The sequence below is a fragment of the Coptis chinensis genome, chromosome 5 (assembly GCF_015680905.1).
Source record: "Coptis chinensis isolate HL-2020 chromosome 5, ASM1568090v1, whole genome shotgun sequence".
NCBI classification, from domain to species: domain Eukaryota; kingdom Viridiplantae; phylum Streptophyta; class Magnoliopsida; order Ranunculales; family Ranunculaceae; genus Coptis; species Coptis chinensis.
The window spans coordinates 78,913,978-78,974,925 of record NC_141460.1 but is presented as its reverse complement, the minus strand read 5'-3'; the positions used below and the strand labels follow the sequence as shown (position 1 = coordinate 78,974,925).

Sequence of the window (60,948 nt, the reverse complement as noted above, 5' to 3'; positions counted from 1 at the left end):
ACCAGAAAGAGATCAAGCCATTGGATTTTTCTTCATCAATACTCGACCATTGGATCAAACTCATTACCATATTGAAATCCATCCCAAAAGCTATAAATATGGGTCTCATTCACCCATAAAAAATAATCTAGAGCAAGCTAGAGCTAGGAATTCGGAGTTAATAATCACGGACCTAGTTATTGAGCTAATAGCCTTCTTTTCTTGGTGTTCTTCATTTTTTCTTTCTAGTTCTTCATTTTAGCCTTCTTTTTCTTCTTGTCGATCTTGAGTAGAAACTTCTTTTCACCAAAAGTTGTTTTTTTTCCTCAAATCACCTGTTTCAATCCAAAAATCACAATTGTCAATGCAAGATCAAGTTTATCATCAATCAATCAATCAATCTACAATCAAGTATGAGGCAATATTCCAAATCAGGTGACATCTTTCCTTTTCCTTTTATTTCCTTTAGCATTGCATATTAGGTTATCTTTTTTTTTTTTTTTTTTAGTTTTATTATAGCATATAGTTATTAGTTTTTAATCCAACTTGGTAGATTAATTTTTCAAGCTTTCTTCGTTTTGCCTATCTTAACACGTTACACCTCAATAGAAGTAAAGTTTGGTTTTACCGAGGCGATTGTGGGTGCCTAACACCTTCCCACATCGTACCTTGACTCGAACCCAATAATCATCTAGTTTAGGGTTAGTCCTTCACATAGGTTTTACTCAATTTTTCCTTAATAAAGTTAGTGGCGACTCTAAAAGCAATTGCATAGACTTAGGTACACATTTTTGTGCTTACAGTTTTTTGGCGACTCTGCTGGGGATATCCCTAGAGAGTCAGACTTACATTTTCGTTGAGGTGTTTCAGTTAAGATAGGAAAGAAGAAGGCTTATCCAGAAGTTAGTTGGAATAGAAGACCAGGGTTAAGGTTATCTCGTGCAACCATTAACTCGCTGATTCAAATGGAGAATCTACCAGACGGTTCTTCTCAAGAGTTATCGCTGCCACCTATATCTTCACCACAGATGTATATGCCACAAGGAAGTTCTCCACAAGCACCTCCAGCTGAGGGACAAATTTTATCAGCGAAAATTCGAAGTCCACATACAAGTAATTCTGGTGAATCGTCAATCCCTACCGGTCAAGAGGAATTAATGGAGAAGGCGATGGAAAAGATGTTTCTCAAGATGATGTCAAAGTTTGCAATAACTCCAAGTCTGGGTCAACCACAACAACCAGGTATCACACTACCTCCCATGGTTAGTCCTAACCCTACCATTCTACCAACCTCATTACCCACTCCGGTATCGACCATAGATCAACCCAATTGCATGTTTCTATGTCAACCCATACTCCGTCCCAATTTTTTCCTCAGGATAACACAACCTACATGCCTCAACCATCCACTCATCAAACTTTTCAAAGCCCAAACCAAATTCCAACTACAACCATGATGTCCAACCCATTTATGTTACCAACCCCAACTTATTTTCCACAAACTCCACAACCACTGTTCTACACGAACCCCCAATACCAAGTGCAAAATCCAATCCAACCACCGGTTGACCTCGTAATGGAGGAGATTAAGAAATTGAAAGAAGCAATGACCAAGATGAAAGGTGAAGACCCGGACCTTGATAATCTATATCCATATCCATAGATCAGAGTACCACATGGATTCGAATTTCCAAAGATGGAGCGATATGAGGGAACCGGTTGTCAAAGGCTCACATTCATTATGTATGCAAGTTATCTACAACCGATGGGAATCGGGGAACTAATGGTTCAACTATTCGAGGAGGAGTCTTAAAATGGTGGATGAATCTTGAAGCGCAAAAATCTATTCGGCGGCTTTCGAGGAACGATATCCAAATGGCTTCAAAAGGCAACTTGAAGCTTTGAAGGGTGCGAATGAAAGTTTTCCAAGTACATTTACAAGATGGAGGATGAATCATTGATAGGCCCACGGAGCGGGGAGCAAATTAGGATGGTTAAGAAGAGTTTGAACCAAAGAGTATCGCGACCGGGCTAAGTGCCGGTTATCATCCGACATATCAAGCCTTAGTTGTAGTTGGATCACAAATAGAAGATGGGTTATCATCGCAATATTTCTCCCATCACTCAATATCTAGGATCTAACCCTTGAAGAAGCTCCTCCCAACGGTGAACAACAACAAGAAGCCAATGTGGTTCTTTGCGCACAAGGTGACCCCGACCACATCACATAAATTCAATCGGAAGTGACAACTCATCCTTTTTCCCATCAAATTCGGTTTCTTTCCAAGACTGTCAAGAGGGCGGGGGTTTTTCGTGCAACAGCAGGTGATCCGGTTCCACAGAGGTGGGCTTCCCATTACAAGTTGTATTGAGGGCTTTAGTCCAGTGAGGGGCTTGATTACGTTAAACATCTTTTTGGTATCAAAACATTTAATTGATGACAAAGGTGCATGCTCCTTAAACATGTGATGAGGGTAAGATAGATGCGTCCAGCCTCGGCACTCCCAATATATCGACAAATCCATTACCAATGCATAATGGGAGAGTTAATAATTTGGAAGCTGTCAAGAAAGATCCGGCATCATTCATCATTCCGATTAGACAGACATTCAATGTTAACACCACAAGGCCAGCTAATCTTCAAGATGTAGTCAGAAAATGCATGGAGCAAACAAAGCCTAGAGGTATCCAACTAAATGAGGTGGTAGCACCATTTGTTCATACTCCACAGATTCAAAAGCCGTTCAAGTTGACTAGAGCACACGGAATCCTTTATGATGCGAGGCCCATTACAACATGGGTAGATCCTTTGAATACATCTCAATCTCACGGCATCACAAGTGGGGTCGGAAACTCAAGGACCCGTGATTCGCGAGAATCAACTTAGCGGCGGGTGATCCAAACTCCGATCCACAATCCTAAAGGTCCGGTTAGGTAAAGACCAAGAGTCCGCGATACCGAGGAGGTTCTAGGGAAGAAATTAATTGAGCCCAAGAAAAGTACAGATGACTCGACAATCTCACTACATCAGTTGAAGCAATTAGAACCTAGTTTGGCAGAGGAATGTGTTGAGACTCACGGTTTGACAAGAGGAGGAAGGATATACAAGCCACCACACTTACGGAAGGATCGGGGTCTTGGCCCAGCGGGTTGACCATACGGCTCTTGAACCAGAAAAGCAAGAGGGTAATGAAGTAATCCAACAATTGCAGAAAACCAAGTCCAATATTTCCATATGGGGCTTACTCATGGCGTCACCCCAACATAGGCAAGCGGTTCTTCAAACCTTGAACCAAGCTCATGTTCGGCTTCCATCCCCGAGCGATTTGGCTTACCATTACCATCGCTTCCCTCGGGGAAGACAAACTCCATAACATTTTCGATGATGATCGACCCCGGATGGTATAACCCACACGAAAGCATTGACTATTACGGTGCATTGCAACAACCATAAGGTACCATTTGTCTTGATTGACAATGGATCGGTTTGAATATCTGCCGATCAATTCTGCGAAAGCCATTGGAATCATGCGGAAGACTTCACTTTCACTAAGGATACAGCGGGCGGTTCATGGGTTTGATAATCGAGAGAAGAGAAGTCCTTGGCGAGTTTACAACCCGGCGTCAAATAGGTCGATCCGTTCAAAGTCACATTCTTGGCTATGGACATCGAGGCTAATTACAATTTCCTTTTAGGCGGACCATGGCTACACCGGGCGGGTTATGAATTCCTCTACACTTCACGAAAGCTTAAGTTCTTATGGCAAGGGAAGATTATCGCATCATTGGTGATTCGGATGATCGGATTCTTCGAGAAAGAGTATAAGGTAATACCAATGATTGAAGGAAAGTGTAACTACAATGAAGAACCATTAGGGATTGTGGAGTTTAGAGCACCACCAAGGAGAAGCTCCTACCCGTTTTGCAATGGAAATCCCAAGGCGACTTCGGTTGTTCCGTGAGCGAGAACTATTTTCCGGGACTTGGATTAGGAAAAACCAAAATGGCATTTTAGAAGCCGCTTGATTCCTAGTCAAGATGATCTAAAAAGGACTAGGCTATCTTGAGGAGGTTGTGGAAGAATTTGCAGAATTGTTTATCGATTCTAACGCCACGGTGAATTATCTCGAGATTGGCTCTACGATCTAGGGGCGAGATTGAGGCTATTATTGATTCCAATATATTTTGGAATGAGAAGGCGGCGACCGGATCCAAAACTCGAAGTTACTATTTGAGCCGGATGTTAATTCCTATTCAGGGATATCGCCAACTTAGGTTGGATCATGAGGCTAAAACGGTTTAATTGGATAAATGAGGTTGGATCGACATCCTCCTCGTCGGTATGGACTATACTCCATCTTTTACTTTGGCGGTTCCCGGGTTAGATCTTGACCCGGAGATGATAGATCACTCCTTATCATGTCGGTTGGACCCTCGGACCATACTTGATTTGGATGATTTGTTGTATATGGAATCTATTATTGACCAAAGCTCCGTGGATGTTAAGAACACGCCACTTTTCGACTCCCGGATGCAATATGAAATTTGGGGAAAGGTTTCTAGATACTTTAGACTCGATGAGGATCCGTTCCTTGGCCGGACATTATGATGATTGGGGAACTCAAATATGCATGACCGATCCGGTCCCCAACCAACATAATCCTCTCTTTGAGCCTTTGGATGAGTCCGATATGGAGGAAAAAAAAAAGCCCGTGAGACTTTCTGTTTCAACCCATGTATATAACAATATTTCAAAAATCCAAAAAATTCAAATATTTCAAAAAATCAAAAAAATTCATATATTTCAAAAAATCCAAAAAATCAAAAAGTTTTAAAACTCTACGCGAGATATGATTTACCCACTTGACTTAGGGCAAGATGATTGGATGACTTGATGATTGGATGACCTTATGCAAAGGTTATGACCTCCTTTCCCCGACGATGAAGAAGAAATGGACAATGAAGTTCTTTGAGTCCGTTCTTCCTCCGAACAACATTATGAAGACCGATCGGCGCCCGGTCGAGGAAATAGAGACAATTAATCTTAGCACCACGAAGAACCACGCGATGTGCACCAATAATATGGCGAGTATGAGGCTTGTATTTGGACTTCGAAGCTGCACTCTGACTCGGATGAAGGAGATTGATGTTTTTGGAGACTCCTTGCTAATTATCAGCCAGATCACAGAAGAATGGAAAGTTAAGCATGCCAACCTCCTTCCTTATCACAAGTGCTTGAGAGAACTGGTTGGCGAGTTCGACCGTATTACTTTCACTCACCTTCGGCGGAAAGGCAATAGCTTTGCCGATGCTTTGGCTACTTTAGCCTCTATGCTCAAGATTCCGGAAGGTGAAACATTTAGGCCAATCGAGATTATATCTCAAAGTGAGCCAGCTTATTGCTTTGCTATTGATATAGCGGCTGAGTCCCCTGATGGAGAGCCGTGGTACCATGACATTCGTGAGTATCTTCAACATCAACGACTCCCTAATGGTCTGACTAAAAGACAACGATGATCACTTCGGCTTTTAGCTTGCCAATTTATCATATGTGGAGATGTTCTATACAAGAGGTAAATGCGATGGGATTTTACTCGGATGCTTGAATGAGAATGAAGCTAGTTCGGACAGTTATGACTGAAATACATGAAGGAATTTGTGTCCCCCTCACATGAGTGGGCACATGTTAGCTAAGAAGATCATGAGATCGGGATACTATTGGACAACTATATGGAGCCAGATATTTGCAAATGCGTTAGAAAGTGCCATAAGTGTTAGATTCATGGGAATTTGATGCGCGCACCGCCTGCCGAGTTAAACCCATTTTCTGCGCCTTGGCCCTTCTCTGTTTGGGGGCTCGATGTCATTGGCAAGTTAAATCCTTCAGCATCCAACGGACATAGCTTTGTCCTTGTTGCCATTGATTACTTCACTAAATGGGTCGAGGCTATATCTTCTTTAAGTAGTGTTACGGCATTGAATGTGGCGAAGTTCTTTTGCACCAACATTATTTGCGGTATGGGGTACCACATGAGGTTATCACCGCGATAATGGTACATGCTTCAAGGGGAAGGAGTTTAATGCTATAACTGAGAGGAAGTTCAAAATTGGCGACATTTGTCTTCACCCTACGGACCTCGGACTAATGGGGTTATCTTAAGTTAGGCGGCAAACAAGACACTTGTCGGGATTTAGAAGATGGTGAGACATACAAAGACTGGCATGAGAAGTTACCATATGCACTATGGGCTTATCGAACTTCTCTAGGTTAAATGATGACCCATATGAGGTCTACTCCCTACATCTTAATTCGCTATGTTTCTATGGAATGGAGGCTGTTTACCGGCCGAAGTAGAAATGCCTACTCTAGGCGTTTTGCAGGAGGGTGCCCGTTTAGAGGAGGAATGGATCCAAGCCAGAGTGGAGTCTTTGAACCTAATCACAGAAAAGCGACTTAAAGCTACAGCTCATGCACGAGCTTATGGTTTTTAAAGATCCAAAGAAAGCCGAGCATTTAATAAGAAAGTTCGTCCGAGAGATTTGAAGGAAGGGTATTTGGTTCTGAAAGAAATTAGGCCTAAACATCTGCCAGACCCACGAGGGAAGTTCAGACCTAATTGGGAGGGGCCCTTCATTATTAAGAAGATTCTACGGGAAAGGATGTGATCCTCATCGATCTTGACGGTGTTGAGTTCTCCAATCCTACCAATGCCGACCGGTTAAAAGAGGTACTTTTCGCGGACCCAACCTTTTTTTTTTTTTTGAGACAAAGAGTATAGTGGAAATCTTAGAGAAATGATGGGACATGCCATTTTTTTCCTGATATATTAGCCTAACAAGCCCACCCAATGTCGTATGTTTCCTCTAGAAGCCATTTTGAGCCTTGGCCTCTTCTTTCATCCCCACGATTCGACCTATGTCCTTTAGGAAACCGGATTTACCCTTAGCCTACCCATAGATACCCCAATCCCATTTTATAGAACTTGTCATGATCAGGAAAATCATTTTCATCACTAATTATTGATCATTAAGTATCTACTATGGTCCCAATCTACAATATGCTATGATTACCCCAATGGTTACCCCCAAGAGAAGGAAAAAAAAAAAAAAAAATCCATGCAAGGGGCAGTGCAAATCAATTCAAGGGGTAGTTCCTATGAAGTTTAGGATGTTTTATCATTTTCTTTTCGTGACAAGTTCTATCCTAAATTCAAAAAAAAAAAAAAAAAAAAAGTTTTCCTTATTCTTTTAACCCACTACCTAAGCCTATATTATAGTCTCATAAAAGTCCGCTCTTGATCTTTAGATCCACTATGTCTCCTAGTTGAGAAATGTTCAAGGTAAAAAAAAAAAAAAAAAAAAAAAGGGTTGGCATTGGAGGATACACCAATACAGTGTGATCCATTCAGAGGTTATCGAGGCCAGAAGGAATGTTTTCAGAAGTGTCTCTAAGAAGTTGTCCTATGCTTACTTTATGATCATTTTGAGTGGTGGAAAGGATTTATGGTTGGTTTTCAGCATATAGTGGAGATCATGCAATCAGATAGGGAAAAGGGTGGTGCGTGCTTACTACTTTGTGGTGCTAAGATTAATCGTACTCCTATCCTATGGTCGTCTTCATGCTCATCTTCTTGTCGGTAATTCATTCCCTCACCTTCATTTGTTATTCAATCATTTGTGGTATTTCTTGTTCTATGGATAAAAAAATTTGTTTTGTTTTCCATTGTTTTCAAAATGAATTTCAAAAAAAAAAAAAAAAAAAAAATGATTTGTTTTCAAAAACTTGGTTTGCTTTGGATGGCTTATGATGAAAAATCTAGGATTTTGAGCACATAGAAAATTCTGAAGCCAATATTCCTAACTAAACCATGTACTTGTTTTACTAACATAGTATGCATACACCACAATCTTTCTAACTATTCACGCTAACATAGTTGCATTGTTTTCATGCATGTATATTGTATATTTCACTCTATTGTAATGTGTAGAGAGAAATAAATTGCCTAACCTTGGCCAAGAAAATTTCTCCCAATTCAAGTTCCACAGGCTGTCCAGGACCACAAATTCCTGTATGTGATTGACGAGTGTTGGTGAACAAGATGAGCTTCAATAATAAATTGAAGGGAGTAAAGAGGCGTTTCGGTTTACCACTGCATTGTAGAGCTACCATCGCCGATATACCTGTCTGGATGACCCATTTGAAAGGGTGTGGTTTGGAGTTTTTACTGTGTGCCTGTGTGGTGCTTTGGCTCCATCTCCTGCATGTTCTCCTTCCCTGGACGGTGGTAAGGTATGTTTATTCCTCCTTTGGTCCTGTTTATATAGGTTTGGTTGGACCGTCCAATTAGAAAGTACACGTGACTTTGTTTGTTTAAGAAGTCGGTGGATTTTGTTTCCAAAAGAAAACTGTTCGTTTGGGTTTCAGAAACAAATGATTTGATTTTGAGAAAAGACAAAACTATTTGACTCTTCAAAGATTCCTTCCTTTTAAACCAACAAGGCAACAACTGTTTCCCAAAAGAATGATTCGGTGCAAGCACCAGAATTGGAAGTCGGTGCCCCTTACCTTTTTTATCATTCGGTCCTGTTCAACCCGGTTAGACCAGTCTGACCCGGTTGAACGGTTGGACCATGTTGACCCGGTTTTCACCAATTGACCCGGTTTTGACTAGTTTTGACAGTTGACCTAAAAAAAAAAAAAAAAAAAATTCCAAAACTTTTCAAAAATAAAAAAAGATGAATATTAGTACCATGGGGTTCTTACCCTCCAGTATGAGAAAATATTCATCAAGTTTTGTTTGCACCACCGCACTATTGGTAACCACTTGATCATTAATATCATTTCGGTAACTCCATTTGTGCAACATTAAAATTGTTCGCGAGAACAATGTTAGTTTTTACTGACAGCCTCACGGATGGATCAGCCTGAACTCATAGTGATAGTCTTTTCCAACCCAAGTATACTTGAACGTAATTGATTGATTGATTGAACTTGAATATCATCATCCCCAGCATCCATCTTTCATCTTCAGCACATCTCTTATCTTCTCCAGCAGTGTTCGTCTGTGTCTTTTTCCTTCATCTTTAGAATCTTCCATCTCCAGTGGATCTTCTTGCTCTCTCCGGTGAGTCTTTCGTCAGTGTTTGGTTATCACCATTATATGAGAATCTTTAATCCAAGTCAAAATCATGAATGAATTGATCTATCCATTTAATTTCACCAGTTTTCTAAAATGAATTTGAAAATATTAGATTTCAAAAAAAAATTTGTCCCTTAATTTCAAAAAAGTTGTTCATCATTTTCAGAAAATATTTTTCAATCAACCAATATCATGTTACGCGGTGTAAGTCCGTCCGATGCTTCCGCTAGCATTGATATTTTGTCTTGTGGTATAAGTCCGTCCGATGCTTCCACAGATAATCCAGTTGCCATGTTGCGTGGTATAAGTCCGTTCGATGCATCCACCAACATTCAATCAGTTTTAAGCCCTCACAAACAACTTGAAAAAAATCAAGGATTTCAAATATCTAGGGAAAAGCCCTATTTCAAAAAAATATTTTTCAAATGAATTTTCAAAAATTGCATGAGATCTTTTGGCTGGAGCTTGGCAAAAATGTTTTGTCTCCATGGCTTTGCCGTTCAGTTGCAAGCAACCTCCGCCAAAGAGGGGCAACTGTAGACACCCCATTTTTGCACCCCAGGCATAATTCATTCACGATTTTGCCTTGAATTAAATTTGATCATATAAGGTGATTTGCTTTCTAGAGTCTTCATTTATACATCAATCTTCTTTCTTTTCATCTTCTTTTAGTGTCTTTAGACTCTCCTCATCATGTTCTAGCTATGGCTGAAGTTTTGCTGCTTTCTGAGTTTTGAGCTGAAAATGACCAAAATGCCCCTATAACCCTTTGGAGCCCAAATCTCATTTTTTCCACTCTTTCTTTGGATGAGATTATTTCATATTTGAATTCCCCTTGAAAAATCCTTCGAAATGAGTACAAGCTTGCCTATGTTCCTTTTGGATTTCGGAAACCCTAATCTTGCCCTATCCCGTTTCAGCCCGTTATGCGCACTGTTGAGTGCAACATTTTTTTGGAGTAAGATTTCGACCCAAGGATATTTTTAAGAGTTCATGGACCTTCCTAATGGATTAATTAACAATTTTTGTGAAGAAGAGTTTGCCTAATTTTGACCCGGTCAAAGGGAATTTGCAGCATTGAAAATATGGTCGAAATGGGCTTCTTTTTTGTGGATTTTGGACTTGTGCTTATGGGCTGTGGATCCAGCTCGAGTTGGACCTTTTCATTAGGGTTTCTAGCCCATTTTCAAGCCTCCAAAAACCTAGATAACCTTCCTTATTTGTTTGATTTGATTTGATCCCAAAAATCAAGAATATTCTAGAGAATATGCCATTTTGGAGCCAAGTTTGGAAACCCTGGATTATGGGCTCATTAAGGACGTGTAGGGCTTGATTTTTTTGCCCTAATCCATCTGAAATATCCAAAGATCAAGGGCCAAGATCGCACCCCTTATCCCACCTCTTGAATCGAGGGCCGATTTAGGAGGTGCAACCGGAAAAGAGATCAAGCCATTGGATTTTTCTTCATCAATACTCACCATTGGATCAAACTCATTACCATATTGAAATCCATCCCAAAAGCTATAAATATGGGTCTCATTCACCCATAAAAAATAATAATAGAGCAAGCTAGAGCTAGGAATTCGGAGTTAATAATCTGGACCTAGTTATTCAGAGCTAATAGCCTTCTTTTCTTCAGTGTTCTTCATTTTTTCTTTCTAGTTCTTCATTTTAGCCTTCTTTTTCTTCTTGTAGATCTTGAGTAGAAACTTCTTTTCACCAAAAGTTGTTTTTTTCCTCAAATCACCTGTTTCAATCCAAAAATCACAATTGTCAATGCAAGATCAAGTTTATCATCAATCAATCAATCAATCTACAATCAAGTATGAGGCAATATTCCAAATCAGGTGACATCTTTCCTTTTCCTTTTATTTCCTTTAGCATTGCATATTAGGTTATCTTTTTTTTTTTTTTTAGTTTTATTATAGCATATAGTTATTAGTTTTTAATCCAACTTGGTAGATTAATTTTTCAAGTTTTCTTCGTTTGCCTATCTTAACATGTTACACCTCAATAGAAGTAAGGCTGGTTTTTACCAGGCGATTGTGGGTGCCTAACACCTTCCCACATCGTATCTTGACTCCCGAATCCAATAATCATCTAGTTTCGAGGGTTAGTCCTTCACATAGGTTTTACTCAACTTTTCCTTAATAAAGTTAGTGGCGACTCTAAAAGCAATTGCATAGACTTAGGTACACATTTTTGTGCTTACACAATGCTTTCGCTGTACCATCGAGGAACTTTTCTTCTTCTGGCGGGTCAACTGTTGTTGGAGTCCCTTCTCTTCCATCTGCTATTTTCTAAAGAGATGCAGGGTATGTTAGAGAAATAAAGCAATGCACTTCAGTATAGCTTATCAGCAAAATACAAATGTACTGCTCTTCTGTTTTCAGGCCCGGATTATGGATCCTTGCAGTGATTAATAGCAGTTGACGTCAGATCCTTTTTAAATTAAAAGCGAATAAGAACTATGCTAAACATCTGCTAAAGTCAGTGGACATCTACAATGAGTAAGCTCCCACTGGAGCTAAATCGGGCTGTTCTGCGGCGAACCAAGGGGCGCCACTATCTGACCAACCTGGAACAAAAAGCTTCGGTTACTTGGAGATCAACTTCAGTGACGTCCATATTTGATCCTTTTTAAAACTTACTTCCATTCTATCATTATCGAATTGATAAACTTCTGGATCAGGGACTTCAACAGGCTAAAATTCTTTTGTTTTCTTGTGATCAAGTGCGATTTTTTCAACATTGTGTTCCAAAGTTGTTTTTTCTTTGAAATTTCTCTTAAATATCTCTTCTCTATCATTTCTTTTAACCGAATTTGCTTTTTTTATTTTGCAAAACCAGATGGCTAAGGTTGCAAAATAGTTGTTCTATGATATACCTAATGGGCTATACATGCTCGTGCATCACAACTCTTACACAACAAACTTATCAAACAAATCATGAACCAAAGCAACACACCTTGGAAAATACATAATCAAAGATAAAAAAAAAGCTTAAATCCCAAGTTTACCTCTGTCGTTCCCTTGCCCTCGTCTTACCAGGTTTCTTTTCTCGTTTCTCCATCGCAAACACAACTGGCAACTCTCGGCCATGAAGAACTTGTCCATCCATTTGATATTTCGCTTCTGCAGCATCATTAGGATCCACATATTGTACAAAACCAAAGCCACATGGCTCCCTGCCACAAAGTATAATTTAGCAACAATAAGAAGTTTGCATAACCACACACACGCATTACTGAATCAACAATACATATGAGCACCAAGTAACTTTTCATGCTAAGTTCACCAGAATAAGCTTGGAATATGGGAGGGTCCAGAGATGCACAATCAAACTATTAGTATTTTATTATAAGTTCAAAAGTAAAAGCAATCATCCATCGCTGACCTTGCAAATGTAGCGTTTAAAGATAACTTCAAGTTCTTCATGGCATGAACATCTTCATAACCCTTTCTTCTCATCTTCACATAATTAACATCATCGCCAACAGAACTCTCACTACTCAACTCTTGTCTTCAGAACTTTATTTTCACTGTCTAATCTAAAGATTTTTAAAAATGCATCCAAGTAATAACATAAAAACAGTACTCCATTAAATAAAAAATTGTTATGTGAAGCCCCAACAACCATCAGAAATATAACTTGTATGTATGTGGGTCACTCCTCTTAATGTTCCCTTGGCATATGCGGGATGTTCTCGCGACCGACATGATTTACCCGCAAATTGTTGAGAGGATGTGTGCATTCCATAGCCTTCAAAGTCTCTTGGCGAGTCATAATTAAAGTCCTTGGATATGTTTATACCCCCAGATTGGAGTCCTTTGCTATAGGACTGAGCCCCTATGAGCTTGAAGTTGCAATTGGAAGGGTTGAATGCTGTTCCAGTTTCACAGTTACCTTTCCATCTCTCTGGCACTGGTGTCATTGCTCTGTCATTGAAAATATATACTGCTCCCTGGCCAAATGCCAGTGTTGATAATGACATCTTTACCATATGAAGCTGCAGGCCATAAACCAGAACTGTGTTTTACAGTGTCCGTATCCTATCCTCTGCGACACCATTGACTCTATTGGCCTTTTCAGAGTCACAATCGATTGTTAATGTAACAAAAGTCAGACGTGATGACTTGTATATCTTCAACAAACTGCGCGAAGTTAAAAAGAAAGAGTAAGCACATGATAATATCAGGAAAACTGGTAAGATGATGGGGCAATAGAACTATACTCACTTGAATTTCAAAAGAGGTTAGTCGACAAGTCATAGGGAAAATGCATAAATCAAATCCAAAAACAAAATAGGCTTGTACAGAGTTAAATTCTTAAATTCTAATCTTATAGACCACCGTCGACGATTCTTCATCCGTATACTCTTGCTGATACCTATTTGCAACTCCCCCTCCTTGTCCATTTCTCTCATTACCATTCCCTATTGTCTCCCTCTACGAGCTAAAAGCTGAATAAATAGCGTCACTAACATAATGTGGCTTTTTCGATATTGAATTCATATTCTTCTTAGCTAAACCATTAGTAGTTTTACGCAGTGTATCATTCTGCGGCGAAGAATCCAAAGAATACCGACCACCATAAACTTCCTCCTCAGAGTTTGTAGTCTTATCTACATCACTCCCAAACTCACTATCATCTAAATCCTCAGGTACAACACGAGTTATAGGAATAAACTCCGGGGGCAAATGCTCACTTCTAAACTTTGCAGGAGGTGGTAAATTTGAAGTTGCTATTCTAAAATGGAAGGCCTGCCATATAATAAATTGATAATTATATGCAATTAAAGGTAATAGGTAATAACAACATAAAAAGTATATTACAATTGCATTATCAACCTAGTTTTAAATACAATGTTATTTCATTAACTATACAATCCACCATCTGTCATTACTACTCCTCAATTAATATTTTTGGCAAAAAACTCACTTCAGTCATTGTGCCATGAATCCTTTTCACTTTGCAATCTCTATCACGTTCAACATACCATAGACTTGTGCTCATCAGCTTACAACTATGCTGTGTATCATGAAGTCGTCAGGTATTAGCAACATATGATGAAGATAATAATATTTACTACATAATAAGCACTAAATGCAAATATCATTTTGCATAGATATGGTACAATTTATAGTAGACATCAAATGCTGGAAATAAATTTATGTAACATATATACTCTATCAACATTTTTATAAACTACTTAAATTTTCCGAAAATGAATATTGTTATTATTTGAAAAGCCTATATATTTCGTAGTACGATGGACTCAACTAAAAGTATGTTCATAAGGTGATATATATGTTGTTAATACGGCATTTTGTTTTTCCATTGCATTCAAAATCTGTTGAAATTTTAAAGGCCATGTGTGCCGTAGTGGAAGAGTGTAAAGGAGGTAAAAGAAACTTGCAAAGATATGTGCATATAATAATCTCCATGTGAATGAAAGAAGAGCAAGCCCTTTAAAACTTTCAGTACAACACACAAAATTGGTGACACCATTTGTGCCTACAGAAAAATATGGAAAGGGAAATACTTACTAAAACTAAAATGAGAGATGAAAATGAATTCCAAAAGTCAATGAGACCAAAGAAAATCATGCCCATATTTGACAATAAAACACCTAAGCATTTCCACCTAAGCATATGTAGGTAGTGAGACACGTTGACACCACTGTCTGACATTGCACGCTCAGTCGTAATTCCATGTAACGAAAAATTATGAACAGAGTGCAAATATTGAGGGAGAATCTCGTGCTAATATAGAGTAAAGCTTGTCATGGAAACAACAGAGCAACATGTAACAGAATAATGATACCAACTATAAAATGAAGAACAAAAGCAATAATATAGTATGACAATCCATTAATATGCATACACAAAGAATCCTAGTAGAAATCGCTAACCAAAAATTTGGAATAAAACTCGGATTCGTAGATAGTTAGACGGAAGTTCCATTTAGATAAATTCAAAAGTAAGAGTATTTGACATAACTGTGAAGCCGTGAAGGCACAAAGTTGTAAAAGAGGCAGAAGACCATACCTTTGCGTCGTGGGGACAATAGATTGTTGAGGAGAAAAGTCAAAACAGAAATAAACCTTCAAAACCGCAACAAAAAAAAACACCATACAAAAGTCTCAGACACCAGATTGAAAGAAAATATGATTGTTGAGGAAATTAGGTTTTGGCATTATATATAAGATAAAATAAATATTTAGTAAACTAAAGGAAAACCATATCTATCCTATGTATTTACAATCAATCATTCAGGGTAAGGTCAAGAATGGAGAAGACGAACCTTTTCTTTTTCTTATGATAACCCTAAAGTGGTGAATAAAAGACAAACGAGGGATAATGGTGTGCGCAATGAAACTTGAAGTCTTAATTTGGATAATCATAGGCATAGTACAAAATATCCCGATATATCGCGATATTTGGGGATATCTATCCATATTTCAGAAAAAGATATTTAAATATCACGATATGTTTAGAGATATATACGACTGCAAATATCAGTTATATTTCGATAATATTTGCGATATTTATGATATTTAGGGATATTTTGTGATATTTGGCAATATTTTGTATATATAACAATTTTATTTAATATTTACCATTATATTTCAAATAAATATAAATAATGTATCATGATATATCAAGAAATATCCACAATATCTACGATATTTGTTGATATTTTGGATATATCCACGATATTTGTATGTGGAACAATATCAAATATCCCCAAAGAGGGGATATATCCACGATACATATCCAGAAATTGAATATCGATAAATACCCATATCCTGATATTTTGTACTATGATCATAGGAACCGAAAATTTCCATGAATTTTCGTAGAGTTTTATTAATTATTATGAAGAAAGTGACAGAGATTGAGTTTTAGAGTTCGTACGGTTGTAAGAGATGCACTGTTTCGATTAAACGGTTGCAAAATAATTCGGTACGTACAATGACCAATATACCCCTTTGTTTAAAGCTCTCCAAAAATTTAGGGGGTGAAACTTTTGGGTACCCTTGTGATTATAAGGTTTGGTCTAAAACCCGGTATCTGAGGTCTAATCGAGTAATTCAAATTATATATATATATATAATTTGAATTACTCGATTAGACTCTCAGATACCGGGTTTTAGACCAAACCTTATAATCACAAGGGTACCCAAAAGTTTCAACCCCCTAAATTTATATATATATATATATATATATATATATATATATATATATATATATATATATATATATGGCTACCCTTGATGCGACTTCAGGTTTAATGACCCATCTTGATGACCCACCACATCCATTTGATTATACGATCCAATGTTCGATCTTGCGCTTAATTTTACCAATCAAATACAGGAGGGTATAATAGTAATTTTCTATTTTTTCACAAATTAGATCAGATTCAATAGATTGGGTAAGAACTGACGCCTGTTTCTTCTTCCTTATTCTCTCTCTCTCTCTCCTCACTACAGGGAAACCCACCACGACTTTAGATCGAGAAACCCACCATCACGTCTTTTTCTCTATCTCCGTCTCTCTCCTTCAACTTGTGAAGCTCTTGGCACAAAAGAAAAAATGCACAAGACACATACTGGAATTTCCTTGCATCCTTTTCCTTTCATGATGTATGGGGTGTGCTTGATTTACATTGAACAAAAAATAGTGGGTTGTCGTTTGTGTGCACAAGATGTGGTTTGTGTGGTATGTGCAATTGCAAAACACATGAATATCCAAGACTTCAATGGTTCAATCTAGCCTCTCCAAATTAAGAACGAAGTGTAACAAGTCCTTTATGTCTTTTGTTGCTAACAAAGGCAATTGTAGAGAGGGCAAACATTAGCTTTGGGCACTCTTTTTGAAAGAGTGTTGTTTTCTTAGAATAATGTTTTGATGTATGGGGTGTTTTTCTGTAAATTTCAGTTGACAGTTAATAGAAAAGAGTCTTGTCCATGTGTTTGAAGATGTTATAATCTACTCTTTCTTCGGGTTGTCCGGAAATCTGAATGTGTTCACTTTGGTGCAATGATATGAAGTCAGTCAAAGTTTCATTCAACTGAATATGAGAACTTTCTATCCAAAAAATCTTTTTAATTAATTCATACATTTGCCACCCAAAAATTCGTTAATTGGTTCCCAGATTTGATAATCAAATAATTCAACAGTAGATTCTTCTCCAAACTCATAAATTTAATTTCTAATAAGAAACAAGGAAGGGTTTTGATGGGAGAGACTTCGGTTCTCTTTTGAGAGAGTCCTGTCTAGTTTTGATTTGTTAGGAGTGAGGTAGGAGAAAGAATCGGATCTAATTTTGAGTTCATTTCATGTTAGAAAGTCAAATGACCAACTTGCCCCTGTTTTATTCCTTTGTTATCTGGGAGCGAGATTTGAGCATTGATATCATTAGATATGAGCGGTTAAGATAAGTTTGTCAAGATGGGATGTCTGGTTTGCCAAGGTCAAGCCAGCCCACACACACATATATATATATATATATATATATATATATATATATATATATATATATATATATATATATATATATATATTTTTTTTTTTTTGATTGGCAAGTCTATTTTAAATGAGATCATTAACTCTTTGGTGCTGGCGGGGTTCGAGCCCCAGACTTTTGGTATCATCACCCAAAGGTTTTACCGACTTTACTAGTTGGCACCTGCTCCTCTAATTAAATATTGAATACATAAACACCTATTCTTTCAAAGAATTCTTCAAATCTATTTTACGCTTTGTCCTCAAAGTATAAAGAGATAAGAAAAGAATTTACCATAGAAATATGGCAAAAATTGGCAGTACCTGTAACAGAAATATTATAAAGATGATATGATAACATGAAACACAATTAAACTGTTACGTACTAACTAACATAAACTCTACTGGAGTAAACATGACAGACAAATGGTGGCAAAACGTTTTGAAATGAAAAACCAAAATACGCCACCCCCAAACAAAATTGGAAAACTCTTTTTAAGTTTGAAAATTTTTGTTTGGCCTATACTCCAGAAAGGTGGTATTGTACAAAAACTTGGGTCTTTTAAAGTCAGATTCCCTAGACTTACTAATATATGTTTATGTTTTTATTTTATTTAGTTTTTATATGTTTGATTTTTAGAAAAACAAAATTATGAAGTAGAAATAAAAATGAAACTCACTCCATAGAGAAACACTACTCAAACAACAAGAAAAAGTGCAAGAGATGAATGCGTGAGTCACATGCAACGTGGACTAAGGATCCGACACTTACAACCACTCACTCCAAAAGGAGGGCCCGGTTACCTTAATGGTGCACTCCTATAACATAAGATTGGAATGGAGTACACCGAAGAATAAAATGAGTCGTTTATAGTCAGATACTCGAGACTCTATCTAAAATATATATTTATGCAGTTTACCATATATTAACAACCTAAAGAGTTGTGGGTCTTTCCATAAATAATTAACATGGAATGCACCCCCAAACAGAATCAAGCACCAAGACTTTCTACGATGCAACTTAGTGAAATGAAAGCGAAGCCTAATAGACCTAGAATGTAATCGAGCATGCACCTTATTCTTCTTTTTTGAATGAAAGGGTGTCCAAGTGAATAATCGTGAGAAAATGGATGGTTGTGGAAGATACGTGAGATATGGATAAGATTTAGAAGGAAGGAATGAAAAAAATGAGAATGTGGGTTTAGCACAAAACTTATTCATGGTGTAGGTATGAACTGTCTCAAATTTGAAAATGAAGGTATCAGGTGGCTTGTCCTTGGATATTATTTCCGTATCAGGAGGGTTTAAAAAATTATGAAGCACCGGAGAAGCAAGAAGGTCAAGTGCAAACTTAATTGTTCTTTGAAGGGGTGGAGGGCGAGGAACATTCGTGATGGAAGGTGAATGAGTGACATGAGGATGTGAGGTGGGTGAATGGTGCTCAACTAATGTTCTCAGTTCTAGATTATTAGAAGCCTTGAGATATACAAGACAACCCTCAATAGGTGGGTCAGAAGAATTAGTGGGATAGAGGTTGAAATTTTTTTCTCCCGTCATAGCGTCGATGGATGAATGGATGTCAATAGGAGGGGACTCGTGAGGTAGCGAAAAAGGGTTGCAAAAAAGTCGAAAGAAATCTTCCTCGATTTCATCTACGTCTAGGGATTCGAAATTGTGATATTTGTCTTCTTCCATAAGAGGGGTATCTACTAATGTGGGGACAAAATTGTCGGCCTCATTAATGTGAGATATAAAACTCTCAATGGACTTCACTTCTCCTTCTACAGGCAAACCTAGTTGTCCTTGCTTTTGTTTAAATATGTTAACTTCCACAGAAAGATTTCTAAAAAAGAGAGTCATTGAGCCATCCCGACAATTGATTTGGGCATTGGCGGTTGCCAAGAAAGGACGCCCTAAGATGATGGGAATGGAATCATGAGCAACTTCTGTGTCGAGAATAACGAAGTCGGCTGGATGGTAAAAATCCTGAACTTTAACGAGAATATTTTCAACTACATCCTTGGGATACTTAATAGAATGAACGTCTAACTGCAAAATCATTTTGGTTGGTTGAAGTTTTGTTAGACCTAGTTGTTTATATAAATAAAAAGGGAGTAAGTTAACACTCGCCCCCAGGTCTAATAGAGCAGTTGTTATGAAGTAATCTCCCAAAGTGCATTGTACAGTAGGACAACCAGGGTCTTTGTACTTAATAATTCTTTTATATTCAGATAAAGAGGGATATTGTTCAATTAAGAAGGCTTCATTGGGTATGTTGGTTTTCCTCTTCTTGGTGCACAACTCTTTTAGAAACTTAGCTGTCAAGGTAGACTTTTTATAGCATTTAGAAAAGGTAGGTTTATAGTCAGATTTTTAAACACTTCCCTGATCTCATCAAAATTCTCGTTCTTTTTAGACACAACTAGTCTCTGGGGATACAGTGGTTTATCTCTATATTTAGCATAAGGGTCAAAAGTATTATTAGTCTTTGCTTTATCTTTAGCCGTTTTCTATCTAGGTGTCCATATTGGAACCTCTACAGGTGTAGGATCATCAATTTTTATGGTGGTATTTTGTAAGGGTTTCCCTTCATTCACTACCCCTATACAGTTGTATGGTCTTCAGTTTCTATGACAGTATTTGGTATGATTTCATTTTCAGCTTCTGTTTGCGGGTGATCTTCAGGCATAGTTACTTTGTTATCAACTACTCTCCCTGAACGAAGGGTAGTGACTACCTGTAGGTCCCTTGAGTTTATATTACCATTACACTGAATACTATTTATTTCGAAGGTGGTGTTTGTTGACTTAGGATTAGGCACTGCTTGACCTGGAAACACCCCTGTTTGGTTATTATTTTGGTTAAGAGACTTGTCAATAACCTTTTGGCAAAAAGACTGCATTATTTGCATCGTTTGTTGCATCATTTTAGAGTTTTGATCATGCTGATCTTTCATCAAGTTGGAGTTTTGTTGCATAATTTGATTTTGTTTTTCCAACAAGGTCACTACTACTTCGTTTGTAGATGGTTGAACTGGAATTAAGGTTTGTTGAGCGTTCATGTCTTGATGTTGATAGTTCTGGGTCATGGGCACTAAACCTCTGTTCTGGTCACCTAAGTTTCCTTGTCCTTGAGGTTGAGTTAACTGGTTGAAGTTTGATGGTTATGGTGATGGTTGTGCATAGACAAGAGGACAATAGAAGTCGGAATGCTCAAGACTAAAACAGACATTACAACGAGTAGAGTTAATGTTCAAGACTGGAGTGGGTTGTTGTTGAACAGAGAGGACATCTACTTTTTTAGTGAGGGCATCGATAAGAGTTTTAAGCTCGGGATTAGGTTTAACCTCAAAAGAAGAAGAAGTGGAATGGGAAGAGTTGTTACCTCCCCAATTGTTGTTCCTCTTAGATTGATCTTCTAAGAATTGAAAAGCCTCCAAGGCTCATTTAGTAAGATAACTACCCCCAGTCATGATATCTAGAACCTCCTTATGATGGTGTAAAATCCCTTTGAAGAAGGCACAAACAAGCGTGTCTTTCGCAAGATTATGATGCAGGCATTCAATGAGAAGATCAATGAAATGATTCTAGGCCTCTGAAAAGGATTCATGAGGATTCTGGTGGAAGAAATGAATCTTTTGAAGCATTTCATCTGTCTTCAGCTGTGGGTAAAATTGTTCCATAAACAATTGAACAAGTTTGGCCCATGAGTCCACAAAGTTTGGCATTTGGGCTGTTAACCAAGACGCCGCCTTGTCGGCTAGGGTGAATGAAAACACCCTAAGTTTAACTTGATCTGGACTTATGCTAGGATGATGGAATGTAGTGAGAACTTGTTCTATCCTATGCATATGTTGATAAAGTTTCTCGTGGTCTAAACCATGGAAAACCGGTAACAAGTTAAATATATTCGGGGGAATTTGAAAATCCCCCACTAGGTCTGCAAAAACGATACATGACTTAGGTCCATCGATCAGGGCTTTGTAAAAATCAGAGAGAGGAGTCTCTGGTTCTTTAGCCATTGTTGCAGGTGCGGTGTGTGATATTCTAGATAGGCGTGTGCGTGTGTGTTGACGTTTACGATAGATAATGTTAGATGGTTTTTTCTTACCAGACTTTAATCTTATGCAGGGCTAAGTCCAATATGAAAGAAATATGAACAATAGTCAAACAACCCTGGTATAATATAATTGAAACTCCTCTGACAGAAGAGGTGAGGAATGGAAGAAGGAGTACCTGAATGCCTCCTTGCTACGCGTATGAATAACGTCTTTAATACGCAATCTTAGTGTATTAAAGAAGTTCAGAACACTGAATAAAAAATAATTTGAACAAAAAGAGAACCTGTAACTAACCTGTGAATCGGGCTTTCTTCAGAAGGGGCACGGGCGCGCTCAAATATAGAGTAAAAACAAAGGCTGGATTGCGCCGATTCTTGTGTCAATTTTTTTGCTACAAGAATAACAAAGAGGCGGACGCTTCAGAAATAGAGTTAAAATGGGCGCGGGTGCGCTCTAAAAAATTTGAAAATTTTACAGTAGTTTTCTAAGATGTCCAGTAAGTAGCTTGTAAAATTTCAGAACAATCAGACTTATGAAAGTCCTTCTACTGCCCTGCAAAGTTTGTGAAACAGTTTTCGGACACAATACAAACAACCGAATGGTTAACCAATCAAAATATAGTCAAAAATCACCAAACTGTTATGGGAGACTCCTGACAGATCATGCGTATTCCTGTAAAAAATTTATAGCAATTAGAGTTTTACAAACCCTCCTTATCGGCTATTGTCCTAGAAATTAAGTGTTACAAAACTGCAGAAACACACTAGAAACAATCCACTAGTTAGGTCAAAACAAATAAAAAACTTTTCAAATATTTACTGCAAAGTCCTGACTTATGATAGATACTCCTGTAAAAATTTAGAAATTTTTGAACTGCCTATGTAACCCTACTCGTCTGTTTTTCCAGAAACTTACGGTGTGAAAACTGAAATATAGGAGTGTAAAGATGGTAATAGTTCACTAGGTAAAACAACTAGGAAAAATCTGAAATAATTCCAGTAAATCAACAGAACCTTAAATATTATGTCTGAAAAAATTCAGAATTTTCAGAAATTTAGAAATATCTTTAACACAGTATTCTTCACTGTGAGTCCGCAATCTTAAGGGAGTGCGGGCGCGCTCTGTGTAAGGCAAAAGGGAGGGCGGGCATGCTCTTATTTTAAAACAATGAATATCAAGATTGAACAGTAACAAAAATATGAGAAACAAGAATGACAAATTAAAAGGGTGGGTGGGTAGAGAATGGGGGATTGCCCGTTGGATTCAAGCAATTGAATTCTTGTCTTAAACGAGTTTAAGATGGCAGCGACGCCATTTGATAATCGTAAAATTGATACTTAATTATCTATAGAAGAACATAAACAACTAATGATCAACTAACTTGTCAATATTATTCTTACTCTCAATTCATTATGCAATATAGAGAGTCAGGATTTGTTCCACTCTTAATCGTTAAGAGCTTAAAATTCTACTAGAAATTAAGGTGAGAACAATTAGAGTAGTGTTGTGATTTATTTAAACTAAAACTAATTATAAATTAATTAAACTAACAATGCAATAAACTAATTATAAATTAAACTAATTTAAACTAAGCAATTAAAAGGTGAATTTAATAAATAGGAAGAACATAGAGGAATGATTAATCCATCTATGCGAAGCTATGATTATTCTAACTAGTTTCTCATGTTTTAATCTTAACCTTTATTAATCTACACAAGGTAAAACAACAAAAGTCATAATTTTTATTGATCCCTAACCAATCCTAGTAATCTCTGTACTAAGATATGATTAGCATAAGAGAAATTCTCCTCCACAAATCTCTTTGTGGAGTTTCCTTTCTCTAGTTCAACTTCCATAATCTCTATCTCTAGACAACTATATAACTTGAACTTGAAGCACATAAGACAATAATAAAACTAAAAAAGAACAATCATAACCCTCACATAGACTTCATAAAACTCCTCTAATAGAGTTTTAGCCTAGTTTTATTGGGTTCATTAACAATAAACAATAATAAGAAAACATAATTAATTAAACTAAACTTATATTAATAAAACTAATGGTGTAATGGAGTTGGAGGCAAGAACATTAAACCCTAATTATTCTAAACTAATTGGGGAATGAAGTAGATATATTATTCTAGCTAATGGGAGGGAGAGATAATAGAGTTTTGCCTTCATCCTCTTTATATAGAAGAGGGTTAGGTTTATAATTTCGTGCATGGGCTTTGGAGCTGTGTTTTGGGCCACTAAATCAAGTCCATAATCCAATTGGTTAAATCTAAGACTTCTAATTCTGGTCGTGTTACTATAGTGCACGTTTTCATCGACTTATACTACTCTGATAGAGTCAAGGCTTAGACCATTGGAAAGGGCTTTCTGAGACGATTATTTTGATATAAAATGGGCCCAAATCCGAGGCTTGAGTCAAAAGATATGACATTTTGAAGTTCTGTTGACTTTTCTTCAATTCTCTAATCCGGTTTGACTTTCATTTAACAGTTTTGACTTAGGCTTTTTAAGGGCTTTTTCTCCATGAAACTTGGGCTTTCTTCATGGAACTTCCATAGCAATCACTTTAGCTCCTTTTAGTGCCTAATTAGTAACGAATTGACATTTATTCAACTCTGAAGCCTGAAATACTCAAAAGCACGTAATTAGTGATAAACCTATATTATTAATAACATAATTGGTTAAATAGAAATACTATTAAAGAGTTTAAACTACAGTTTTGGGCTCTTATCAATAGACAAGAAGAAGTTGTAAAGAAGTTGGCAAATAGTAGGTCCCAACTTTTTTTGGGATATGAACAAAATCAGACATGTAGGACAAATGAAGTGCTTAGTTGGGGGGAAGGGAGACCACAACCAAAATAAAAAAAAATGCGAAAAAGAGAAAAAAAAAACCCAACTCTACATCTGGGAGGCTGAATAAGAAGAGAAGCAATGTTCCATATGGTATTATTAATGAAGATTCTGATGATGGTTGGCTGGAGCAATTTCCAAATGATACTTTTGTAGAGATTCATGAGGAGGAAAATGAACCAGAAGCAGTTGAGAACAATCCAACTGATACTTTTGTAGAGATTCTTTAGGAGGGAATTGAAGCAGAAGCAGTTGACATCAATCCAACTTGATCAGATGACAACAATTCAACTACATTAACTTTTGAAGCTGGATCTTCCAGTAATGGTGAGCATTTATTATAAGTATGAATTAATTTAGATTATTTAGTATAATTTATATTCTATTAAAGTTTATTATGCCTCATTTATGTTCATAGTGAAAAGAAGAGGTGCTAGAGAGGTGTACATAGATCAAATAGATGTTGAGGATGAGTACTATTTAGATTCTTTTGAAGATGATCACTACATGCCTAAAGAAAATAAAATTAATGAACCAGATGATGTGGCACCAGCTGAGTTTTAATGAAGATGAAGTTCACACTAATGATTCTGAAGAAGATGTGGCTGAAAGAACTTTTCAGATTCCAAGTGATGAAGGTCCAGTTGGAGTTACAACAGAGAATAAGTTGTTTGTAGTTGGCCAGATTTAGGGTGATAAGTATGAATGTAGGGCTTTTGTGAGGCTTCATGCTATAAGGAGAAAGTTTTCATTTAGGTACAAAAGAAATGACAGTGACAAGATAGAATTTGTGTGCCCAGTTAAAAACTGTAGTTGGAGGTGTTATGTAAGGGTGACAAATGATCATCATACAACAAAGTTGAGGAAATTGAATGATGTGCACACATATGAAACTGATCTTGAAGATAAAAATTCATTAGCTAATGCACCTTGGGTTGCTGCACAAGTTGAAGCAGATTTGAAGGATCACAAAAGCTTCAGGGCAAGTGATATTATTACTTTGATTTGGAGGAGATATCAGGTACATATAAACTACTATACAACTTGGTATGCTAGGAATATAGCTATGGAGGTAATTCATGGTAGTTATGATGATTCATGCCAGAGACCTCCTGCATTGTGTACGCAAATTTTGAAATGGAACCCAGGTAATATAGCAAAATTTAATAGAAACCTTAACTACATGACCTCTGAAGACATATTTATAGTATTGAAACCTTGTTTAGATGGTTTTGTCAGTGGATGTAGGTCTATAATAGGGTTGGCTGGGTGTTTTCTCAAGGGAAAGCATGGGGGTGTATGCTTAAGTATGATTGCTGTGGATGTGAATAATAGGTTGTATCCTTTGGCATTTTACATTTGCATAGCAGAAGATACTGAAAGTTGGACAAAGTTTCTTGGTATCATTGCTCCATATATCATGAGGCATGAAAAACCACTTACCATCATTTCAGATAGGCAGAAAGGTTTGAGTAATGCAGTTCAAGCTGTGTTATCCAATTGTCATCAGAGATTTTGTTTCAGGCATATGGTGAAGAATATGAAGAGGAAGTATAGGGGTTTGGAGTTGGAATCATGGGATGCAGCAAAACAATTTTCATTTGTATAGTGGTTGCAGGGGCACATGATTGGATGATGCTTGAGAATCCAAGTCTGTGGGCAAGATCACACTTTGACACAACAACAACATCAGACCATTTATCCAATATATACTTTCACAAAGGCTTGGAACAATTACATTTTGGATGCTAGAGACAAGCTTGTTGCAAAGATGATTTCAAAGATTTTGATGTTGCAAATGAAGATTTTGTACCAAAGAAAGCTGAAATCTGAGTTGTGGGAGGATGATGAGTTGGTGCCTAGGGTAAAAGAGTTGATCAACAAGAGGTGTAAAGATATCAAAGATTATGATGTAGCTGGTGCATATAATAACAAGTTGTGTGTATCATGGAATGCTACACATTGGTGGATAGTAGATCTAGAGAAACATGAGTGCACTTGCAATGAATGGCAAGTGACTGGGATTCCTTGCATTCATGTTGTAAGTGTTATCAAACCTAGAAGGTTGCTATGGAAAAAAGTAAGGTTTACATATCTTTACTTATGTTTAATTACTTAAGGTTTACATATCCTTACTTATGTTTTATGTACTTAACATATATTTTATTGCTTATTATGTTGTATGTACCTAATTAATGGTAGCTTTTGTAGTCCATATCTACTTGCTAAAAGTTATAAACAAGCATGTGCTGGCCACATAGCTCCAATTGAGCCTGAAGATGATTGGGAGAAGGTGGGTGCTTGTATTTTCATAAGTATAGATTTACCATATAGAGTTTATGACTATTTAGTACCACGTACTTTCATTTTTTTTCCTAAATGGTACTCGTACTTTTTTTCTCACCTATTAGTACCCTGAATTTTCAATTTGTTTCAATTTAGTACCTCAGTCTCTTTTCTGTCTCATTCCGTCCAATTTCGCTAACGGATTTACTATTCAAATTGATTTGATTTGATTTGTTTTTTGTTTTTTTAGGCAGAATGTTGAAAATATCCATACAATGATTTTGTATGTTTAAAAAGCTCCTTTCCCGTGAGTTTCTCCAGCTCCTTTTCGTGAGTTTGAGTTTTGAAAAATCGAAAAAATCTCCTTAAACATAATTCACTCCTTTCCCGTGAATATACAACTTCAAGAAACTCAGAGAGAGATAGAGTGAGTGAGTTTGAGAAGAAAGAAGAAGAAAAGAGGAGCCACCTCCCTCAATAGTCAGCAATCATGGGCATCTCTCATGATTAAATACTTGAAAATATATTAAAACTAATAATACTCCATAACAGAAACAAAACCAAAGTCTCAAAATTACATTTCTAACAACCCCATTTCACCAAAACATTTAAAAAAGGCAATAACCAAATCTCAAACCTCAAAACCTGAGCTTAGAAAAGAACCACCTGTTCTTCCTAGTCTTAAACCTTTCCTCAAACCTAGCTTTAATCTCTTTAGCAGCAGTAACCTTCTTATCCCTTGACCCAAATGTTTCCAAACTAGCCACATCTTTCAAATCAACATCCAATGTATACCTAGTTGGCATTATGTGATTATAATTCACAAGCTTTACAAATGTTTTCACACGTGATTTCTTAGCTATTTTTTTAGCTGAGTCTTTTCAAATCACTTTTTTAGGGTATTTTGAGATACCAGCTACTAAACAATGTCCATATGGTCTGTCACGTGTTCCATCATCATATGATTTTATTATCACTGCCTTACGACTTGCATATCGGCCTTGTAGAACAATCACAACTTTGTTTGGTTTTAGAAATTTCACCATTTTCAGATGTCTCATGATTCGATGCACAAGAGACGTGCAACTGGTGGAAACTAGAAAGAAGAAGAGTTGGAGGAAGAAACGAAAGTATGAGCTCGGTTGCTAGCTTGCTAACACTAAGCTCTCCAGCAACAAAACTGTGAGAAGAATTCGTGTCAGGGGAGGCAATGTTAAGTGGAGGGCTCTTAGATTGGACACTGGAAACTTTTCATGGGGTAGTGAGGCTGTCACTAGGAAGACCTGTCTTCTTGATGTGGTTTACAATGCCTCCAACAATGAGCTTGTCAGGACTCAGACTTTGGTGAAGAGTGCCATCATTCAAGTAGATGCTGCACCATTTAGGCAATGGTGTCTTCAACACTATGGGGTAGAAATTGGCAGGAAGAAGAAATCCGCTGCCAAGAGGGAAGGTGCCGAGGAGGGTGAGGCTGCTGTAGAAGAAGTTAAGAAGAGTCAACATGTTCTTAAGAAACTGGAGAAGCTCAAGGAAGAGCATAAATTGGATTCTCACATCGAAGAGTAGTTTGGTGGTGGGAGGTTTGGCGGCTGTATCTTTTCCATACTGGTCAGGTGTGGCGAGTGATGGATACATCTTAAAAGGAATTTGGAGTTCTACATGAAAAAGCTCTAGAGGAAGAAGGGCAAAGGTAGTGCTGGTGCTGCATAAGCAGAGAATTATGTTTTTTTGTTATCATTTAATTTCCTATAAGATTTCAACAACTTAATGTTTAGACAATGGTTTTGTTTTCCTTTTGCGTAGCGGATATTATGGTTGATACAGAATCATTCTATGGATATTTTCAACATTCTGCTTCTAAAAATAAAATAAAAAATAGAATAGTCAATTTGAATAGTAAATCCGTTAGCGAAATTGGACGGAATGAGACGGAAAAACTACTGAGGTACTAAATTGAAACAAATTGAGAGTTCGGGTTACTAATAGGCGAGAAAAAAAAGTACGGGTACCATTTAGGAAAAAAAATGAAAGTACATGGTACTAAATAGTCATAAACTCTACCATATATGTGTCAGACATATAGGATGCTAACTCATTATATTTGTGAAACCTTCACTAGCTGAGTATGTATTTTCACCCATTAGACAGAGATAACCTGGGAGGCTAAGAGTTAATAGGAGAAGAGGAGAGGATGATAATGCAAACACAACAAGGTGTGGAAAATGTGGAAAATTTGGGCATAATGCAAGAAGTTGTCAAGGAGGAGTTGTGGGTGGTAATGATGCAATTAGGGTTGCAACTAGAAATGGTGAAAATTTGGAACCAACTAGGTGTATTGTAACTAGAGGCAAACCTGGAAGACCAAGACAAAGAGCAACGAGGAATCCTTATCTTGCAAGACCTCTGAATCAAGAAGGTGAACAAGTTCCTACAGATGGTGAACAAGCAGTTAGGGATGGGGGTAGAGGTAGAGGTAGAGGCATGGGAAGGGGTAGGAGAGGATGAGGGAGAGGAGAAGTTGTTGGTGATGAACCTTATACTAATGATGTTGCACCTAGGGGAAGGGGACAAGGGTAAGAGGAAGAGGGAGTGGAGAAGCTGGTGTTGATGATGCTTTTACTGGTGATGATGTTGCACCAAGGGGAAGAGGAAGAGGGAGTGGATAAGCTGGTGTTGATGAGGCTTTTATTGGTGATGATGTTGCACCAAGGGGAAGGGGTACAAGGGGAAGAGAAAGAGGGAAAATTGATGTTGATGAAGCTTCTGCTAATGTGGCACCTAGGGGAAGGGGTGGAAAAAGAACTAGAGGGAGAGGAAGAGGAACTAGAGGGAGGGGAAGAGGACCTGCTAATGTTGTTGCACCTGTTGAGATACCATTGAGTGGTTTTCAACCACCAATGACTCAGACTCAACCAACCCCTCCACCACCATCCACTATTAGACCCCAACTGGTTATACCTGCAGCACCAACTTTGCTTGAAGAACCAAGAAAGACAAGGTCAAGAAATGTCAATTTCCTTACAAGTTCACCCACATCATTGATAGACCCTTCAATTTGCATGTTAACAGGTCCAGAAATAGTCAGTTTTAGCTTCCCACCATCATTTATTTCTTTTTTTTTTCCATTTTCTGCTTCAGCTGGTCGTTCTAAATCAACCTAGACAAAAGCTGGTCTTCCATAGTAGGAAAGAAACCTTTGATCCTTGGTATTCTCTTGAGAACTCCAATACAGCTTCATCTTTTCTGGGCACCCTTGAACACATGGATAGTTGATAAATGTAAAATGAATAGTTTACCTACGAAATGAACGATGAATTCAAAACGCAAGTAAACTAAAACTGCACTTTTAATCTCAATTATCAAAGCTTCTACTCTCGATGCGAATTGCACTAAGTGGAGTAGGAAGTTCGTTCCACTCCTAGTTCCCTAGCATGGATTGTTTTCTAAGTCTAAGAAATCAGTCTTAAGTCTAATGAGAGCTTTACGAAATGTTATGCTAACAAGACGCGTTAATTTAAATAACAAGATATAATAATATAATAAATAACAAGATAAAATATAAACTAAAGTTAATCTACGAAAGCTACGGAAATACGATTGTTTGAATCTAGATAAAGAAATTAGAGGGGAATTGAATCCACCTCGAATCCAACTTAACAACCTAGCGTAGAATGTTGTATCTCAATTCTCACGTTCTTACGGCGAGAATTTCGAGTTCTAATCCCTAGTGTTCATGGCATTCCTACCGGATACTAACTAGCATGTGAGGTCGTCCACCCATTCTCATGGCGAAACACGACCTTCTAGAGTGGAATAGATTCTACAACCAATTCTATACTAACCACTAAGTTTTCATCAAGGCTTCATCAACCCCTCTAATGGAGGTTTTAGCCTTGAGTCATCAAACTAACATTTCCCATTGAATCTAAACTAAACATAATGTAAGAAATTGAGATTTACTTAATTAAACAATAATGAATCTAATTTAATGGTTTGGAATGAAATAAGAACAAAATTGAAATTAGATCTAGAATGGAAATAACCAAATTCGAAATTGACAAACTAACTATTTTATTTATCTAATCAATCAAGAACAATGATTCAAAGATTTAATCTAAAAGCGAATTGAAATGGAACTAAAACTTAATTAATTAATAAAACTAGATCTAGAATTCTATATATTAATTTAGGTCTAACTAGCTACCATTAACAAAGAGCTAAGCTTTTGTTTTTATACATTCCGATCCAAAAATCGTGCATGGGCTTGGAGTCATGTTTTGGGATAGAGGATCAGGCCCAAAACTCAATTCTTTCAGTCCAAAAAGGCCTCTTCAGCTGCAGTTGGCTTCAGCAGACTTTTCGTCCACTTCTGCTCCTCTGATTGGGTCAAGGCTTGGTCCATTGGAAAACTCTTTCTGAGCCGGTCGTTTTGACATAAGGTAGGCCCAATTCCAAGGTCTGAGTCCAAAGATATGGTCTTTGGAAGTTCTGCTGTCTTTGTGCACTATTTCTGCCTGCGTGGACTTTGACTTTTCATCTTTTGACCAGGCTTTACAAAGGCTTTGTCTTCTTGAATCTTGGCCTTTAATCACCGAACTCCTTAGTAACCAACCATTGCTCCTTTATCTCATCAAAGTGGCACATTCCTGCACATAATTGACTTTGAAGCACGAAATACATAAAACACGTGTCGGTATTAACTCTTTACTTATTACTCACATAATTGGTCTAAAAGTATGACTGCTAAGGGGTTAAAACTACAGTTTTGGGCTCTTATCAACCACCCCAAACAACATTTTGCTTGTCCTCAAGCAAATATGAGAAATTAGCATAAGTGACCAAAAATGGAGTTTATCTACTCTGCGTCTCATTTGAGTGCGATTGCATTGACCATATGCAACAAGGCCTTAAACCACTAGGAATTCCCTAGTGGACGAGTTATAGCCTCGTGAGAGTTTTCGATGAAGGTACTCACAAACTTCATCTATACTACAGCGACTAAGAAATAAAACTATTGTTTTCTCCTTCATGTCTCGACTATCTATACATCTCACTAGCAAATACATAAGAATAACCCGATCGAGGAACCACAAAGCTAATATATGCATAATAATCAATCATCTAAAATAAACATATAACAATGAGTAATACTATGAAATGTAATAGCGAGGTCCGTTTCTGAAAACTTCGGAATAAGCGTCCTTAAAGTAGGTCCTCACATAAATGTCAAGACAAAACCACTCTGATTTTTTCCACTCAAGTTTATTTGCTCCGATTAATGCGGTGGGCACACTTTACCTTACAATCTCAATGACAACAAAGGAAGCGGTCGATCAAACACATCTGCCACTTACTATCACACTAACCTATTCCTAATTGGCTAGAGGTCTTTATTAGGTATTGCGGGGATTAGGAGATGGTTTAAGAAGGAAGGAAATGGATATTCAAAGGACAAGTCACGAGATAATAGGGTCTTCATATTATGTAACTTAGAAAACCTTGTTATTTCCTTTTGCTTCTATACTTTGTTTCCATCCTTAGCCATATTTTTTTTTTCTTTTCTTTGGCTTTTGACTCCCTTTTATTCTATTTTTGGAGTTTTATTTATTTCTATATATATATATATATATATTTTTTTTCTTTGGATGGAAACTTCTTTTCTTTTTGAAGCAACTAACTAATTTTTGTTTACCGGGTTTTCTCTTCTTCTTTCTTCACTCATTCTATTCTCGGACTTATTCTAAATTGGGTAGGTTGATTTATTCTTTTTATTTTTGTTTTGTTTTTGTTTTGTAGGGGTAAAGGAATTGTGGTTTATGGAAGGCTAAAGAAAGGCTCGAGGAGGGCGACTAGCGGAAAATAATTCATAGGTTTGAATTTACGGCTATATCGATCCAAAGAGGGCCTAAATTCTCGCTTAGGATATGGCATAGTGATCAAGCAAGTGGGCGTGTGATATCTCTATCCGGATTTTACTTCTCCCTTGTGTCATTTCTCAAATGTTTCACTCATATAAGGCTTTAGGCTATATTCTCCACAGAGGATTTGTAGAATAAGTACTCTAGCCTAGATTTTGAAACTTCTGCTAACAATCATAGATACTCATGTAATATATTTATAGATAGATGCAAAGATTATTACCTACATATTAACCTAAGTTTCTAACAATTATTACGATGCAAAAGCTATGTGAGACTTCTAGATTGTTAAGAGCATAGAGAAAGAAAACAATACCAATATTCCTAAATGTATAGCATACTTTTTATTTATATTTTTGAATTTTTGAAATTTTAACTAGAAAACAAGTGCATATTATACATATCTATATCCTAACAGGATGTCTTAATTACCGTGTTTCTATGCCCCCAAACAAGAAGCATGGTTTGTCCTCAAAGCATTTAAATAAAGAGGGTAAGGAAAAATACCATTGGTAGCGTGATATTCGGGGAACATCACGCAAAAACAAGGTTAAAACATACAAATATAGTAATATAAAAAAGCGGCCTTAACTCTATAAGAGTTCCACCCATTATGGGGTTAACGAGAATGAAATTGCTTGGGACATAGCGGACACTAACTTAACTAAAGACTTACGCACCCCGGCATTTACTCGTCATCCTCCTCTTCTATATGAGGTTCTTTCGCATCCTGCCATGCCATAACAACTTGCCCGCCTTCCGTGTAAAGTGTGTATCATCAACTAGTGCTAACCTCTCTAGTGTTACTTGGTCGATGGGGTGTAAGGGGCAACCAAATGTGGTTGCATCTGCCATCCCGACCAAGTCATGGCTCGGAATGATCTTACCACCACGATTGGTGGGTCTCATGATTTCGACCCTTTCCCAATCGTATCGCGTGTGCGAGAGAATATGGGTAGGCAACAGCGTAATCGGCAAACCAAGGCAGGCATAAGAAGGTACTTATGCCTCAAGGTATGGCCTCGCTTCAAAGTAGCAACTAAAACTTCGGGGAATGTCATACCCGGCGGCGTCCCCGGCTAAAGCAAGGAAAGCGTCACTAAGCGGTATTATTGGAAGTAAATTGCGTTCTCCTAGAATGTTCATCATGATGAACAACATGGTTGTGCCTACATTCAGCGATAGGCTACTTTCGAGGCGATGTTATATTGGTCTTGGTCCATGATCTGAAACACCCTCCCCATAATACTCATGGAAATAGGCATATTCATATAGGTATGAGTTATCGTCATATATATCCCCGTGTGCATAGGGTGGGGTAATGGCAACCCGAAACCAAAGCTATCAATTGCTTACTGAATTCCATAGTCGTGCCATTAATAGCAAGGGAAAATTTTTGTTCTCCTTCTTGGGTACAAAAAAGTAATATTATTATAGAAGAATTCGGTTAGCTTAGGTGAAAAAGAATCGTCATCACTCACGGAAGATGCGCCATCCTAAGCTGCACGATCGGCTCGGCGAAACGATGCTCCATAGGTATCGGTTCCCATCAAGTCTTCAAATGACTGTTCGGGGAATCACTATAGGAGGTGTCATCTCAAAACTACCCTGTAGAACAGCTGCGAAAACTGGAAGAAACCTCAGAAAATCGAATTTCACATTGCTTACGGGAGGAGCGTGGCCTTCATTATAAGCCTTGAGTCGCTTCGTGGGTTTTGGAATTACGGTGTTTGAAGCGAAGTCCGCTCTGCTTGAAGCGTGGTGATTTTCGTGAGATTTTCGATTCTGATGTTGTAGGGGCGAGTCAGCTCTGCTTGAAGCGTGGTAGCTCTGAAAAAAATTATGGCGTGTATAGAGTAGGTAGCGCTCTCGAAGCGTGGCTTCGTAAGTCTGGCGAGTTTACAAGAAAAACAAGAAGAAAAAGCTTGGAGTGAAAGGTGAGAGATGATTGTGGGGTGTAGTGTGGGTTGTGAGTGTAGAATGATGGAAGTTTAAATAGGTTACGGGTTTCCAAAAGCGAATCGGCAAGTTGCCAAATTGTTTTAAAGGCAATTTCAGGAAATAGAAAAGCCAAACCGAAAGCGGAACTAACCATAGTTTTGATTTCCTAACAACCCTGGTATCTTTTAAACTTGGTTTAGAATAGTAACTTCTAAACTCTCCTACATATCATGCTACCACTACAAAAAAAAAATCATAGATATGCCGATATCGGCCTAATTTTCAACTTTTACTCCAAGACAACCTTACGAAAGATGATCAAAATAAATTATATTAAAATAATATGAAATCCAAGCAATCTAAAACAAACAACTTAATATTTAAATCTAACTACTGAAATAAAATTCCACTAACAAAACAATAAAAAACAATGAAATAACAGGGACCAACCGATGGTGAACACCTAGGCGTGTGAAGAAGATGGTCCACGAGATGGAGGCGGTTACGTGGTGAAGAATGGCTTGAGCCATCGGCCTTGGCGACGGCGCTCATGCCTCTCGGACTTCGGTGAGACGGACTCATCCACGAAAGTGGCATCGCGTCGTAGCATCTCTATCTGAACAAGTCTTTGTGCTTCCATCTCGGTCTTGAGTCTCGCATCTTGGGCTTGGTGATTACGGTGGATAATCTCTAAGTTAGACAAGATATCTTCGACCCCTTTCGAGCATTTCAACTCGTCTGAAAGTTCGTTTGCTTATTTCGAAGTACAATTTGTCTATGTCGGATATCTTCACCGCGGATCACGATAACCGCATATGAAACCGGTTCGCGGCATTATCATTCGTTCTAAATTAGAAGTATGACTATCGAAATTATCCTCAACCAACCATGTCATATCTTCCCTTCATTATCCGACTCAACTTCATTTCTCTGCGGACAACGGCCAAGTCTCTTGGATGCATTCCTTATAAATACTTGCATTAGAATGCAATTTGATCTTAATAGGAGCAGATTTAGCGGCGACTCTAAATGAGAGCATAATCTTAGTGATCAATACGGGGAAGAAGCCATGCTCTTTCCCTCCTCTAATCACATTCAAAATTAAATCGAGGATGCAGAAATTACACCCATTCGTTTGCAAAATCCAGAAAGCGTGCGGCATTAACTGAAGTCCGATGTCGGCGACTTTGTCTTTCAGGGGCGTTCCTACCAATCCACCGAGCTTCTGACCCGGTTGATTGGTTCGAAATAAATGGCGAGCGAATGAGATATCGTATTGTATTCACCCTCTATGACCGTATCTTTCATCAAAGCGGAACTCCGGTATCTTGGGATTCCTGAATGGTCGTATCTAGGTTGGTTCTGGCGTGATTCCTAATAGCTCAGCCAACAAGCTGTCTCGTTACTTCCCTCCTCGTTCTGTATCTAATGAAAATCCCTATTTCCCTCCATTTCGTTTCTTATAAAACTGTTCTACCAAATCATAGTGATAGAACTCCTCATGTCGAATACCACGGTATGTTTCCACCCCTCCTAATCATATCGGGTCGTAAATATGGTGCGAAGTGAATTCGGCCTCAAAACGCGTGCTCGGCAACATTCTTCGTCGTAAGCGCCATTGAAGTTTGAACTGATTTGGGGTTTGTAGATGGTGGTGGATGCAAGTTTGATGAAAACCAACTAAACACAACGGTGGTGGTTATGGTAGGATGCGGTGGCAGGTTTGAAGACTTGAATTGGTGGGTGTTTTCTTGGTGGAAAGCGGTTGGAGATTGTGTTGGTGTTTCACAAAGGCGTGGGTGGTCTTTCTATTTTGATGTATTCTATTTTATTTTTATTTATTTATTTATTTTTTATTTTTGGTTGCTAGGGTTTAATTTAAATTAGTGAAAGGCGGTTTGAGAAGATGAAGTCGCGATTATGTTTTGGAGGATGGGCTGGTAGCTGTAGGTCTTGCGAGGTTGGGCTGAAAGCCAATTCGATTTTTCGACTTTTCGTCGATTTTAAGCGCAACTTCAAACTAAATTTCCCGCCGTTATCGGTCCGATTTTTTGCGAATGAGATATGGAAATGATCAGGAGAGAATTTCCAATCAATGATCCATAAACTACTCTATTCCGACCGTGGGTGACATATAAGATAGTGGAAAATACCTCGAAGTGCATGCATGGCGTAAGTTATCGCGAGCGAATGAACACTAAATTAGATGACGTCAACCCCAATGAACTATACTAATGGACCTAAGCAACACAAATAGAAAGTTCGAGCAATCCGGATGGAAAGACTGATTTCCCACCCCCAAACAAATTTTTAAACACAAAATTTGTTTTAACATGGGTCGTTTAAAGTCAGATTCCCAAGACTTGTTGGATTGCTAGTTCTCTGGGTTTAGATATATATCTATATCTAAAAATGAAAACAATTATTATTATTATTATTATTTTTTTTTTTTTTTTTTTTTTTTGCTAAAAACAATAAGCAAATAAAGACATAATTCACACCATAGAGAAACATGACTCAAAAATCCGAGAAAACATGCAAGAGTGGAAAACGTGAACTATGTGAACCGTGGACTTAGGATCCGGTACTTAGCCACACACTCCATAGGGAGGGCCGGTTACCTTAATGGTGCACTTACCATTAAATGGAAGTGAAAGGAAGTACACAATGATGACAAAGGGTCATTCCTCGTATATAGGGTCGTAAAAGGACTTCCTCTATATATCGGGACGAAGTTCGTGAAAATGTTTTAATCGTTGACCGTTAACTTGAAAGATCTTTGTTGTCCTTTGGGATTTACCAAGGTAATTGCCCGTGGGGGTGACTTGATAACGAGAAAAGGGGCGGACCAATGGGTTTTAGTTTCCTGGAGGAAAATATGTAGGCGGGGAGTTGTAAAGCAAAACCTTTTGTCCGACCACAAACTCTTTCGCCAAGATATGCTTATCATGAACCGTTTCATGTTGGCTTTATAATCCTTGGCGAGATCGTAAGAATCATTCACGGATTTCTTCAAGCTCATTTAATTGTAACTGCGTTTGACACCGCCTCATCAATATTGAAGTTAAGGCTTTTATAGCCCACGAGCCGCGGTGCTCTAATTCAACGGGCAAATGACATGGTTTCCCAAATACAAGTCTAAAGGGAGACATACCTATAGGAGTTTTGAAAGCAGTTCTATATGCCCATAAGGCATCCGATAGGCGACCTCTGACCAGTCGGGGTTTATTAGAAGTTTCTAAAATCTTTTTTGATTTCCCTATTAGAAACTTCTACTTGTCCGCTAGTTTGTGGATGATAAGGAGTTGCTACTTTGTGTGTAACTCCATACTTTTTAACTAGGGATGCAACAACTCATTTGCAAAATGTGTTCCACCATCACTAATGATGGTTTTAGGAATGCCAAACCGACAGAAAATATATTCTTTAATAAAAATACAACGGTCTTATGGTCATTGCTCACGGCAAGCTAGGGCCTCTATCCATTTAGACCGTAGTCCACGGCAACTAGAATATAAATATAACCGTGGGGAAACAGGGAAAGGGCCCATGAAATCAATACCCCAAACATCAAAATTTCTACTATCAAGATTGGATTTAATGGCATCATATGCGGCCGTGATTAGCCCGAGTTGTTTGCAGCGAATACCGTCTTTGCAATGCACTTGGGCATCCTTAAAAAGGGTAGGCCAATAAAATCCACATTGAAGAACTTTAGCGGCTGTTTTCATTCCACTAAAGTGGCCACCACTCTTCTTTGTCATGGCAGAGCGATAGAACTTCATTATATTCCCTCTTTGGGGAATCTGGCGGCGAATAATCGATCCGCACAATACTTAAAAGGTAGGGCTCATCGGTAGTATAACTTGACTCGGCCAAGAACTTCTTACGTTCATTTCTTGACCAATTATAAGGCATAACATCAGCCGCTAAATAATTTACGATGTCCGCATACCATGGTGATGAAAAAATAGCATCTGATGATCTCATCGGAAAAGAGTCCGGTATGGACTCGGAATCACTACTATCGCCATTTGTAAGTCTAGATAAGTGGTGCGGCAACTTCGTTTTCGACCCCTCTTTTTGTCCTTTATTTCTAATGTGAACTCTTGCGAGGAGAAGAATCCATCGGATTAATCTGCTTAGCATCCTTCTTTGCAAGAAGGTACCTAAAGTCGCTGCATGGTCGTGTAAACTAAAGTTTTAGAACCAACCAAATAAGGACGAAACTTATCTAAAGCATAAATGGCAGCTAAAGAATTCTTTTCAGTAGTTGTATAATTCCGTTGGCGTCGTTTAATGTTTTACTAGCATAATAAATATATGAGTGGACTTATTATCTAGTTTACGTCCCAAGACGGCACCAAACTGCATAGTCACTAGCATCACACATGAGTTGAAAGGTTTAGACCAATCAGGAGGCTGTATAATAGGTGCAGTGGTTAGGGCGGCTTTTAAGGTTTCAAAAGCCTGTTTACAGTTAAAATTAAAATCAAAGATTGCATCCTTCAAAAGCAGGTTAGTTAAAGGCCTAGCTATTTTTGAAAAATCTTTAATGAAACGCCTATAAAACCCTGCATGGCCTAGAAAGGCTCTAATCTCACGGACAGTCCGTGGTTTAGGTAGGGTCGCTATCTTATCTAGTTTGGCTTTATCTACTTCGATGCCATCACTAGATACAATATGACCTAATACTATGCCCTTTTGACCATGAAATGACACTTTTCCCAATTTAAAGCGAGGCTCTTTTCTTCACACCGTGTCAAGACCTTAGACAGGTTAGACAAGCATTACGTAAAGGAGTCTCCATAGATAGAAAAATCATCCATGAACACTTCCATAAAGCTCTACCATGTCACTAAATATATGAAGCATACATCATTTGGAAGGTACGGGGGCATTACAAAGGCCAAAAGGCATTCGTTTATAGGCATATGTTAGAAGGGACATGTGAAGGTTGTCTTTTCTTGGTCATCAATATCAATAATAATCTGAAAATAGCGGAGTAGCCATCGAGGAAAACAATAAAAGGCATGACCCGACTAGGCGTTCTAGCATCGATCTATAAATGGTAAGGGAAAGTGATCCTTTCGTGTCATAGCATTTAAGCGTCGTAATCAATCTGATTCTCCATTTCATAGGACCTTGAGTGACAACATAGTCACCCCTTCCCGTTACGATACCATGGTAACTCCGATTTCTTAGGAACTACATGAATGGGACTTACCCATTAAGCTATTATCGGAGATTGGGTATATAATACCCGCGATTGAGTAATCATAAGACTTCTTTCCCTAACCACCTCTTTCATGGCGGGGTTCAAAAGCGGGCCTGAGGTTCGCGAGAAGTCTTTGCGTTATCCTCAAATGGATAATGATGAGTGCAAACATTAGGGTCAATTCCCTTAATGTCGGCTAGGGACCAACCAATCGCAGACCGATGTTCCCTAATCACCCTTATTAAACATGTCTCTTCATCCTTAGTTAACGAGAGAAGATATAATTATCGGGTGACTACCATCGGATCAAGTTGAATATATTTTAACTCCGGGGAAGAGGTTTAAGCACTTGGTGTGGACGGAATGTCCGTTGATGTTTCATAAGTGTCCTTATCTTGCGTAATGAAGACTTGCTTAGGTAGCAAGTCTTCGTAATCGATATATGGAGCAACCCGGCGGGTCTACAATTGGTGTGGACTCGGGATGGTGTTGACTTCCTCTAAGTAGGAGTCATTTACAAAATCTGAAGTTCAAAAGAAAGGAATTTGTACATATTGTTTTCGAGGAAAGCGTGTTGTTAAAATAATCTTGAGCTAAACTCGATCATGCTAACCTCCCCATCTACGCACGAATCCGGTAAGCTGTTTAATCATTTTAAAACATTTACCTCGGCGGAAAAGATGGCCAAAAGATAAGGACATCTTTCCATCGCGACAATTTTAAAGCGCATTGGCGGTTGCCAAGAAGGGGCGCCCTAAGATGATCGGTGCAGAGTCATTAGCGACTTACGTATCGAGGATAACAAAATCAGCGGGATAGTAGAAATCCACGAACCTTAACAAGCACGTTTTCCACTACACCTTTAGGATACTTAATTGACTGTCCGCTAATTGCAGCGTTATTTTTGTAGGTTGCATTTCTGTAGACCTATTTGTTTATACAAGTAATCACGGGAGTAAGTTAACACTCGCCCCGGTCTAATAAAGGCGATTGGTCGTCGTGTGGGAATCTCTAAAGGTGCATTTTCTGATGGGACGACCGGGGTCCTTGTACTTAACAATTCCATTATTTTCGGATAAAGTTGGGAACTGTTTAGTTAAAAAGCGTCTTTAGGTATGTTGGTCTTTACGCCTAGTAGTGCACAACTCTTTAAGAAACTTAAGCGTGGTTAGGTAGCTTTTTAATAGCCGAGAAAAGGAAGGTTTATCGTTAGATTCTTGAAAGCGTTCCTAATTTCCTCAAAGTTTGTATCCACAGTTAGCATGGCTAATTTTTTGAGGAGCGGTGGTTTAAGCTCTATATTTCGTGATATGGCTCTACTTTTTGTGTAACCTTGGCTTCGGTTTCTTTGGTTGTGATTTAAGCTGGTACCTCTACCGTGGTAGGCTCCTCGGTTTCTATTCGCGGTATCTAGTTCGATATCCGGTGTAGGGAGTCTTGATGGGGTAACTATAGGCGTAGTTACTTTGTTATCAACCACTCTTCCGAGGCGGAGTGGTGATGGCATTTAGGTCACCTACAATTGTAGTTTCCGTACTAGAATTACCGTTTACCTCAAAATTTGTGTTTTCTTGTTTTAGGGTTTTGGTATCGCTTTATCCGGAAACACGCCTTTTGGTTGGGCTTCGCTTGGGCTAACTGTTGTATGCCCCGATTTATGGATTGTAAAATCTGTTGGTTTGATTGAGTCATTGTGCGGAAAAGTTGTTGGGTAACTTGTATAAAGGCGTCGATCTGATCGGTTGTGTAGGTGTAGTAGTAGTCGGGTGGTGCATTTGGAACTATCTCGTTGATTATTTATGGGTGGGTTGTGATAGTTATTATTATTAACCGGACGATACCTCTATTGGTATTATAATTATTATAATTATTCGACCTTGTGCTTGACCTTGTAGGTGGTTTAAGCTTGGTTGTTATAATTATTATAATTCCCTTGACCTTGTCCTTGTCCTTGTCCTTGCCTAGGTGGAGCTTGGTTATAATTGTTTGCTTGCCTAACGTTTTGATTATTGTACCACGGAGGTGTTACTTGTTGATTATTTCTCAACTGAAGTTGGGATGTTGTCTCCAAGGGCGTTAGGAATAGGATAGTTATTAATAGAGTAAACATTATCTTGTTACGGTGGTTGTTGTTCATAAGCTAGAGGACAATAATCGTCGGGGTGCTCTGGGACAAACAGAAATTACATGGGTTAGAGTTTACATTCATGACGGGATATAGGCTTTTGTTGAGCAGAAATAGCCTCTACTTTTTAGTTAGAGATTCGAGTAAATTTTTAAGTTCGGATCGGTTTTCTTCTCAAACATACCGCGCCTTGATTTGTTGAAGAAACTAGGCTGGGGGGGATATCATCACTACCCCGATTATTATTCCGTTTAGTTTGGTCTTCTAAAAATTTGTAAGCCTCTCGAGGCTCCTTTACTTAGGAAACTACCCCATTCATTATGTCAAGGACTTCTTTATGGTGGTGTAGAAGACCTTTGAAAAGGCCGCGAACTAACGTGTCTTTAGCTAAGTTATGATGTGGACACTCTATAAGGAGATCGGTGAAAGCGATTCCATGCCTCGAGAAAATGATTCATGAGGATTACGCCGGAAAAAATGAATCTTGGAAAGCATCTCATCCGTCTTTAGGGGTGGGTAAAAATGTTCCATAAACAGCTGAACAAGTTTAGCCCACGAGTCCACAGAATTAGGCGCTTGGGCAGTTAACCAAGACGCCGCCTTATCGGCTAATGTGAAAGGGAATACCCTCAGTTTAATTTGTTCCGCACCTACCGTAGGATGATGGAATGTTGTAAGGACTTGTTCAATCCTACGCGTAATGGCGATAAGGTTTTTCATGGTCTAACCCATGAAAAACGGGTAACAAATTAAATATGTTTGGGGGGATTCGAAAATCCCCCACTGGGTCTGCTAGAACGATGCAAGATTTAGGGCTATCGCTCAAGGCTTTGTAAAAGTCGGAGAGAGGAGTCTCTCTTTCTTCCGCCATTATGTCAGGTATGGTGTGTGTGATAGTAGCTAGAGGTGTCGTGGGTGGTGTACTAGATAGACTTGTTTGTTGCCGTGTAATTACGTTTGTTGTTTTTGTTCGACCAGACCTTAATCTCATGCAAGACTAAGTTGAGCTTAACTAAACATGCAACACTCCAAACAATTCTGATATACTAGTAGAAAACCTCTAACTGGAATTGCGAGGTATGGAAGGAAGGAATACCTGATAGCGTCCTTGCTTCGCTTATGAATAGCGTCTTGTGTACGCGTGTTCAGTGTATATAAGAGATTAGAACACTGAAAAAACTTGACAACTCGAAGTTCGAATCAAACCTGTGGAAATCCGGAAATTTCAGCTAAGAGCTGGCGTCCCTCGCGGCAGTGTAAAGTTCGGTGTAAAGTCGATTCGATGTTTGGCGGCTGGTCGAAGTTGGTAATGAAATTCGGGCTGGCGCTTCGGTGGTAGATGAAATTCTAGTAACTTAGCGCGGGTCGCGCTCTCCTTGGGCTGGCCTTCGCGGTATTTTTCGCGGAATTTGTCAAAGCTGAAATGGGCAACCACAGTATGAAACAAACAAGGGTGGGTGGGTTTAATGGGACTTAAAAATGACTACTTCTACTATGAAAACAATGCTAAAGTGCAACTAAGATGGCAGCGGCGCCATTTGATAAATGTAAAATGAATAGTTTACCTACGAAATGAACGATGAATTCAAAACGTAAGTAAACTAAAACTACACTTTTAATCTCAATTATCAAAGCTTCTACTCTCGATGCGAATTGCACTAAGTGGAGTAGGAAGTTCGTTCCACTCCTAGTTCCCTAGCATGGATTGTTTTCTAAGTCTAAGAAATCAGTCTTAAGTCTAATGAGAGCTTTTCTGAAATGTTATGCTAACAAGGCAGCGTTAATTTAAATAACAAGATATAATAATATAATAAATAACAAGATAAAATATAAACTAAAGTTAATCTACGAAAAGCTCACGGAAATACGATTGTTTGAATCTAGATAAAGAAATTAGAGGGAATTGAATCCACCTCGAATCCAACTTAACAACCTAGCGTAGAATGTTGTATCTCAATTCTCACGTTCTTACGGCGAGAATTTCGAAGTTCTAATCCCCTAGTGTTCATGGCATTCCTACGGATACTAACTAGCATGTGAGGTCGTCCACCCATTCTCATGGCTTAAACACGACCTTCTAGAGTGGAATAGATTCTACAACCAATTCTATACTAACCACTAAGTTTTCATCAAGGCTTCATCAACCCTCTAATGGAGGTTTTAGCCTTGAGTCATCAAACTAACATTTCCCATTGAATCTAAACTAAACATAATGTAAGAAATTGAGATTTACTTAATTAAACAATAATGAATCTAATTTAATGGCTGGAATGAAATAAGAACAAGAATTGAAATTAGATCTAGAATGGAAATGACCAAATTCGAAATTGACAAACTAACTATTTTATTTATCTAATCAATCAAGAACAATGATTCAAAGATTTAATCTAAAACAGGAATTGAAATGGAACTAAAACTTAATTAATTAATAAAACTAGATCTAGAATTCTATATATTAATTTAGGTCTAACTAGCTACCATTAACAAAGATCTAAGCTTTTGTTTTTATACATTCCGATCCAAAAATCGTGCATGGGCTTGGAGTCATGTTTTGGGCCAGAGGATCATGCCCAAAACTCAATTCTTTCAGTCCAAAAAGGCCTCTTCAGCTGCAGTTGGCTTCAGCAGACTTTTCGTCCACTTCTACTCCTCTGATTGGGTCAAGGCTTGGTCCATTGGAAAACTCTTTTCCGAGCGGTCGTTTTGACATAAGGTAGGCCCAATTCAAGGTCTGAGTCCAAAGATATGGTCTTTGGAAGTTCTCACTGTCTTTTTGCATTTGTTTACTTTGCGTGGACTTTGACTTTTCATATTTTGACCAGGCTTTACAAAGGCTTTGTCTTCTTGAATCTTGGCCTTTAATCACCGAACTCCTTAGTAACCAACCATTGCTCCTTTATCTCATCAAAGTGGCACATTCCAAAGCACATAATTGACTTTGAAGCCTGAAATACATAAAAACACGTAATCAGTATTAACTCTTACTTATTACTCACATAATTGGTCTAAAAGTATGACTGCTAAGGGGTTAAAACTACAGTTTTGGGCTCTTATCAATAGTTAAGCCATGGACAATCAGGCTTCCAATGACCAAACTCCCCGCATTCAAAACATTTTCCTGTGTTCTGATGAACCTAAAATGGTAGAAGTGAATTATTTATAAAAAACCACCCCAATTTTAGCTAAAACATTTGAGTTCCCCCACCTTCCCCGAACTAGTTCCAGTTAGTGAGAAGAATGATGAAGAAGATGAGCGATGACAAGTACATTAACTAACCTTGAACTGAACTTTGTTTGTATTTGACCCTGATGCTTCACCACCACCCATTTTGCTTATCTTATGCATAAACTCTAAATTTGTCATTTGATTTTGCTTTTTGTTTGATTTACCCTTTTGATTTAGGCATAAGATTTTGAGTTAAGGAATTTATAGAGGAGAGATAAGAAAGGGTAGAGTTGTCAATAACGAAAATATGGATGTTAGAGAAACAGATTCGGGATGGAGTGGGTACGTAGTTATGTGTGAGTTGCCAAATCATGGGGGGTTCTTTACAAAGTGTACCAAACTTTGGGGGGTTTTATCTAAAAAACCAAAAAAAAAAAAAAGGTTTTAATGAGAGGAAATAAGGAAGGCGGGGAGAGAGAAAATACATAGGGTTCATGGTTCCATTACTAAGATTCCCCGAGAGAGAGAGAGAGAGAGAGAGAGAGAGAGAGAGAGAGAGCATTCTTTACATGTTTTTCTTTTTATTATTTTTTCTCTCTCATCGATAGAAAACACGTTTTAGCGAATCTGGGCTTTTCCTTTGGATTTGTGTATCCACACTTTTGTGTTCTTGCAATTCAAGGGGCTTACTAGAGTATCCACGTTTTAGACAGACCAAACACCGGTACAAGGTAAACATGACTGCCACGTCACCAATTCTTGAATATGAACTTTCTATCCACACTGCCAAACAGAGCCTTGTGAATTTACGTAATCATCATTTTCACAATAATAAAATAGTTTCTCAATTTCTTTATATATCCTTTTGAAATTCGTTTCTTATTTTGATTCCTCATTGAATTATCTAGAGGGTGATATACTGAGATGCTAATAATTGCTAAGTTTAAGTAAACCAGAAATATAGTATTTTTCCTTTACACCAAACCGAGCGTATTCATTCGGCTTGGGCTTTCTTGGGTACATCTTTCATGTAAGATCAACAAAATACAAACCAAGTGTTTGGGACCCTCCTTTGTAGTCCCCCTAATGGGTACATGCCTATTACTAAGCCCATGTCTACATGCCCTAGTTATAATGAGCATGGATCAATCATGGTTAAGCCTAAACGTTTTAGCCCCAATAAATCTCGATGGCTTAGATCCATTGAGAAACAGATCTAGTCCTCTTTGATTAGATACTCAAGCTCGAATTAATTACCCAAGCCTGAATCCAAATTTTCTAATTACACAAGGCATCGACCTTAAAGCATTGGGAAAGATGTCTAATTCTGATTTAGCATATTCAAAATAGATTTGATTCAATCTTGCCGTTGAAGCAAGATTGAAACCAAACATGAAGCATTCTAATTCTATTAGGGTTCCTAAAGGCGGTCAAAACTCCCTATATAAACAGAGGGAAAAACCCTACATGAACTACGCAAGCAAGACTGAGCAAATAACTTCCCTGCTTGTTTGAGACTTGATCCCATATTGAAGGGTACGTAAATAGCTCTCTGGAGTCAAGTCTCACCGATCCCATCTCAACCATCCCCTCCTTTCAGTCCTTCATTAGATTTATCCTAAACATCAAGTACGCCCAAGATGCTCATCTTAGTCCACGTACCCATCATAATAGGACTTTTTTGACTTGACCCCCCAAAGTTTGTACCCCTTTTGTGAAAAACCCCAATTTTCAAAATCATTAGTGATTGCCTCACACTCCGGCAATTTTCTGTGTAACAAACGTTGGTATTTTATGTATTGGCAATTTTCAAATTTATAAAAACCCCACATTTTTAATATACGTCTTTCTTTTTGACAATTCAACCTTACTTTCCATATCAACATGTACTATACTTTTTGGATCAATTCTTCTTAAACAGTCTTTTTCTTTCTTTTTTTTTCGTTGCAACACACACACACACACACACACACACACACACACACACACACACACACATATATATATATATATATATATTATAGAATTAAAGGGATACACTGAAAGTCTGTGCAACATTTTGGTAGAGCACTCATGTCAGACGAGCTATAAGCCCATTTAGCTAGATCATGAGCCTCACCATTAAAACATCTTCTTAACCACCTGAAACATGAAAAATTAAATTTACTAGCTGTTCTAATAATTGCTTTAGTAATGCTTTGTAAATACCAAACAATACTAGACTCCTGGAAACTCAAACTGTTGATGACATTGATATTGTCACCTTCAAAAAGAAATTTTCCTCCTCCTAAGTGTTTTGCCAGCTGCATTGCTACCTCGGCTGCAAGAAGTTTACTCTCCTCCTAAGTGTTTGTTGTAGTGATCCTTCTATCCTCTTTTGCGGGCTTTGGTCCAAGCAACGGATCCTTTGGCCTTGGGCTTCCAAATAAGCTTTAAAATAGGTCCAAGTCACATCTTTAATAGCTTCAATTCCTTATCCTTCTCCATGATTGTCCACGGGCTTCCCATGTGATCCTTAATGCTCCGAATTGCTACGTTTTACCCCCTTTTCTCTAATATTCCACAAAACTCTCTTTTTCACTTGTAGAATCATAAAACATAACTTACAAACACTATTAGTTTACTAAGATGGCTAAACAAGAGGCATAATCGAGGGTTAAATTACATTTTTTGAGCACTTATCACAACTCCCAACTAGCCTTTTGCTAGTCTCTTAGCAAATAAGATAAAAAATAGATAAGTGATCAAAATCACATCCTAATAACAAAAATAAAATCCTAACTCACTTTTCAGAGGCATCAGCGATTGCATTTCTTGTATGCAACAAGGCTTTAAACCTTTAAGTTCCCAAAAAGGACGAAGTTATAGTCGTGAGGGTTTTCGGTGATATACACACAAAATCAATCAATAGCATGTTCAATAATGATAGTATTTTTTCAGAGAGAGAAATTCCTTACCCACTTAGTGCTTACTCTAACAGACGGTCTCCATTGCTAACTACATTGCCGCAAAGACTCATAGATTATGATGGGAGATAGTAAAAATTGACAAAATTCTCAATCAATGCTTCTGTGTGTACTTAGTCAATCTCCTATACTCTCCTATCCAAGAAACGGAATCCCTAGTTTACCTTTAGACAGATAATCTCGACTTTCAATCCTCAACTGTCATACTCTCATAAAAGAATCTCTCAGAAGATGGTCTACTATTTTACCTCATGTATGTGGGGAAAAGAATAATGAATACGAACATCCCACATACTACCTTGAAAAATAGACTTCTAGATGACAGTAGTTTCATGGAAAGAATGTCAATCACATATGAAGTGTCGGGTCCTTCACTTTAGTATCCTCTCACCTATTCTAGACTTTGTACCATATTGTAGTGATAAGTCATGGGTTGTAACTTGGCTTGGGTATTGGTTTATGAAGGAAAGGTAAAAAAGATTCAAATGTTGTTTCTGAAAACACTAGGGGTTTTGCTTCTTTCTTTGGAAGATTTCTTCAAATTCTGTATTGCAAAGAAAATTCTTCCTTTGTTTTAGCTTTTCCATCCATTCTATTCAACTTTTTTTTTTCTTCTAAACCCAGTGGTATATTCTTGATTAGTACTGGATATGCTTGCTTTCCACTAGCTTCTTTCACTTAGAACAAAATGATGGTCTTCATTGTATCTCTCTAATATTTCCTTGTAATCTTCTTTTTGTGCTCTTTCTTCCTCCTTGTGCCCCTCGTATTCTCAGAAATATATGGGTATGGCTGATAAAGGTTTTTGGGTATACTCCTTGTCTGGAGTTGGGTAAAGGGTAAAGGGTTTTATGAAAGAAAATGGCTTATTGTAAGGCTCAAAAAGGTTTAACATGATGGTCCTACAAGGTGGGATAAAGGCTGAATGGGTTCACTACTTGACTTATCAGTATGATACTCTGTTTCGAATAGACTACAAAACCTAATGGCTATCTCCCCAGTTGATGTCACTTCGTGATTAACCAAATCAACAAATAATGAGACTATATTACAACGACATAAAGAACTGAAAGATGTTGAGTCACTAAGACTCGGATTTTTCGTAAGAACTTTCCAAAGAATGGGTATAAAGCTCAAGTCTCACGGGATAAGTCTAAAAATTCTACTTCCAGTTTACTAGGGGTTTAAATCTCTCTTCTAACAAAAGTACACAAAATTGACCAAGTATTATGGTGGTGCCTTGATAAAGAATTCTATCAACAAGAATTATGTCCGAGCATAATAAATAGTCTAAGCGGTAATGAAATCAATAATATCAACTATCTATCAAACTCAACACTAAGCAGTATAGAATATATATCCCAGACTCATCATTAAAATTCATTTTTCTCATACTGCTGATATAGAAACAAAAATATTTTTGTTTTTTGAAAACTAATTTTCAAAATTTATTTCTCAAGTACACCCTCCCCCTACTTATGCATGCATTGACCTCAATGTATAAAGAAGTAAATGAAATGGATGAGAAAAAGGTAGGATATTACCATTGATGCCGAATATCAGAATTAGTTCAAGAAACAAATTTTTAGGTCTTTTTACGTCAGATCCCCAAGATGTAATGTGAGTCTTTTAAAGTCAGATTCTCAAGACTTTTGAGTCCTTTATAGTCAGATCCTCAAGACTAGTATTCCCACCCACTAGGTTTCACTTTGTAGGAATTCTTCTGATCTTTCTCAGTAGGTGATTGACAAAAGTATACCTTGTACCAACAATCTTCTCTTAATGGCTGTAACCCAGGACAAGTTTTAGAATGGAAATTCTTACACCAACCTAGCTTACGCAATCTCCTCTTATGCGCAAATAGACTTTTACCGAACCCTACATGAGCCATAGAAATAATCTTCCTTTGAAGGTCAACAGGGAGTAAATCCCATAAACTAACAAGTGGGGAATACTTAGGTTTCCATCTCAAAACTGATCTTTTTACAACATGCTTACTTATTGTAGACATTTTTGCTCGATCTACTAGAATTCCTTCCTTTGAAACTTGGTGACCCAGCACTATCCCTTCCTTTACCATGAAGTGACAGTATCGCAACAACGTTTAAGGACTAAGGAGAGATGGTGCCGACAATCCTCAAACGGACATGTGAATGTGGTCTTCTCTTGGTCCTCAGGGTGAATATGGATCTGAAAATATCCTGAGTATCCATCAAGAAAGCAGTAGTAAGCTTGTCCAGCTAATCTTTCTAACATCTGATCGATGAATGGCAATGGAAGATGATCTTTCCTCGATGTGCTATTCAGCTTCCTGTAATCGATGCAACCTCTCCATCCATTCTAAATATTGGTATGAATCCTATGTTGAACTATTATAGGACTGATCCCCTTGATATCATCAATTGTCCAACCTATAGCTGACTTGTATTCCTTTAAAAGTGCTACTAACTTGGATTCCTACTCCTCAGTCAAATTTGATGCAATGACTACTGGGTAGGTTCCCAAATCTCCCAAGAAAACATACTTGAGTGTAGACGACAAAACCTTTAATTCTAGCTTAGGCAGCTCCTTCTTAAGCTCTTTAGATGGTTCATCAGGCATAGGCGATTCAAACTTTTCTTTGAACTTGTTGTCATCCATGATAGGTGATGAATCCAAAATTGCATTGATTGCCTCGATACTAAGTTCCTCACAATCTGAGTATGTCAGAGCTTTCAACAACTCATCAGCAGGATATGAATGAGTCAGATAATCCTGTGCTAACGCTTCAATCTTGCATACCTCGTTCATAGCACACACCTCCTGTGGTTGCTGTAACATATGGAAAACATTGGTCTCGACTCTCATATTACCAAAGGATAACGCCATATTACCGTTTCGTTAGTTGATGAGTGCATTTGCAGTGGCCAAGAATGGTCTGCCTAGAATGATTGGTATCTGCCTACCAGATGTAGGTTTTGTGTCGAGTACTATGAAATCAACCGGATAATAGAAATCTTCGATCTTGACTATGACGTCTTCAATGATTCCTTTAGGTATTTTTACTGATCTATTTGCAAACTGTAAAGTAACATCAGTCAGTTTTAGATCCTTCAAGCCTAACTTCTCGTAGACAAAATATGGTAGAAGATTCACACTGGCACCCAAATCTAATAAAGCTTGTTTTGTTAGTAGTATACTAAAAAGCAATGCTTTGAGTATAAGTGGGAGATTGATAGGGTTATATACTAAAAGCATTACTTTTGTAATAACTCTAATTCTTTATATTTTAAATGAGAATCATATGGGGAAATGTGATGCATATTATATATGTTATTAGTTATATGCATGTATCTAATACTTTATGTTGTAGATGATATGGTGTGAACACACAGAAGATCATATCATTAGTACCTTATAAAGTATAAGTAATCGTTCACAACCTAGATGGATTTGGACAAACCATTGGTACGGCTGTAGTATAATCTAGTATTAGTCTATCTTGACTATAGGATTACACTAGTATACTTTGTGTGTATTGAACAGGACCAAGTGAGGTTGTTTCTCTTTATCTCGACTATATAAAGAGAACAAACACCCTCTGTTATTATGGATGCTTGTCCTCTTAATCCGGATATAATAACGGGCACTTATGTGTATTGTACATTGCTTTAAATCATCAATGAGTGAGATTCATTTGTGAATCAACAAACTCGATGGATTGGGTAATGACATTATATGTAAGGTATGCTGTTAATTATAGAAGGAATCCGTGACCTGCAAGAAGTCGGGTTGATGATGTCCCCTTAAGGAGCTCAAAAAGATTGTCATGTAAACCTTGTAGGTGGATTTATTCCTACATGACAATGAGGTTGAGTGGTACTACTCAAGGACATAAGAAGTTGATTAATGTAGTTGTCAGTAACTTGACTTAATCAACGGACATTCGATATCTTAAACACGGGGAGATCAACGAGCATATAATATGGAGCCTATAAACGCTGACACGTAATTTGGGATTAGGGCGGTAATGCAACAATGACCTTTAGTGGAATAAGCCATTTGTTGATGGACTTGGGCCGTGTGTTCTGGGCGAACATGGGAAGCCCAAGCCCGTCAGGAGGCCCAACCCTAATTTCTCCTCATGGTCTCTATTGTAGCCTATATAAAGAAAACCTCTTTCTCTGGATGAATTCTACACAAGAAAAATCAAGGTTTTGCTCAAGAAAAATAGATCCAGAAATCGGATCCAATTTTGTGAGTGATAGAGGCCAAGTGAGAAAGGAGAGGTTGGTAGATCGTTGCCCACACAACGTCCACTCTGTGCATAGGAATACAACATAAGATCAAGAGGTTGATTTCGGATTTCATAGCTATTGGATTCTCAGAGATATCAAGAAGCTGATTTACAAGTATGTTTTCCAATCCAAAATCGTGAGAACCATTAATTCCGCTGTGTGTGGTTTTCACGGTTTGTAGAAATATTCATTCTAAAATAATGGTTCCTATAATTGGTATCAGAGCATGTAGATATGTTGGTAGATGTAGAACTGTTCTAACATGGTTTTGCAGGCATCTAGACCAACTGTTATGGTCAAAATGATTTCTGGAAAGAAATGGACCGATTTTTGTTTTTATGAAAAATTGATTGGTTTTACAATTTTTGATTATCAATGGATGTAATTTAAATCACGGTATGTATCTTGTTATTGTTTTTTTTTTATCATTGATGTAATCTATTGTAAGATCAAAAGATCAAGAATTGGATTGGTCGATATTTGAAAAACTGAGTTTTTTCGTGGAGCGCAGGTCGCGCTCAAAGCGCCTAGAAGTCGATATAAGCTTGAGCGCACCACACGCCTTGTACAGGCAAATTTGGAGCGCGGGTCACGCTGATGCGCTTGGAAGTCATTGAAGGCTTGAGCGTGCCACGCGCCTTATACATGTTGATTTGGAGCGCGGATCGCGTTGTTGCGCCTTGAAGTCATGGAAGATGAGCGCGCCACGCTCCTTATGCAAGCATATTTGGAACGCAGGTCACGCCCTTCACGATAGAAAGATAATTTTTTTTTTCACTTCCTAAAACCATAGTGTACATGTAATACCAAGAATATTCCAAATCAAAGTATAACCTAAGAATTACAACAATGATTAACCAACACATACAATAAATTTGGTATATTTATCTTAAATGAATCAACATGAAGATAGAATAAAAAAGAGTATAAAATAACTCACTAAAGCATGAATTTGCTACCAAACATTTATGATCAAATCAATTATTGTCGATGTCATCATTCCGATATCTAGAATAAACACATAACTAAAATAAACTATGGTAATCAATCAATTGTATATATAAAGTTTAGTCTACTCACTTTTTGTTAACCAAAACGATAGATTACGAAAGCAAAAAAATTTGAAAAACAAAAGTGGAATGTCGGCGCGTTAAGTGATTGTCTTCTTCCTCTGCGCCCTTTTCTTTTTACTCTCAAACACTCTCAAGCAGTAGGCGCTTTTTTGTTTCTCTCTCTTTTTCTTTTGTATTTTCTTTTTTGAAAAACCCACAATAATAGGAAAGATAGCAAGAGGGTTCGGTTGTAACCCCTTCTCTCTCCCCACCTTGTCTCTTTTTTATATTTATCCTCTTTTATTATTATTATTATTATTTAACTTTATATATATTTAAATAAAAAATAAAATAAAAATAGGGGTGTTATAATATGTAACTTGAATTAAGAGCATGCACGTTTAGTGAAGGGGATTCAGGTTGTTTTTTTTGTTTTTATTTTTCATTTTATTCTCTAGGAAGACATGAAATCTTCATAAAGATGAAATTGGATTATCTATATAATAAAGCAGCTTTGGTTTTTTATCTGTTATATCGAGCGGGTAAGGGAGAAAACAGTTTTGGGATGATCCTACAGTGATAAATCAATTTCTTTTAAGAGTCCTACTCCTACGGTGATAAATAAATTTCTTTTAAGAGTCCTATTTACTCTAAACTAAAGAGTCCTACTTACTCTAAAAAAATTTGCCAACAAAATCACCACCTGAAAATGCTGAAATAAAACCCCCGCCATTTCCCCTCTTCACGGCAAGAAAACCCCTTCCTCTTCACACCCAAAAAAAAAGAGGCACTCTCTAGCAACCTCCAGTAAATTCTTCTTCAACTTTAGTAACCTTCTTCAAACAATGGAGATAATAGGTACCCTCTTTGTTCTTTTTTAATAACAATTGCACCCTGATGGTCATTAATATATGTTGTGTTATTCCTTTATTTTAAAGAAATCAAAGTTGGAAGTTTTAGGTCTTCGTTATGCAGTTTGAATTCTATCAAGGATTCACAAGTGAATATATGAGGAGTCCACTCAATAGCTATGTCATGATTACTTATATGAAGAACTTGAACATTATGTCTTAACGCATAAATGATCCACGAATTGACCCTATGCCTATCACCAGACCTGGGTTTGTATCCTAGGGAAAGAGAATTTTTTTGTATATCCGAGCCATGTCGTCGAAATAGTACTGACTCAACAAATTTAAAGAAATTACGTTCTTCCTTGGATAGATATAAGTCGTGATCGAAATGAAAGGAGGGGACAGTAGACCAAACGTTTCTCCACCCTTTGGATAGAACACATGTTTGAACCATGAAACATACGAAAGAAACATAGCTTTTCATCACAAATTCACAGGTTGGGAATTCTTCTCTTTATTGATTTTAGTGGTAATAAGTTCTTGGCATATTTACACAATTTATAGTTCACAAACTCAGTCATTTCTGAAGGTTGAAAAGGTGGATGTTTCTAATGCCGACTCAGAGCTGCATACCTTGGATGAGAAACAGGAACTTGGCATGCAATTTTCAATAAATGCAGAAGAAGCAACTAAAGCTCTTAACTCGACTGATGAAGTGCTTCATGGAGTGAGGCTAGATTTCTTCTCACTTGAGGCTGAAGGTCTTTGGCTGCTCCGTCCTGCCAACTTTGGATACGGGTTCCAAGCTCTCAGGGACATTCGTAAGAGGTGTTTGCTTCAGTGCCTAAAACAAAATTGTTGGTGAGTTTTCAACACAAAATAATGGTTATTCAATACTACGATGAATTTTTGGTAGATTGTTTTCTGCATGAGATTTCTGTAGCTTTTGAATGCATAAAATTCAGTGTTATCGTTCGTTGTTGGCCGACTTATAGTATTAGGATTTATAAAAAAAATGGCGACTTTGGGAGCTCCCATTATGGGTGAGAGAGTGAGGATGTTTGTACCACTCTCCTTTTTAAAATTGGAGTTTTAGGGCAGGGGGGGGGGGCGTATTATGAACGGTAATTATCGCACCCAAATGCCGCGACCTCTAACTTTACTCGTATTCCCTCTATATTTTGGATCGGCTGCACCAATTAGGTTGCCTACGTACCCATTTCGGGATCAAGCCACCGTAGTTCACCTCCATTCTCCTCCTCTCTTCTCTTCCTTTTTATATCCCTCTCTTAGGTTTACTTCATGGGCCATAGTGTGGTCTTGGGCCCACTCTCTTGGCCCAATACATATTGTGGTCTGGACCCTATCTCTTGGCCCAATACATGCTATGGTCCATCTATGAAAATGGCTACTACATTTTCCCCCTCTCGGGTTCGGCGGCGATGATGACGACGGGCCCAAGAAGTCTCTGAACTTCCTTGTCTTTCTCTCTGAACTCTAGATATCCGCAGTATTCTCCTCCTCGAGACGTTTCATATCCATGTACTCTACTACTGGATCGTATGTCTGTAAAGTACTCAGTCCCTATTCTCTTTGTCTGCGTACTTTTGCACTTTGCACTCTCATCTTTCTTGACTTTGTGACTTTGTTGGTCGTGAATTGTATTATAGTCCTCCCCTCGTCTCGCTCTTCCTTCACCACTACTTACCCAAGTTCTCTAACCTCAGCCGATAAACTATGTGTATCTTAGATCTTCGTAGGCTTCTGTTATATGTAGGTGCATTACATCTATTCTAACCCCTTTCCTTGGTTACGCTTTCTCTATCTTTCTAGCCTCTTTGCTATGGTTCTTTCTGCAAACCTCCAATAGTTCCACGAGCGTCAGTTGTAAATAAACTCTACTCTACGATCCCTCTTTCGATAGTCTGGGACTGAAGAAGTCTTACTTTCGTGGTGTTTTCTCTGCTAAACGTCCTTGGTCGTGTGACCCGAAATCCTCGTTCTCTTTTTGCTATTAGCTCTCCTTACAGAATTCACTACCATTCCTTAAAGGGTCTCTTTCTCTTGGCACTCCCTCTTCCACCTCAATCATCATGTCCGCGAAGTGTCTCACTTTATTGGTTCTCATTCATATAACTTATTAGCTTATCCACGAAGGGTCTCATTCCCTTCGCTCTCACTCTTCAAACTCAATCCTCATGCCAGCGAAGTGTCTCAACCCAGCTATCCACTCTCCTCTACAAAATTTACTACCATATCCGCGGAGTGTCTCGTCCTGACCATAAGCTCTCCTTCATAGAAATTTCTACTATGTCTGCAGAATGTCTCGACCTAGCTATATGCTCTCCTTTTTAGAACTCACTACCATGTCCGCGGAGTGTCTCACCTTTTCGTAGAACTCAACATTGTATCCGCCAAGGGTCTCATCCCCTTTGCATTTACTCATGGAATTTGATATCCCGTCCGCCAAGGGCCTCATCCCCTCTATTTCTCTTTTGTAGAACTCAATAGTATTGTTCCTTTTGGATATGTAGCTTTCTCCCAATTGCAATTTGGAATTCCGACTCGCGGAGGGCTCATCCCCCCCCCCCCCCTCTCTACTCGGGAGTGGAGTCTATTGAGGGGCAACTCTGTTTGCCCCCAAGTTTGATTCAGACCTCATGTCCACGGAGGGCTCATCCCCCGCTCTCCGGGAGTGAAGTCGATGAGGGGCACCTCGGTTTGCCCCCAAGCTTGATTCGGATCTCATGTCTCCAGGGGCACCTCAGTTTGCCTATGGAGTGAAGTCTGATAAGGTGCAACTCAGCTTGCCCCCAAGTTTGATTCGGACCTCATGTTCGCGGAGGGCTCATCCCCCCCACTGTCTCTGCTCTCGAGTGGAGTCTGATGAGGGGCACCTCAATTTGCCCCCAAGCTTGATTCGGATCTCATGTCCACGGAGGGCTCATCCCCCCAGCTATCTCTGCTCTGGGGTGGAGTCTGATGAGGGGCAACTCAGTTTGCCCCCAGGCTTGACTAGGATCTCATGTCCGCAGAAGGCTCATCCCCCCCCATGTCTCTGCTTTAGAGTGGAGTCTGATGAGGGGCAACTTATCTTGCCCCCAGGTTTGACTCGGATCTCATGTCCGGGGAAGGCTCATCCTCCCCCCGCTATCTCTGCTATCGAGTGGAGTCTGATTAGGGGCACCTCAGTTTGCCCCCAAGCTTGATTTGGATCTCATGTCCACGGAGGGCTCATCCCCCCCGTTGTCTCTGCTCTAGGGTGGAGTCTAATGAGGGGCAACTCAGCTTGCCCCCAGGCTTGACTAGGATCTCATATCTACAGAAGGCTTATATCCCCTGTCCGCTTTGGGTGGAGTCTGATGAGGGGCAACTCAATTTCCCCCCAGGTTTGACTCAGATCTCATGTCCGCGGAGGGCTCATCTTGCGCCCAGGTTTGACTCGAATCTCATGTCCACGGAGGGGGCTCATCCCCCCCCCCCGCTATTTTCGCTCGGGTGGAGTCTGATGAGGGGCTCAACTTGCCTCCAAGCTTGATTCAGATCTCATGTCCACAAAGGGCTCATCCCCCCATTTGTCTTTGCTCTGGAGTGGAGTTTGATGAGGGGCAACTCAGCTTACCCCAGGCTTGACTATGATCTCATGTCTGTGGAGGGCTCATCCCCCCCGCTGTCTCTGCTCTGGAGTGGAGTTTGATGAGAGACAACTTAGCTTGCCCCCAGGTTTGACTCAGATCTTATGTCCACGGAAGGCTCATCCCCCCCGCTATCTCTGTTGTGGAGTGGAGTCTGATGAGGGGCAACTCAGCTTGCCCCCAAGTTTGATTTGAACCTCATGTCTGCGGAGGGCTCATCCCCCCTCCCCTGCCCCGCTATCTCTGCTCTAGAGTGGAGTCTGATAAGGGTTTGTAGATCCTATCCTGCTTGAGGCTTCGGACAAAAAGGTCCGGGACAGCTCTGCTTGCGCCACACGTGCTGTTTGGACATGAGGGTCCGCGGATCCTATCCTGCTTGAGGCTTCGGACACGAGGGTCCGGGATAGCTCTGTCTGCCCCACACACGTTGTTTGGACACGAGGGTCCGTGGAGTGCTCATCCCGCCCCCCCCCCCCAAGCACTCATTCGGATAGCCCCACGACATATCCGCGAAGGGTGTTCTCGAACCCCTCCGCTCTCCTTTGGAAAGTGTAACAACATATCCAACCACATTTGTTGTAGTTTTGTTGTGGTTATGCAGGTCTTTCTCTTACCTGAAACTGCCGCGGTGTATGCCTCTCTACGTTTTTTGTAATCATCTTACTATCCGTATTCAGATGCTCCAAGCCGTCGATCTTAGCCCCAATCTATTGATCGCATTGTTCCTCTGTCTCCAACTTCCTTGCCGTCGATGTTGTTATGTTGAATACTCTACAAAGACTAAAATCACCAATAACACAAAGGAGGGGACTATGCTGCCCCTTGTTAGACCCATTACAATTATGGAAATACTCGGCATGATTTTCAAACCCCTTTTTAACATCCCCGCACAAACCCGAGGTGGTACACCTATCCTGCTACCATCATCCACCCCCTACTAGTCCACCAATGCCCACACTTTACCCCTAATGCCCACACTACGCCATGACCCACACTCCATAAGTCCACACACTACTCCACCAACCCACACACTTCACCACAGTACAATAGATTATAATCTGGATTATTACTAGAGAATGTACAACATGTAAATCTTGGTCCTCTGGATAGGTTGCGTAACACAATTGAAAAGAGCATCAACATTTTCTAAACAAAGAGGGAGGTCTTATTGTACTGCTTCACATCCTCCCACAACGAATCTCTCTCTTCAGATACTTTCAGCAAGATCCCTTCCACGATTTTCAACTTCTTCGCACATTCGTGCATGTCACTTTCTAGCCAAGATCTAAAGCTCAAGATCCTTCATCTTGTGAGCCATATAGAAATGGCATCTAGTGCAACTTGGACTTCACATAGGAGAATGTCATGACCCCCTTGAAGCTGTTGCCAGCTCAGCCCGTAACTGATTAATTTCCAGATCCTTAGTGAACAACTTCTCTCGCAACGCAGCAGTTACTAAAACTTCAGCCTTGAGCTTGAATCCAGTGTCCTCCAAGGCCCGAGTATTCAGTTTGCCTGTGTCAACAAACTCCATGTTCCAAGACTGTGATTGAGAAGGAACCAAGTCAGCTTTTTTATGCAATATGGAAGCTATGGTCCGTAAACTTCTCTTTAGATTCTCAAAATCTGTCTCCAAACTCTAGACTTTCATACCATATTCCACTAGAAAATATCCATCTAAACCATTTTTATTAACTTCTTGACCATTTAATCTATAATAACACTGGCCTGACTTCTCTTTGACAAGTTCAAGCAGCTTTTCACTGGTTACTCTGAGAAAACAATGATAGCTCTTGATTCTGCAAGCAGTCAACTCGGGAAAGTAATTCCTGGTCAAGTCGGAAGCATGATGACACTCCTACTTCTCCAGTGAGCAAGTCAGAATATATTACCGTTGGCATGATGAATTTTCCAGTGAGCAAGCAAATAGCAGGGAGTGTACAATATGAAAGGAGCGGTAATGAGGTGAAGGGATAGACTGTGGTATTGATGTATGATAAATGCTCAAGACACCTAAGGTTCCCACCCTTGTAACCATACAATATAGGCCTGTGGCAACTGAAGAAAATCTCAACATAACCAAGAGCCCAGTGGAGAACCTGGTTGAGACGATCTGAGAGGTTAATGGGTGCTGATCCTTTGAAGGCAGGCCTCTTAGGCATGCAATAGATTGATCTCCAACTGCGGCAATGCATCTTGAAACCAGTTAGAAATATCTTTTATGATCGACCAATATATCCAGCCCAGCTGCAAAGTCAAGATTTACAAGAAGCATGATGACACTCCTACTTCTCCACAAATCAGCATCTCAAATTAGCATCAGCATCACCACGACTCAAGCACCCACAACTTCTTTTAAGAATAGACTCCTACAGCCCATGGCAAAGAGGCCCAACAACATCCAACTAAGCCCATTTTACCAAGATCTGAAATGGGTCCAAACCAACCCATTTCCCCATCTTCTCCACACATCTCTCCACTCACCACCAGATCTGACCGGAATACCACCTCCCCACATCAACCACACATCTGTGATCAATTTGCTCTCAAAACCAAATGCTTAAGCCATTTGCTTCATCAAGAAAAAGAATCAATTACACACCACTCTCCGCAGATCACCAAAATTCAAGAAAAATAACTTCAAAACCTTAAGAACTATATGTTCTGCTAAGTGCACCGATATGAAACCAGGAAGTAGACAAAAGATGTCATTGACTCAATAACAAAATATGTAATATAAAAATCTTGCATCAATTTGATTTCGCAATGTGAAGTGACAGCACGTAGTGGAAACACTTGATTTTCGTACAGTATCTTGCGGCACCAAGGATTATGTAAAGCTAACTTCAAATCTAAAGTAAATAGTCTGTAAAACTCAAAACAACTTATCTTATCTCCCCACAGACGGCGCCATTTGTCGCACCCAAATACCGGGCAACCTCTAACTTTACTTGT

The 60,948-nt window shown here is 38.6% G+C and overlaps 2 protein-coding genes, 1 long non-coding RNA gene and 2 pseudogenes across 3 annotated transcripts; 3 read left to right on the top strand and 2 right to left on the bottom strand.

Moving 5' to 3' along the window:
* Positions 1–204: 204 nt before the first annotated feature.
* On the bottom strand, positions 205–8,326 carry LOC147499105 (uncharacterized). The gene is made up of 3 exons (XR_015194409.1): positions 8,128–8,326; positions 7,988–8,046; positions 205–314 (listed from the first exon to the last, which is right to left on the bottom strand). It is a non-coding gene; the product is annotated as an uncharacterized LOC147499105 (long non-coding RNA).
* A 16,758-nt stretch (positions 8,327–25,084) lies between these two features.
* On the top strand, positions 25,085–26,164 carry LOC147499104 (uncharacterized). The gene is made up of 2 exons (XM_086563416.1): positions 25,085–25,224; positions 25,369–26,164. The coding sequence occupies exons 1-2, from the start codon at positions 25,085–25,087 to the stop codon at positions 26,162–26,164; spliced, it is 936 nt and encodes a 311-aa protein (XP_086419542.1).
* A 162-nt stretch (positions 26,165–26,326) lies between these two features.
* On the top strand, positions 26,327–27,103 carry LOC147499103 (uncharacterized). Its single transcript, XM_086563415.1, has 3 exons — positions 26,327–26,640; positions 26,758–26,848; positions 27,092–27,103. The coding sequence occupies exons 1-3, from the start codon at positions 26,327–26,329 to the stop codon at positions 27,101–27,103; spliced, it is 417 nt and encodes a 138-aa protein (XP_086419541.1).
* A 354-nt stretch (positions 27,104–27,457) lies between these two features.
* LOC147499102 (large ribosomal subunit protein eL27x-like) lies at positions 27,458–27,894 on the bottom strand (annotated as a pseudogene).
* Positions 27,894–28,551, top strand: LOC147499101 (small ribosomal subunit protein eS8 pseudogene; annotated as a pseudogene).
* The last annotated feature ends 32,397 nt before the right edge of the window (positions 28,552–60,948 follow it).

What these genes read in the sequence shown, in the direction of transcription:
- LOC147499104 (XM_086563416.1), top strand. Translation starts at nt 25,085, where the DNA reads ATGAACCAGATGATGTGGCACCAGCTGAGTTTTAATGAAGATGAAGTT. An exon ending in GTTACAACAGAGAATAAGTT is followed by an intron (nt 25,225 to 25,368) that starts GTTTGTAGTTGG and finishes TAAAAACTGTAG; the next exon opens with TTGGAGGTGTTATGTAAGGG.
- LOC147499103 (XM_086563415.1), top strand. Translation starts at nt 26,327, where the DNA reads ATGATTTCAAAGATTTTGATGTTGCAAATGAAGATTTTGTACCAAAGA. An exon ending in TTGCTATGGAAAAAAGTAAG is followed by an intron (nt 26,641 to 26,757) that starts GTTTACATATCT and finishes AATTAATGGTAG; the next exon opens with CTTTTGTAGTCCATATCTAC.